The 72089-nt window shown below is 44.7% G+C and overlaps 1 protein-coding gene across 1 annotated transcript; it reads left to right on the top strand.

The window, feature by feature from the left end:
• Nucleotides 1-7019: 7019 nt before the first annotated feature.
• Nucleotides 7020-58813, top strand: LOC147421103 (putative uncharacterized protein YDL057W). The gene is made up of 7 exons (XM_086504045.1): nucleotides 7020-7096; nucleotides 25110-25216; nucleotides 56045-56127; nucleotides 56200-56321; nucleotides 57708-57869; nucleotides 58309-58402; nucleotides 58556-58813. Exons 1-7 carry the CDS (start codon nucleotides 7081-7083, stop codon nucleotides 58728-58730), a joined length of 759 nt encoding a protein of 252 aa, XP_086360171.1. The 5' UTR covers nucleotides 7020-7080; the 3' UTR covers nucleotides 58731-58813.
• The last annotated feature ends 13276 nt before the right edge of the window (nucleotides 58814-72089 follow it).

Here is a 72089-nt window from a genome sequence, read left to right on the forward strand (position 1 = left end):
GGTTACATGTTGTATCATCATAAACAAAGCGTATTCTGGTTTCACGGGATGTTGTGTTCGTGGAAGATTCTGTTCAGCCCTTGCTGTCATGTACTAGAGACATTATTGTAAGCTCACAGGACATTTATGACACTTTGTTGCCTCTTTTCAGTGGTGGAAGTACAAATGTATATTCCAATGAGGAAAATGTACAGCCTATGGGGGTTTCTGAAAATGTTACAGACAAGACTATAATGTACATGATGTAGTTGATGTGGCAAGGGCTGAAAATGAGCAGGCTAGAGGTATGCCTAAATGGCTGGTGCATACTTTGCTTGACAGTAAATTGAATGCACCTTTGTCTACTTGTACTCGTTCAGGTTCTCGCCATGCATCTTATGCATAGATTGTTATGCTTTGGCTGTGTCTAGCTTACATGATGTTGAGGAACCTCTGTCTTTTGATGAAGCACATAATTCAAAAAATTGGATGGCTGCCATGCAATCAGAATATGATGCACTTATAGAAAATGACACATGGAATTTATGTGATTTGCCTCCTGTCAAAAAGGCCATTGGTATGGAGTGGGTTTACAAGTTGATACGCAAGCCGGATGGTGAGATTGATCGCTATAAGGCTTGCCTTGTTGCAAAGGGTTATGCACAACAAAAAGGCATAGATTATGAAGAGACTTTTGCTCCCACTTGTCGTATGACTACTGTTCATTTTCTATGTGCATTGGCAACTCATTTTGGTTGGGATACATCAATCAAACATTGTTATTGCTTTCTTGAATGGTGACATATTTGAGGAAGTTTATGTAAGTTTTGTCAAGAAAGGACAAGAGGATAAGGTGTGCAAATGTAACAAAGCTTTGTATGGGTTGAAGCAATCTCCTTGTGCTTGGTATGAGAAGGCTGACACTCATTTGGTCAAATGAGGCTTTCGTAACAGTCCAACAAAAAGCACATTGTATGTAAAGCGTGAGGGTGATGTACTTCCCATTATGGTTCTTTATGTAGATGATTTGCTGATCACTGGACCAAATGAGAGACATATTATTGAATTTAAGGCTGATTTGAATGCAACTTTCAAGATGAAAGATTTGGGACTGTTGCATCATTACTTGGGTATACAGTTTAAGCAGTGTGATGGTGGTATTGCCTTGGTCAGAAAAGTTACATAGAGACTTTGCTATGTAAGTTTGGACTTGAGGATTGCAAACCTATTGCCACTTATATGGAAACAAGTTTGAAATTGAGTCTTCATGATGTTGGTGATCTTGCAGATGTCACTCTTTACCAAACTATTGTTGGATGCCTCATTTATGTATGCAACACGAGGCTGGATATTCAGTTTGTAGTCTCACACGTCAACAGATTTATGCATAGCCCAAGGTCTAAGCATTGGTAGGCTGTCAAGAGGATTTTCCGCTACTTGAGTGGCACTTTACATCTTGGCTTGTTTAATTCCAAGGGGGTATCATTGCCGCTAGACTTACATGCTTTTTAGGACTCAGATTGGGCTGGTTGTTTTGACACGCTAGTGTCCACAAGTGGCTTTTGTTTCATGTATATCATGGTTGAGCAAGAAGCAACCTACTGTGGCCACTTCTAGTTGTGAGGTTGAGTATAGGGCAGTCTTCACAGCTACGGTTGAGTGTGTATGGCTCAGATGCCTTATGGCTAATTTGGGGGTTGGATAGGACACTGCCAACACTATCTACACTGACAGTCAGAGCGCATTGGTATTTGTGAGGAACCCAATTTTTCATGCTCGAACAAAGCACATTGAGGTGCATTACCACTATGTCAGGGAGAGGCTCTCAGTAGGAGAGATCAGCTTGGCTTATGTGCCAACACAGGACAACCTTGAAGATCTTTTCACAAAGGCATTGTCTCGTGAGAAGCTCGAAGCTTTCTGCAAAGCTTTGGGCTTACTCTCCTTTGTGGACTGATCATGTCCTCAGGGCATGGCACTTCCCTTTACTCATGTGCCAGCTCTCGTTCACCGCATCACTCCAGGGGGGATTTGTTACCATATACATGTGGTAGTCATGTGTGTGAACACACTAGGACCACCGGGGCATTTTTCCCTCTTTAGGAGATTTTTCCCCCCGTGCATTGTATATACACCCATCACTCTAGGGCTATCCATCTTTCCATTGCACACTAAGTAATACGTGCCTTGGCTTCCTTCGTCTTCTCCAAGCTGTGTGTGTTTTCCTGAAACCCTAATTGCAACAGGTGGAAGCAATATGTTGGGTCGTGTGAAGCATTACCTCATGCGCTACGAGATACAGAACCGAGGTTCACTGCATGCACATGTCATTCTATGGATATCCAAACACGATTTGACTCGAGTTCCGGATGAGATTACTGCCTATATACCATCGGAATCACGGGATGGTCCTTCATTTGAGCTACAGAATCTCGTTATTACAAAGCAAATACACAGGTGCAAGGAATCATGCAAAGTGCTGGGAGAAGGAATGGTGTGTAAATATGGCTTCCCATTTGAACCATAATATAGTACAACTCCAACTATGGATCCTTCTAGGCTTTACTATCGACTTGGTTACGAGCGCCGCAAATATTGTTCCATATCATCCCACTTTCCTCCTTCTTTGGAAAGCACATATGAACATGCAGAAAGTCACAGATTCATCTATATCACATTACCTCCTCAAGTACGCAATGAAGCATGAACCCCTTGGTAAAATGAACCTCTCTGCAGATGATGCTACAAGGCTTGGACTACATGGCCTCAACCAGGTGAAGCTCCATCCGATCGTAACTTCAATAATGTCAAAGCCAATCTCTATCACAAACGTAGCAATCAACTGTCTGAAGATACTTATTATCACAAGGAGCGAACATGTTGAATCTATTGACTCGTCCCCACCATTTCTTTGACAAAGGCTACTATCATGTAGCCAGACTACAGTCATGCATCCTATCGATTTATATTGTGCAAGACTATCGCATCTTGGAACTTTCACATTCTATGAGTACCACAAAAAATTGAAAATTCTTAAGCCCAGCGAGCATTCAATTGTTGAAGGTTTTTGCGATGCATACAACAACATTGTTGTCATGCTCCAACATCTTGTGAGATTTATGGAATACGATCCAGGCCACCAAACAGAGGGGTTCTTCTTCAATGTGTTATTGCAAAATGTCCCCTTTAGGAATGAAGTGGAGCTTCTCTCCCAAAATAATACATATTGTTCTTACTTTATGGAGTGCAGGGTCCGTGGGTTGATTCTCAATTACGAAGACTTGGAGATGTATATACATGAACACACACAACACAATATGCTTGTAGCTAAAAATGCAAGACATACTTTAGATCTAATACAACAAAAATTCATCCTTAGCTGAGAAAATCCGGTCACATCTACAGCAAATGACCCTTCTGAGCCAACAATCTCCCATACTCATAGTAGAATGCTCCAGCTGCTTAAGGAATTCCACGAGACCCACAACGCAATTCTCACTTCATAGCAGCAAATCATCTTTGAAAACAGTTCAACTTTGAACAGACGTTTGCATATCATTACAGGAGTGCCTGGGTGTGGAAAGACGTTCCTCATCAAATACTTGACTTCAACCTTCATAAGAGACAATAAAAACATTATCCTGCATCCACAAGCGCATCGATTGCTCGTCTCAAAAACTTGGTGACAGCTGTTCACAACCAGTTCAAGATTCCATTATCAAAAAAATATTTCCACAGCCAATAAACCTTGCTAATGAGAGATTCAGAACCATTCTCAGTACAGACATCATTATCATTGATGAAATATCAATGTTGACAAGCACAATTTTCAACGTGATTGTTCGTCAAATAGCGAACATCACTAATGGAACACTGCTAGACCCATTTTTTCAGAAGCTCATACTACCATTCGGAGACCTTGCGCAAATGCCACTAGCATGCCACCACCACACACCAATATGTCATCTATGCAACATACAAAATTCAGCGTATATCACTGCAGCCACCACCCACAACATGACTTTCTCGCTTTGCCATGCAGCAGACCCTGTGTATGTCCACCAATTCTTGAACATAATCCGCACCAGGAAGCCTACAGAGCAACAAATAATAGAGACATTGTCACAGTGTGTAATTGATGAGCCTGAACTCTTGAGGATGATTGATGCCTCTACCACAATAATATGCACACATAGAGAAGATGTCTACAAGTACAACACCTTGATTCTACAAAAGTCTTTCCTAGCATGCGATTTGGTCACTATTGCACTTAAGACCAATGCCCTTCATTAGCCACTACTGCAAGATTGGCTACATGACAAGGCTTTCAATGAATTGGACAAGATAGCGATTGGTACCAAGTGTATGATTACAGAAAACATTAACCTAGATATAAGTGCGGCGAATGGCTCGACCTGTCACATTCTCTCCATATCTCATAATGTGGCTAGAGTAGAAGTCAGAATTCTCTCCATAGGTGCTAGGATGACCATTCAAAGGACAAAGCATGCTACTAGGGCAATCAGCAGTAAATTGTTCCACAAAAGCACATTTCATCTTGCACTGGCATATGCAATTACGAGACACAAGTCTCAAGGAGCCACGATATCAAGGAAAGCCATCCTGATCATAAAACAAGCCTTTGCTCCAGGCTTGGTGTATGCCATGTTCTCTCGTGTAACAGAGAGATGCCACCTCAAAATACTCAACATGCCAACTACACGAATGTTTTGGCCTGCTGATACAATTCTCTCCCCATGGTTGGACATTTCCACATTATTTTAGTAGAAATCTTTTGTATGCTGTGTAATTTTGCATCAAATTGTCAGAAAACTATGTACTCAACTACCAAGCAACACTCTATCTTTCTCCAGATTCGATTGTTAGGGACCAAGTGGACTGCAACAACTTACCATGGACACAGACATGGTAATCATTCTCCACATTGTTTAGAGTCAACACTCTCTTCCAAGCCTTTCAATACATGAAACTGACATCATATCTCCTTTCAGCTCTTCTATATGTTCATCAAGGATTCCACTAACACAAAAATAGGTAATCAAAATATGCTACTTGCGTATACCCAACATCAAATCAAATGAGGCTAGCCAATGTTGCTCGAGAACCCCCCAACGCATTCATTGAGGGATTTTGGAGCACTCATCTTTTGCACTCGTACATCAACAAATGCACCAGTCGCAACAAAGAGTACAGAAACAATGATACGAAATTAGCAACAAGTACTTAACCTTGTCTACTTCTTTGTAATAGTTGTCCACCTCATTTGCGCACTACATTGAAACTACTGAACGTGTCTTCTTCTACAAGATTGTAGAAAGAGAGGCTGGTGCATTTTGGCATTGACTTTGATGAGTCTGCTAACTTGCTGCTGGACACAGAAGCCCATGAACCATTGAACACTAAGAACGCTGGCATCTCGACGTATGCAATCAAAATGCTCCACTATGGTTATAAGATTGTGTTTGACAAGTTGGATCTTCTTGACAAGAATACAACAAGTTAGGTGCTATCAAGCATGGTGAAAGAGTGTGGCAATGAATTTAGAGGGAACGCCAGAGCAATGTTGAATGACGAGAAGTTCACATGGCACTTCAATAGAGAGCTTTTCAATACTCGATTCGGAGAATCCACGAACCCTTTAAGAAAAATTGAACTCCCAAGTGGTAAGCATTTGATTAACTTCACGAGGAAAACAAACAATTTTTTTTGAAAACTAACCATGCACACTCCATCTCCGTGCATGACACTGATATAGATGCCAAACAAGAACAAGACCAATCAAACATCAAGCCCGCTGGACGAAGTTGCCCGTATCGACAGTGCTCCACCGCCAAAGAAACAAAGACAGACGAAGAGAGCTATATAGTTTACTCCATCACTTGCAAAATCAACAAACGAGTATACATATGCATGACAACTAATTTTGAATCTAGGAAAAGAGCACACATCGGCAATCCTCCAAAAGGATGAGATATGATGTGTCATCCTTTCCTCCCTTCACACGAAACTTTGAGTTCCAAATCTTGCACACAACTAATAATAGGGCTACTGCTATTGCACTAGAAACACGAGAAATTATTTCACATCATGCAACCTCTACCAAAGGATACAATAATTTAAAGGGTCACCCCCCTAAGTGTTCAAAGTACTATCTCTTTAAACAACAAAAAAGAATAGTGTGCAATCATTCGCTCTATTTCATGAATACTGCTTTCTCCCGCTCCTTGTTGTACTTATTTTCAAACTGTTATGCAGCTATTGTCTATTTGATTTTTGAGAGTGTCCTAGGATTCTGTTATCTGCTTTACACTAACAACATCCTCGTTCGTAAATATGTACTCATTGTTCAATTTATTTGCAACAACAATATGAATCCTGACTGCCCATGTGCTCCTACAGCAGCAGTAGGGAGGTTAACGAAAACAACCATGGGAGGGAACGATCCATTTCAGGAGACTGTTCACTTATTGGAGAACCATTTGCCAAAAAATCTATAGATTTTAATACTCAAGAAATACATGTACTTATGGATGGAGGAACAAACATCACGACTAGACTGTAACTGATGATTGCACTACACATAATGCCATCCCCTACCCTCGCAAACATGGAAAGGATATATCCCATACGGAAAGAATGATTTGGATATTATTATTACTAGTTAGTAGTAGGCATTTCATTTAAGATGTCACCTTCGAAAAATGATGCTTATGATCCATATCCACTTCCATTTATGTTCTACTACAATAAAACAACAAATATTGCCTTCATTTACAACGCGTTTGGCAGAATTTCACCAATGACAAGCATTGCTTCCTTCCCATTTCGCTGCATTTCACTAGCTACTCCAACATATGAATTCTGTTCTACTTTGATCAAGCTTCGGACACTGAAACTAATCCCTTCCACCCTGTCATTACCATTCCTACCAATCAAGGCATACATACTGGATTTTTTTTGTAACGTTAAAATTCTTAGAGATTGAAAAATAAAAATAAAAAAATCCTCTCTCTCAATAAGGTGTATATACTTTGAAGTGAACGCCCATGGCATAAAGCAGCAAGCTTTGCTCTTCAAGTTATGGAGGCCTCGAATGGTACACATTTCTTCTCAGTTTCCTTGAAGCTCTCTCTCTCTCTCTCTCTCTCTCACACACACACACACACACACACACACACACACACACACACACACACAGCGCGTAGGGTGTGCAAGTCACGGGCTTCTTCTGGATATGTCACTTTTGCCACCCACAAGCACCACATTGACCATCTGCGCATACTGATTTAGCAGCTTTGAGACGAATTTTGAATTCAGAGACTTTATGTCTCTGGATGAAAACTTCCATAACACAGACAGAAGAGCAAAGTGAAAACTAGAGACTGCTGTTGGTACCATAGCTTGTGTTCTGCACCCGGATCGCTTCATGCTACGGTTACTGAGCTTTTTTTGGCCCCTCAGTTTGTAAATTCCCGTATATTTTTGTACATAGACAGAAAGGAGAGTGACGGGTGGTCTTATATCTCTGCATTAGGCAAAGAGTGGTCTTTACTCTACCTGTAGCATCTTCACTATCATGCTGTGGTAGCTGGAAATTTACCTTCTAAACCACAAGGGGCTATGAGTCAAGTTACTGAACAAGTGGCTTTATCCAGGATCAGGGTTCCTGAGGTTCGGGGAGGAATCAGGATCCTGCTTCTTTCATATTCACCGTTCTTTAGTATACCAAGGGGCTAGTAGGGTGATAGGAGGGCTCTGTGAAAATAGGAACGCTACTGTTGTCACGTGCATATAAGCTCTATATGCCATGTTGACATGCTAAATTAACCTTGAGTCCTAGCTGGGCATATTTGCAGTAACAGGTACAACAAATGATGCTAGATGCAACATATGCAGGATGGGCAGTAGCACATGCCACCTTTTCCCAGCTTTTTTGGGTAGGAATTCTACTTTTTCAGAGGTTTAGAGAGAGAGAGAGAGAGAGAGAGAGAGAGAGATCAGATGGGGTCCCGAACTCCCTTCCAAGGGCCGGGCCCCATATTTCTTCCTTGAAGTTGTTTCAAGGAAATCCCCCAGAGGAGATTCTTGAAGAGGATGAACTTGAGATCGTACACAAAGCTCAAGTCAGCGAGCCGGAGCAGACTTTTCTGCATCGCTTTCGGCATGGCTCCAAGGAGCAAGCACGGTAGTACGTTTTGAAGTTCAAGTATTGACGAACCCACGAGGCAGTGTGGGTCGATGAAGATTTCTTCATAGATTACTTAGTGTTGTTGTTAGACTACGCGGACGCCATGCAACTCGGTATTGGTACCTCACCTTGAAAAGGGAGGATGTCACGCGCACTTATAGACGTATGTGCATGTGGACAAGTTGTAACTCCTACTTCTAGGGTTTATGACAACCTAGGAAGTCTTTTGGAACCTTTGTGAGCATGTAAATTGGACGTGCATGTCCATGCACTTTAGATTAGTTGCATACTCTCTGATTACACATGAGCACTGTCAATGTCTGCTAGGTGTAGGCACTGGGGAGTGTTTACATTATAGGACCCTAGCATTAGTAGCTGGCCTAGGTAGTCATCGGCACATGAATCACCTCTTATTAACAATAATTAACATACCAACATAATTAGAAGTTGTGGGGATTCATGTGGCATCTACTTGACCCCACCTTGCCAAGCTATAAAGGAGATCCCTTGGGTCACCATTTGACATCACATCAATAGAACCAAGTGCATGGGCAGTCAGCACCTTGCACACCCAACACCCCCTTGCACACCCAACACCCCATCGTTTTCTTCTAGTATCCGTAGAAGCCATAGCAGTGTTAAACTTATAGCATCTTAAGTGAATAGCCCAGTGTGATCCCAATATTTATTTTGGCTTTAGGTATTTATTTTACTTATTTGTCAAATCGTGGATAGAACAATTTACTAAGGGGGGTACGTAAGGACCCCAAGCTACTATATAAGCACCACCTTGCCGCCATTGTAAATCACCATTGCCTAGTTGGTTGGTTCAACAGTAGATCTCTCTCTCTCTCTGTCACGTGACACATCTAACCCTATGTGTATGTGGACAAGCGACTTCATGACATGGGTTCAGTTCAATTAGAATAGGAAGTGATCTGGCTATTTTCCCTATTTTTGACATTTTTCACTTGTTATTTTTAAGTGACTTTTGTTGGAAATTGGGTAGGGCAAATCCACTAAGCATGTACATAAGAAAACCCTAGCGCTAGCAATTCTGGCAGAAGAGGCAACAGGAACCAAGGGTTCAACAGACACCTTCTCAGCAAGACCACCCCCAACAGCAAAACCCAACGTTTTCAGCCACAAGAAACCAGCGTTTTTCAGCAATGCAAATTAGCCAGCGTTTTGCAAGTGCAGATCTCCCGACGACAGCAGACCAAGCAGTAGTCATAGTGTTTTTGTAGCAGATTTCCACAGCAACAGCAGATCAGTCCTAGCATTAGCAGATTTTCCATAGCAAGACCAGATCAGCCCTAGCGTTTTTGGAACTACAGGCACCCTAGCAAGGTGGAATCTGTACGTACGTACCTTACGATTCCGTACGGTACGGAACAGTACGTACCGTACTGTACGGTACGGCAAGTTTTTTTTTTTGGGCCATTTTCTCCATGGACCACTCGTGCTAGAGGCGGGTGAAAGGGAGAGAGGCGCTTTCAGATTGGGATAATAGGGTGAAAGGGAGAGAGCCTTAGGCTTTTTTAATCGACTAGGATTACAAAAGACTCTCTTTTGAAAGGTCTGTGAACTTAAATTTAGTGTAATTTTCTTTTTTTACAAATGGTACGTACCTATCACGTACCTAAAGGTTGGTTCAGTACGGAAGTACGTTCCCTACGTACCTAAACCGTACCGTACACTACGTACCTTTCCACCTTGCACCCTAGCGTTTTGCAGTTTCTCCGTGACGGAATCAGCTCAGCACTAGCGTTTTTGATTTTCAGTAGTAGTCAGATACCACAGTAGAAGTCCCGAACCTCGCAGATCTCACCTTCCCGCAGCAGTTCCTCGCCGCACGGTCAAATCCAGTGTAGTTTGCAGATTCAGCCCGGAAAACGCAAATTTCAGCATCTGCGTCTTCAGCGCGTCGTCGTCACATCATCGTCACCGACATAGAGTCAGAATTCAGCAGATAAAGATTTGCAGATTTCAGCCCCTTAGCATTTTTAGATTTCAGCCCGTCTCGTCGTCGTCCTCATCGTCTTCGACATTGTCGGCAAGTCCAAGCATTGTAGAGATTTGTGCAATTATAAGTAGACCGCTCTCGCCATAGAGAGTGGGGCCTTCGGAGGAGGGTTTGACAACATTCTGGTGTCGTATTCTTCTCTCTCTATCTCTCAGTCTCATGCACCTTCATTCACAGTGTTCACCACTTTGTTTGTGTCCATTGTACTCTCTCACTAAAGGAACGGAAGGCTCTTCCTTCCGTAAGTAAAAAGGAACCCTTGAGCACAGTTCGGAGCACTCATCTTGAGCAAAGTTCAACATTCACTTCCGCTGCACCTTACTCTCTCTCTCTCTCTCTCTCTCTCTCTCTCTGTGCCCATTGCTCTATGCTTTCGTATTGTCGACTTTGACATGGTATCAGAGCCCTTGGCTCGATGATCGCAAGGGAGGAGATCACCGCATAGAGAAGAGCTTGGTGAAGAGGAGATCAACGTTTTAAAACGCAGGCAAAATCGGCGTTGTGTTTGACTGCTGTTAGGTAGCGTTCTGAAACGCTCTTCGACAGTGTCTAGCTGTTGACCGCGAGGCCACAAAGGCAACTTTCGAATAACGTTCTGAAACACAGGGCAGAGAGGCATTGAAGAAAGCTCTGGAGGCTGCAGTTGGACATGTGCTTTGATAAGCCCCAGTGTGTTTCATTTTGAGATGCCTAGTTGTACTTAGTAAATCCCGTGGTGAAACATGCCCCAGAAGGCCCAAAAATGCATGCCTTGCGACAACTTCGTGAAATGCTTGCATGGGAGGGCAACAATGGGTGCTGCTCTGAAGCAGCTTGCAATGCAATGAAGAGGTGCGTTGCATGGCCATGAGAGGCGTAAAGAGCATTCTTTTTGGCAACAAAGGCAAAGACAAGATGAGGTTCTTGTGGCAGCCTCGAGCGACCCCGATGAAGCAAGACCAATCATGGGCTATGGAAAGTGCATCGATAAGTACCCACCCAATAAGTTGCCTATGCAAGAGGGAAGTTCCCAAGGAAGCCATCAATTTGTTTGGCTTGGAAATGTGAAACTAAAGGCTCTTGAGACTTTTTGTTGTGCATCAGGCGCACGGATCAACTGGAGAAAGACAGTGGCTTTCTCGGTTGGTAGTGCTCCTACGCCTAATTGGCTGCCAGGTGAAGGTTTCAGATGGATCCCCCCAGGGACTACAGTTCGATACTTGGGCTGTCAGGTTGGTTTGGACTTGTCTCCTGAGCAGCAGATTGCTCCCCTCCTCCTATCCATAAGGAGGAAGCTATTACATTGGAGCTCTGCACGACTTTCTTTGGCAGGTAGAGTTGCAGTGGCCAACCAGGTGTTGTTGGCTACTATGTGGTACATCACATCTTGTTGGATCTTTTTGAGTTCCTGCATCAGCCAGGTAGAGAGGCTGATCAAGAACTACCTTCGGTCAAGGCGCGACATTCAGATAGCCCGGGCCAAAGTGGCCCGGCAGGTCATCACTCTTCCTTGTGCTCAGGGAGGAAGAGGAAGGGGGCAAGAGGGCAGCCTTGTCTGACCGAACGTGTGAGCATGAAGCGATTTCCTCTACCACCTGCCAAAAGTACCTGACTGTGTGCCCGAGAAGAAGTATCACCAGATCCTCACCACGGAGGCAAGTGAGGGAAGAAGCCTCCCAAAAAGTAAGGATGTTGTCAAGGATACTACACTTCTTGACAAAACCTGTCTGTGTCCCATGTATAATGCTCTCTAGAAGTGACCGAATCCTCAAACTCAGAGCCTTGGCATAGGCTGAGTTGAGGATGGTGATGGCCGCCATTGTCGAATCTCATCCAAGGAGCCACCCTCCTTGGGAATAAGGTAGATCAGACCCTCACTCATGCTGTCAGGCATCTCTCCTGTGTGCAGGATGTACTAAACAGCGCTGCAGAGATCTGAGCCAAGCAAGGCTTAATACTCTAAGAAGAAGCTGGGAGTCAAACCATTTTCACCTGGATAGCTACCACGGGGTAGTGCTTTGGGGGCCACGTGGAGCTCCTCTAGCTGAAGAGGCAGCTCAAGCCTCTGGCGCATCTCCTCAGTCACAAGACAAGGCATCTGTGCCCAAACCTGCTCTCTGCATGCATCTTGACGCTTTGACTGAGGCTCTGCTGACAGCAGGACATGGTAAAAGTCAGTAGCAACTGCTCGCATTTCCTCTCGCTCTGAAGGAACTGACCCATCAGGCCTCCTCAACTAGCTGACCTTGGCATGCGTATGTCGGGGTCTCACTGTCTCAAAGAAAGCCCCTGTCACTCTGTCACCCACCTGGGTCCATTGAGATGCCTGTCGATGGAAAGCAAACTCATGGCGCCTCTCCTTTGTGCTGGCAAGCTCCTGGCGAGCCTGCTGCAATTGCTCCTCCAACCAAGGACTGTCTGGATGCTGCTCCTGCATCCTCTGCAAGGAAGCAACGCCTCGTTCGAGACGCTGCTCCTCTCTCGCTGCAGCCAGGCGGGCCATGGACTCTTGTAAAGCGGAAGTGAATGTTGAATTCTGCTCAAGATGAGTGCTCCGAATTGTGCTCAAGGTTCCTTTTACTTACGGAAGGGAGAGCCTTCCGTTCCTTTAGTGAGAGAGTGCAAATGATCACAAACAAAGTGAATGACACTGGCTATGAAGGTGCTGAGACTGAGAGATAGAGAGAGAAGAATACGACACCAGGATGCTGTCAAAACTCTCCTCCGAAGGCCTCACTCTCTATGGCGAGAGTGGTCTACTTATGATTGCACAAATCTCTACAATGCTTGGACTTGCCGGCGATGTCGAACGACGACGAGACGGGCTGAAATCTGAAAATGCTAATGGCTGAAATCTGCAATCTTCTATCTGCTGAATTCTGACTCTATGTCGGTGACGATGTCGATGGCGACGATGCGACGACGACGCGCTCAAAACGCAGATGCTGAAATCTGCGTTTTCTGGGCTGAAACTGTGAACTTCGCAAGATCTGACCGTGCGGCGGGAAGGTGAGATGTGCGAGGTTCGGGGGTTCTTTTGCGGGTTCCAAATTTTGAAAACTGAAAACGCTGATGCTTGTGGGGATTCCGTCGCGAAGATGTGCAAAAACGTTGAAGGGTCTTGCAGATGCAAAAACGCTAGGGCTGAAAATGGTCTTGCTATGGAGAATCTGCTAACGCTGAGGCTTCTGCTTGGTCTGCTGTCGCCAGGGATCTGCAAGAGCAAAAACGCTGGCTGATCTGGTCCAAAAATGCTAGCCTTCTGTTGTGAAGCAAAAACGCTAGGGCATCTGGGGGTTCTACTGAGAAGTTGCTTGTTAAGCGAGTGCTTCTGTTGCCTCTTCTGCGAGAAAGTGCTAGCGCTAGGTTTCCTTATATATTTCCCTACTCAATTTGCCCTACCCAATTTCCCAACAAAAGTCACTTAATAAAATAAGTGAAAAAATGTGAAAAATAGGGAAATAGGTTTAATGCATTGGAAAATGCTCCTGATGGTTTTTGACTAGAATCTGATGATCATGCTGTGTGCAACCAGAGGATATGCATCTATTCTAAGTGCTTGGACATGCACGGTCTGCGAACAGACTCACAAAAGTGCCAGATCACTTCCTATTCTAAACTGACTTGACTGACTGGATCCCTGGTCATGTTGTAGCTTGTCCACGGACACATAGGGTTGGATGTGTCACATGACATCCCCTCCTTTTCAAAGTGAGGTACTGGTACCAAACTGTATGGCGTCGAGGGAGATCGCCAACAGGGTCTGGAATCCTGGAAAGGACTCTTCGGCGGCCCACGCTGATGCGTGGGTCATGCGATACTTGAACTTCATAAAGGTCTGCAACGCTTGCTTCTTTGGGCCGTGCCGAAAGTGACATAAAGTGTGTTGTGGCTTCTTCAATGCTTCAACTTCGTCTAGAGTCATGCTTCTTCCTTCTTCAAGAATCTCCGAGGATGAAAATTCTTGAAACCACTTCCAACACAAAAACATGAACATACCCATTCCATGTAAAGTGACTGGAAAAATACTATTCCTCTTTAAAGACTGTGCATGCAATGTAGATGAACATATAGACGGAGTGCCAAACCGTTTATCAAACACATGCAAACAATGGGGTCGAAACTTGTCTTTCGGATCTAAATCAATCAATTGTGGCAAATCACAATGGAAATGCCTATGCTTGATGCTCAATCTTTCTTGTGATCTTTCTGATACTGTGTCATGCCAAGGAAGAGACATGGAATGTAAATTCCTTGAATGCAAACATTTCATCTTTTCATGAATCATCCGCATACATCCGTGCTCATTCATGAGTGAATCGTGCTCATCGAACAATATGTCATGCCTGTGAAAAGGGATCACATAAGGACGGTGACCTAAATATAGGAAAGCATCGTGAATGAAACACTCAAACAATGTGTGCTGACTAATCATGCGAACACATAGTACTTCCCGTGGGGGTTCTTTAGACCTAGGCTCAAGAGCCAAGATCGGTTCTTCCTAAGGGGGTTCTTTCTGAGGGGGTTCTTCCTGAGGGGTTTCCTTGGACCTAGGCTCGAGAGCCAAGATCAGTTCTTCGTGATAGATCGTCTCTGCAATGAGGTTAGCTTCACTAGAGTAAGTATCAACTAACACATCATCCTTGTGAACAATCACATCATCTTCATGCAAATCATCATGCTTGTGAGAAATCACATCTTGATCATGCAAATCATCATGCTTATCATCAAGCTTATCCTTATCATGCAAATCCTGTGTGCCATGCTTGGGAAAAGAAGAGATGGAGAGAGTCTCCTTCTCTTGATTCTGTTCAAACTGCGCCTGCACAATAGAAAAGAGTCGCAAGAACTCTTTCATATGTTGGTCGCTATTTTCTTTTTTTGCTTTGTTCTCGCGATCAAATTCTGCTTGTCTTGCTTTGTTCTCACGATCAAATTTGGCTTGTCTTTCCAAGCGTGCTTGCTCGTGCACACGCTCTATGGATTCCATTCTTTCTTCGTATTCACGATCTATGGCTGCCCTTCTTTCTGCGGATTCACGATCTATAGCTGCCATTCTTTCTGCGTTTCTTGCTTTTCGTTCTAACTCCCTGTCCATCATCCTCTTGTTGAAAGCCTCCGTAGGAGCTAGTGCAATCCTTGTCGTAGATGGGGAAGGGTCGGAAAAACCTCCTGGTGAAGAAAACTCTTCTTTGCGACTCCCATGCTCATCACCTCCAAGCGAAGTATCCATTCCGCTTCGAGTGATGACCATCCACGGAAGTCTTGGGTTCTTAAGTTCACGAGGAACTTGGGTTCTTGTGGGTCTTGGGTTCTTGGGTTCTTGAGTTCTTGAGTTCTTGAGGTTCTTGAGGTTCTTCTTTCGCTTGCAATCTGTGTTAGAGAAGGATCTTCTCTTCACCCGAGTTTTGCTCTTTTCCGCGGGTGCACCCCTTGGCGGCCTTGCGCTCACACCAAGGTTGCTTTTTTCCACCTCACGTCGATTGGCCGGCCGCTAAGTGCATGGTCCGCTCTCAATGAGTGAAAGAGGCACGAGGGGAGGTTGGACAAGCCCTTCTTTCTTGGGTTACCTGTCACTCTTCAAAAACACGATTAGGAATCGACACGCCCAAGTGGACTTGGGTTACGTGCGACCGCAACAAGCAAAAAAATTCTGTGGTTCTTGTGGTTCTTTCCTTGAGTGATACAGAACACTGCCAAAGCTCTGATACAATTTAAGGTGCAGCAGAAGTGAATGTTGAACTTTGCTCAAGATGAGTGCTCCGAACTATGCTCAAGGTTCCTTTTACTTACGGAAGGGAGAGCCTTCCGTTCCTTTAGTGAGAGAGTGCAATTGATCACAAACAAAGTGAATGACACTGTGAATGAAGGTGCTGAGACTGAGAGATAGAGAGAGAAGAACACGACACCAGTATATGCTGTCAAACCCTCCTCCGAAGGCCCCACTCTCGATGGCGAGAGCGGTCTACTTATGATTGCACAAATCTCTACAATGCTTGGACTTGCCGATGATGTCGACGACAATGAGGAAACGGGCTGAAATCTGAAAATGCTAATGGCTGTAATTTGCAATCTTCTATCTGCTGAATTCTGACTTTGTGTCGGTGACGATGTTGATGGCGACGATGCGACGACCACGTGCTCAAAACGCAGATCCTGAAATCTGCGTTTTCCGGGCTGAAACTGCAAACTTCGCGGGATCTGACCGTGCGGCGAGGATCTGCTGCGGGAAGGAGAGATTTGCGAGGTTCGTGGGTTCTTCTGCGGGTTCTAAATGCTGAAAACTGAAAACGCTGACGCTTGTGGGGATTCCATCCCGAAGATGTGCAAAAACACTGAAGGGTCTTGCAGATGCAAAAACGCTAGGGCTGAAAATGGTCTTGCTGTGGAGAATCTGCTAACGCTGGGGCTTCTGCTTGGTCTGCTGTTGCCAGGGATCTGCAAGAGCAAAAACACAGGCTGATCTGGTCCAAAAATGCTAGCCTTCCACTGTGAAGCAAAAACGCTAGGGCATTTGGGGGTTCTGCTGAGAAGTTGTCTGTTGAGCGAGTGCTCCTGCTGCCTCTTCTGCCAGAAAGTGCTAGCGCTAGGTTTGCTTGTATACTTCCCTACTTAATTTGCTCTACCCAGTTTCCCAACAAAAGTCACTTAATAAATAAGTGAAAAATGTCAAAAATAGGGAAAATAGGTCTAATGCACTGGAAAATGCTCCCGATGGTTTCTGACTTGAATCTAATGATCATGCTGTGTACAACCGGAGGATATGCATCTATTCTAAGTGCCTGGACATGCACGGTCTGCGAACAGACTCACAAAAGTGCCAGATCACTTCCTATTCTAGACTGACTTGATTGACTGAACCCTGGTCATGCTGTAGCTTATCCACGGGCACATAGGGTTGGATGTGTCACGTGACAACTCTTGGAGAAATAGCCGACTGAGCTGAGCAAGTCCAGAGGCAACTCTGTGAGCAGGAGAGTCCTGTATGTCTGTGTCCTCTGTTTAAAGAGCCACCACTCGCTCTCTGAGCGTAGAGTCCAGCAAAACCCTCTCAGGGATACGTAGCATTGTGATCCCCCTCCTCTATCTATCTGTCACTGTGAGGATCACTGGTGCATGGTCCGAAAAAGAAGTCCCAGTGAGAATGCAGACTGTCCCACCCAAGTCACAGAAGTGGTCACTAGTATAGAAACGATCTATCCGAGATAGATTCACTCCTCCCACTCTGCGGTCCGAACGAGAGAAGGCCGGGCTGTATGGGGGCCTCACAAAGCTAGAATGCTGCCACACATCTGAAATCCGTAGTCATACATAACCTCTCCCAAGCTGCCAACTCAACTCCATGCATAGTAGTATGGCTACCTCCAATCCTGTCAGAGGGGTCCTCCAACATGTTGAAGTCACCCCCAATGCACCATTGCTCTGCCTGCGGCAGAGACTCAACAATATGAGACCTAAACTCTGCACGTGCACTCGCCACATTGGGCGCATTGATGTTCAGGAAGCCCATGAGGCAACCCTGAACCTACATAGTAATCCACTGAGCCCTGCTTGGCACAATAATCCCTCTGCCCACAATGGCCTGCTTCAAAGCATCCGCAATAGTCATACATACCCCTCCTTGGATGCCTCCAAGTCCAAATGCAGCTGACCAAAACGTCTCATAGCGACCACGCAAAATCTGACCACACCGTCTAATGCGGCTCTCACAAAGATGACGCTCCTGTAGCATAAGAATGTCAATCTCACCACCCACAAGGCATCAGAAAAGCTCCCGACGCAGCCGACCCCTCTGAAGGTGAAACTGGGGCCCTCCTAATCCTTGCACATTCCATGAGATGATCCTCATGGAGTCGGTGAGAGAAAACAGATGCTGCCACAACAACTAACCTCGCTATCTTTAAGGCCGGTTTGGATGGGGAGTAATCCGCATCCGAACGACCTCTAGACAAGCGTGGAAGGAGTGACTGTCCTGTCCAAGCCCAAGCCGAGCGTGCAGCCCGAAGGGCTACATCCTCTGTCCAAGAATCCTTATGTACAAATACATAACAAGGAGAGCTTTGAGTGTTAGCAAAGGAGGCCTCAGGTGGGGCTGTCCCTCTCGAGCCACACGGCTCGTAGCGAAAGCACTACCAACGCCTCGCGTTTGAGGAGGAGTGGAGGGGTCGGGAGATGAGATTGTGGGCTCCACCGGGGAGAGAGAGGAGGGACGAGAGACGGAGGTGGAGGTGGGGGAGGAGGCGGGGGGGGGGGGGGGACGGAGCGCGGCAGCGTTTGAGGGAGGTGGAGGTGGAGGTGGAGGTGGAGGAACTGAAGTGGACGGGGCCTCCTTAGGCAGGTTGTGCTGAAGGGGGTCAAAACGGTTCCCAGTCGGAACGCAGTGTTGTTGAGTTGCAGAAGGTCGGCCACCAGGGGGAGCAGTGGGGCAAGCCCGCCCCTATCGGCGGTGGCCAGGCACCTGCTGCCAACTGTTAACTGTTTGATCGTTGGTCTCAGTCGAGGTACCAGCCTCTACATCCTGTGTATCTATCTGCTAGGCATGCTCAGCCTTGGGAGGCTGCGCATGCGTTGTGGGTTGAGGTCTCTTGCGAGGACAGACCTTTGCCAAATGGCCCATCTGTCTGCAAACGAACGTTGATTCGGGAGGCCCGAATACTCCACGCTCTGACGGAACCAACCTCCACTCACCCGAGGTAGTAGGATGACCTTCAGGAGAGAGTGGGTGTCTCGAACTAGAACATGTACTGAGGGGATGCCAGCCGCCTTGGCAGCTACAAAGGCTGCCGTGCGAGGTGTCTCCAAGACAGTCCCAATCACTCAGCCTATTCTGGAAAGGAGCAGAAGGTACTCCCTCCGGAGGCCGGGGAAGCAGACTGAAATGGGCAAGTCTGCCTCCTCGACAAGAACGTTGGTAGCTGGGTCGAAACCGTGGCGCCACTGTCGAAAGTGTGCTCGAACTGCTCGGATGGCCAAGGGGCTCATCGCAATGACCTTGGACGCCATCTCGGAAGTCTCAAACTCTATCTGGTAGTAGCCTTGTCCGAGAAGATGAACATCGGAGGATCTTGCCCACCTCTGCGAGAAGGCGGGCCTAAAGGAGATCGCGTACCTCCCCTCTGCTGGGTCTGGTGCCGAGAATCTTGCAGATAACAGAGGTGGCCTAAAGGCGCGCCACCTCTGCCTCTAAGCTCGCTTGCTCTGTCGGCGAAAGAGCAAGTCGGATGGTGGGTTTTGTGGGGTCGGGCGAGGGGGCTGCAGTGGAGTCCCCCTGTGGCGGAGCATAATCCTCCATCTGTGTCTGCTGCAAAGAAGGTGGTCGAGGGCGTCAATGAATACGAGGTGAAGCGAGTGAGCAAGGAGGTTGACAACGCAAAAAGGGAGAAGAGGACGAGTGAGCAAGGTGAGGAGCGCGAGGCGAGCGAGGGGGGTTGCTGGCGGGATGCTGCAGGCAGTGCGAGGAGAGGGGTGGGGGGGGCTCTGGCGGGGTGCTGCAGGTGTGGGCGGGGGGTTACGCGCAGGGCAGAGCGCGTAGAAGCAGGCTGAGAGGCTGCGCGTAGGAGGTGAGGGTGGATGAGCCTACGTGAGGGCAACGATGGCGAGGGGGGGGGGTGCGAGCATTGCTTGTCCAATTCAAGCGTAGCTTTTTCATCTCCTGCTTGGATAAGGCACCAAATAACATGGTACTTTTATGTAAAAATCTCATTGTTAATGAGGCTAACAAGAGATTATAGGGTAAGGACTTTACACTGTATGCTCAAAACATCAAGGATATGCTAGCTCAAATTTGCTCATTCCTCGGTCCCGTTGTATCTTTGAGCAATAATGATCTCCCCTTCTTAACCGCCTCGAATAAAAACCATAAAAACTCATTCTGATGGATAACATGCGGCTCTACATGCTGCTATACGGAGATTACCCTCCTAATGGCATGCTTCTTAAAAACATGCATAGCACATCTCAAACAAAGAGCTAAAAACTTAAACCAAAAAGCCTTATTATGCCATAATCTCCACATCCAATCATGGTGGATTGTGGATTCGATTTATGAATGTGCCTTGAATCTACCAAAGCATGCTACCACCCTCTATTCAGGGGACTTGAAGAGGTGCTATGAAAATATCCCCCACCTCGAGGAATAGGGATTAATCCACCACATAACTAAACTCATACAAGCTACTTTTTTGGCTCAACAATCATACATCTCTTTCCAAAGGTTCCCCACCCAGTGCATAGAAGGAATATGGTCTTCACACTCATATAAATCGGGATTATCATTCACCATACACCAAATATTGGAGATCAATTAGCTCATCAATAACATGTACATACAAAACCAAGGATTGGTATATCGCCAGAAAAATGGGATCCCATGGGGCTAGCTTGCTCCCCCTTGTGGTGTAATCTCTACTTACACGTTGGAATTTGACTTCTTTGCGGGGATCCTTAAATCTCCCAACCCAACTCCCACCCTTAAGAAGTTGGGGTCACCCTTTCGGTACTTCGATGACATTCTCATTATTGACTCAATGGACCCCCTATACTTCATTAACAACCAAACTATCTATCCTGATTGCCTCTCCATTGAAAGCGAGATTAGTACAAATACAAAATTCCTTAATCTTCAATTATCAATTGATAAGGGGAAACTCATTAAGCATCTCAATAAGAAGGAGAATAACCTCCCTTGCCAACCCATCAAATTTATTCAACGATCTGGTAATCGGCCCTCAGATTGGGCTCATAAGGTCATACTTTCACAACTAAAACCAATCCTCTTTTGCAACACCTACCCATTAAATGTTGCACTGAACATCCGAGCACTTGTCCAAGCTTTTTGCCATAACGGGTTTGAAAAAGCTAAGCTCTTGAGACTGAAACCATTTGTAGGGATATGCAGCTTCCTCCCATACAAGCCTACTAAGTGAGGTCTTGGGACACCTAAAAGTTGGAGGGCACTAGGATCCCTAAAGAGGGATTAAACACTCCTAGTGTGGGTGGAGGAGGGCTAACCCAAGGGAAGCACCTCTTACATCGGATGGACTTCTTAGCAACACCCCCCCCCCCCCCCATCAAGGCCTCCCACATATACACAAGCTATACATGACACCTTCCAAAAAGCAAAAAGAAGGAGAGAGGGCAACGTGAGTACCTTTACCACTCCACATACACACTCACTTTAATAATACCCATAACTGACCACTACCCTTCCACATGGGAAAAGAAATACCCCACTCCTCCCATCCGACTCATTCTCTTGGAGGAAAACAAAAGGAGAGAGCACATATATAAGGTGACCTTTTCCCAACACATTTGCACCTAGGGAGAAGAACATTACTACTTGCTGCAAAAACATCACACTCCACACCCAGTTCCCAAATGGCCTCTTCTAATCAGGTTTTGTCAGTATTGTTTTCTTGCTTTGTGCATTAGATGGACATCTATAACATGTAGGAGCATCTCATGACACCTGCCTTCCACCTAATGGACTAACAATCTCTTGTTTTTTTGTGGGTGATGGTGGTAGGTAACATGATACTCCTTTGTCTAATACACATGCATGGCAACCATGCATCCTCTATGTAGCAAGATTGTGTATTGAAAACCCTCCTTTTTCCTCACTATCACGGCATCTATTGTACTCAAAATGCTTGGATTAATTTCAAATGGGTGGTTGCAAAAATTGGTTGTCTTTTTCCATGGTTCAATATGGATTTTAATAGATAAAATTGTATGAATACCTATACTCTCTCTCTCTCTCTCTCTCTCTCTCTCTCTCTCTCTCTCTCTCTCTCTCTCTCTCTCCTACCTAACTTTTGGATGCGGTACATACTTTCTGCGAAGCCACAGGACTCTCAGTGAATGTCACAAAAACAAAATGTATTGCGATTTGTACACACAAATCAAAGGATCAGCCCGCCCTTATGTATGATGGGCAAGAGATTCAAGCAGTGGATAGCCTTAAATACTTGGGCATCATTATACCCTCGAATCATAGATGGGGGCAATGTGCAAAAGCAAGAATTGAAGCAGGACAAGCAAGGTATTACGAGTTTGAAAACATGTGCAAACAAAGCGTCACTAGAAGGTGGGAAATAAAGTCCATGGTTTTCAATGTGTGTGGTCCAAACGCTATTGTATGGGGTAGAGGTATAGGGACCAAGTATTCCGGCCAGCACATGGAATGACATTGAGAAAATTCAGAAAAAGTTCTTATGTAGACATATGGGGATAAAAACCACAACACCATACTCAGTGATTCTATTGGAGACTAGACAAAGACCATTGGAAATGCTTGCCTTGCAAAGAATGCATAGATATCTCTTGAAGGTGAAGCTGATGCCTCATAACCGTTTGCCTCACATAGCATGGGAGGTAGGATGTAAGCCGCAAAAGAACCACAAAAGCAAGTTTCTCACCTCTAGCCTTGTTGAGGACATCAGAACATGGTTCTCTAAATGGAATGTGGGAGCACATGTGGACATGCATGTAGAGGCAGGTACCGAGCATGAGCACGAGCTGAATTTTGAACTACAATTACTTGAGGCTCTCCACAGCAAATGGAAGAATGCAATGCACAGGTCCAAGTTTGAATACTATTGCAAGCACATAAACACAAGATACTGGGAAGAGTACAAGACCGGGGAAACCCAAATAGATATCAGGACACCCATGTCTTACCGTGCGAGACGGGCCATCACCTTGATGCGGACAAGATCACACATGCTCAAAAGTGAAAACGGGAGGATGGCTGAATATTGATGCAAACATGAGGAGATGCACTCAATGCAACTTGAACTCATTGGAAAATGAGGCACATGTATCCCTCGAATGTCCAGCATATGCACACATTCGGGTCGACTTTCCCCAACTTATTCAAGGATGTACTACATTTGAGGAGCTTCTCTCAATAACACATCCCTCTCCAGTAGCACTAGGCATCTATCTACCCAAAGTGCTAGAACATCACACCACACTCACAAACAAAATCACCACAGAATCATGACACGTCCCCTCCTTCACATGGGAAGGGGGGAGTCTCATATATGAGATTTTGGGTCCCATGGGTCATTTTGGCCCCCCGAGGACGTAAATACATCATCATCATCATCATCTCTCGCCTTTCGTCATGAAAAGCACTCGTTTTTGCTTTTCTTTGAAAGACGTGCTTTTTCTTTCCTGCAAAAGCGAGTGCTTCTGCGGGAAAGAAAAAGCACGTCTTTCAAAGAAAAGCAAAAACAAGTGCTTTTCATGACGAAAGGGTTTTTGTTTATTTCTCTTTGAAAAGCACTGCTTTTATGGGTTTGAATACTTGTGTCTATGTGTTGTGAGTATCTGTGTGTAGGGATGAATGATTATAGCATTCTCTCTTTGGCCAATCGTATTTGCCTACTATTGGATTTGTTTGCATGTTTGCTTGGCCAGTAACTGCTACAATGATAGTTGAGTTTTTGTGCACGCTGGTTTTATTGAGGATGATTACTCTTCTATCAGAGGGAGGTATGTGACCGGGACACACACAAGCTTTGCTACTGCAACCACTCCAAACCCATCACCTAAATGTGGGTGTGGTAACCCGTAAAATGCAGTGCAAACTGCTCTGCAGACGATGATGTGGCTGACAGCGTACATAATTATGCTTATGCTGCTGATACATTGGGGGTTGCTTTCCGGCACGAGTTTTTAGAGGCGGATGAGTTTTTAGAGGCGGATGATCTTAGGTACTCTTAAAGCCTTATTTTAATAGTAGATGAGTTTTTAGTTGCTTTTGGGACCAAAGTGTCTATAAATTTGAGGCCAGCATGCCAGTTATAAACAAATAAAGTGCGTGGTTGCAGAGAGCAGTAGAAAAAAATCTTTTAGTAAAGGAAGAAATACTACTAGGGGGCCAGGGGCGCCTATCTAAGGGCCAGCACTCTCCGCACGGGAACACCCCTCATCTCTTGGCTTCAAGTATTCGAGTGTGAATTATTTTCTGTTCTGTTTCAGTTTTTGGTTCCAGTTTGTGATCGAGTAGATCATCCATCCGGTGGGTGATTTCACCTTATATCTTTAAATGTTCAAAATCTTAATCCTGCGCATTTTCTCTTTGTATACCTTTGGGACTTAAACCCTCCTTTTCAAATAGCTAGCAGATAGTTTTGGCAACCTTCTGATGTGATATATCAAGAAGCCCAAAATCAGCAGTCAGTTTCTTCAAGTGCATTCTTTCTTTATTGCTCTCTGATTCTGGATGATTTTTCACTTTCCTATGCTACCATGGAAGGAGCTGGTGAAAGCATGCAGCTTGACTATGAGGGGTAGAAGGTTGCATGCCAGAGAAGAAGCGAAGGTTGCTTGTTACAGACGGGCTTTTTTACCAGACTAGGCTTCAGCTATGTAGGACTTTAAGACCTCTAGAAACTTCTGTCTAGCCGCCGAACAAGGCAAAACTTCCCACCCACGGTTGGAACATTAGAAATATAAGGGCCATGAAATGGAATGGGTCAATGGAAACCGCAACCTTGGTGTACTACCTGGGGTTGAAGGACAAACAAAGTCTCACAAAAGGGACGGAGTGGACAAAACTTCATCTCCAAACCCTATTGGCTCATATCCTAAAAGGAACAATGGTCATTTAGCCAATCAAGGGCTACCACGGCGCTCAGACAGATTCACACGAACAAATACACAAAAATGTTGTTGCTCAAAAATGAACCCTCAAGTTCCTGGTCAAAGCGTGTACCCTCAAAGTAATCGGCATTACCCAACACATTAACTATAAATACAGATACTCAGTTTCTCTTGCAGCTTGTCTCTTATTTTCTGAAACTTCGGCAAATGTTGAGCTTTGCCTAGGTCTTTGTATTTACATTTGATTGATGATTTTGTCAATAATCACCAAATGTAGCTCAGAGAGAGTGATTTTTTTGTTTTCAGAAAAGTTGAGTATTGTGAATTCCTCTGGAGAAAGGCTTGTTGGGATCTTGCAAGATACAGGATCAAAAGAGCTTGTCATACTCTGCCACGGTCTTAATTCCAGTAAGGTGCGGCTATTCGTCATGATCCTACGTTGTACTACTTTGGTTATGTTTTGCCTCAATTCTAGTATTTAGATTACATTAGGATTTAAGATTTTGTTCTTTTAGAAGTTGTCATGTGAAGTATGATTTCTAGGATTAAGTTTTTCTGATGTCTTATCTATACAACTATAAAGGGGGGGGGGGGGGGGGGGGGGGGGGGGGGGAACTCCCCCCCGACACGTGGCGGAAGCAGATTCTCCTGGCAAGTGGCGCTTGCAATCTGGCATCACATGCGACGCTGAGTGCGCTCAAAGCGAGAAGGACTGCGCGGCGGGGGAGAGAGAAAGAAAGAGAGAGCGAGAATGAGGAGCTACTGCCTCCCTACCTACCTCTCTCTCGCACATGGGGCCTTTCAACCAGCACTCGCCAACCTGCCGGTGGCACAGAGAGAGAGAGAGAGAGAGAGAGAGAGAGAGAGAGAGAGAGAGAGAGAGAGAGAGAGAGAGAGAGAGAGAGAGAGAGAGAGAGAGAGAGAGAGAGAGAGAGAGAGAGAGCACTCACCTGTAGAGGCAGGAGCGTGGAACAAGAGCGTGCAAGACAAGAGAATGAAATGAAATGCTATATCAAACTTCTTCAAAGAGCCAAGGGCCTATGAGACCAAACTCATACAAGCTTGGTGGATCTAATACAATGTCTGATTACAAAATCAAAATGAAGTAAAGTGAAAAACTAAAATCATTATCATCATCATCATCAATGCCCAAGGATGCACGGCATCTGGCATTGTTCGATGCCGGGCATTGTCCAAGAAAATTACTGCATGGATGTGCTGAAGAGCATCGTCAATGCCCATCTCTGTAAATAGTCGTACTAGACGTCTCCCATGTCATGCTAGAATAGTCCTGAGCGCTCTACGGTGAATTAGGAGAGAGAGAGAGAGAGAGAGAGAGAGAGAGAGAGAGAGAGAGAGATGAAATGAAATGAAATGTTATATTAACGTCTTCAAAAGGCCAAAGTGACCTATGAGACCAGAAAGTTACAATGCGGTGTATCTGATACAAAGTCAGATTAACAAAATAAATTAAACTAGGATAACAAAATATAAATACTGCGGAGTCCTAAGCTAAGCTGATAGGTGTGAAAGGTGAAAGGCGTGAAATGTGTGAACTAAGCAGTACAATGTGTAGACAAAATGGGAGGGAAGTAGAGATCCATCTTCATCTGCTCTCTGGATGACGAAAAAGTATGGCTCGAATCCTTTGCTGTAGCCTCCTTAGAAACTGTGTAGCTCCTCTTCTCCATCGGGGTCGTCTAGATCTCCCTAGCTCCAATGCTCGGTCTATGAGAATGCCAGTAGTGCGGGCAGACCTCTCCACTGTTGGCTGCTCCTCTGTCTGTTCTTTTGGGTGTACATTATCTAGTGTAAAGAAATCTGTGATCTGTCTCTGGGGTTGTCTCTCTTCAGCTCTCCTCAGTAAAGTTTCTCTATGCCTGTGTAACTCAAGTAGATATAGCCCAAGACATGTCTGATCCTCATAACTCATGACCCTAGATAGAGGCCCAAAACCTTCTTTGAATAGACAATGAAAACGGCCTCGTATCTCATAGTACACTGTGCAATGACATATGTAATGTACCTATGTCTCTGGCTCTAGATGGCACAAGCGGCATATCCTGCTATCTGCTGGTGTCCCTCTGAATATGCCAGTCTCAATCTTGAGCTGATGTGAGGACGTGCGTATCTAGCCAATGGCACAACGCAAACCATGAGAAAGATGCGTGTCCATATAGCTAGGTCAAATCACAAACCCCATCCCCCGTGAGGTGGAGAAGATGCTCTCTATAGAAAGCCATCTTTGTGCCCAACTCCTGTATCGGCTCTATCCATGTCCTCCTCGTGTCCAGCTGGATCAGATCCTGACGAATGAGTCTATTAATCTCTACCCGCGTCAGAGACCTCAAGGGTGCCTGTAGAGAGTATTGAAAAGGAGGCAACCTGTCCATGGTGAAACCATGTGTCTGAAACCATGATGCCATCTGTGCATACCAGCATGATGTATCCCCATTAAGAGCTAATTGTCTGGAGGACTCTAGAGCCACCCTGGCATATCTGTCTCTGTAGTATCCCATAGATTGTGTACAAAGGAGACTGATCTGGTAAGCGCCTCAATCTCTGTAACAGACTTGGACACTCCAAGTCAAGAATCGATCACGACAGCACCAAATAACCACTTCAAAACAATTCACAGATCACAATAGATTTGCACTGGCCCGGCGGAGTTCCGTGCCTAGAGATATTGGCCCCAAAGACTGGCGCCCCTTTCGGTATTTCTTTTTGTATTAATCAATCATCAAAGTACAAGAGAGTGGCTAGGGTTTCACTCTCAGACTCTGCGTCCAGATGCTCTGAGAAGTGAGGCCCTCACCACTAATTTAAAGGTTACAAGGGATGCCCAAAAGCAGAGCCCCAAAAGCTTTTAAAATCAAAAGCATCAGTTCTCTCTCTCTCTTAGAGAGTCTTTTTCTCATTTTTTATAAAAAAAAAGCAAAATTCGCGTCGCTCATCATTTTCCAATATATATATATATTTTAATAGCCTTCCGCGATTTTCGAAAATCAGGGTTTCTGGCAAAAATTAGGGTTTGCAGAAATTTTAGGGTTTCGGGCAGAAATTAGGGTTTCTGCTGTCCGCCACGTCATCACTTTGTGACATACCCCCCTCTTGAAAGCATTGTAATCGACCGCGATTACGCCTGCAAAACCGACAAAAGCCATAAACCGTCTTAGTAGACACTGACTGTTAGTACCTACGTATTAGGAACACACATCTAGCACATGTACAAAATCGACAGTCACATCACATGACATTCAACATTCATTCGGATCTTAGACCATGATTTATCGGCAGCTAGCAATCACATCTAGGTCCAATTCATCGATGTCCGATTTACTAACCACTATTGTATGTCTAGATCAATCAGACCAAAATGCTGCAGTCATTTCGTCTATCAGTTCCTGCACTCACAAGAAGTCAAGAACAAATCAGTATCATAATCAGGAATTCCATTTCATAAAGTCATCCAGTAGAATACTGTCAGCTCTCAGTATCCCTGAAGCTCAGAGAGACATCAGTGACTTTAGTATCAAAATCGAGGCATCTGTTGACAAAGGAGCGGAGTAACTCCCCTCTTGTGCATCCCATTGCACCAGATCTCCGGCCAAGCTGAATTCTGGGTTCCGTTTGGAGTAGACTACCAAAACATCGAGGTAAAGTTTCACAATCCGAGGAGTATCTGCTAGGTCCTCCTCCTCCATCCACTTCGCATCAAATGCAGGAAAGTTCTTGAACTTAACCAAGAACCCGCCTTCGGACTTTACCTTTCTTCGTATCATTATGTTCCAAAATCTGTTCAGGAACAAGGATCTCCTTGTTTTCTTCCACTGCGGGTTGCTCATCAGGCTCCCCATCATCAGGCACATCACCCTTAACAGGGTTCAAGAGACTCACATGCAATGCATTATGAATCCTCCAAGTATGTGGTAGTTCCAATCGGAAGGAGACATCATTTATCTTGTCAGTGATCTGGAAAGGTCCGTAGTATCACATACTAAGCTTTGGAAAAAGCCTCTCCTTTCCCTTTTTATTTCGCAGGCGTGCCTTCTCAAAAGTAAGAGCACCCAATCATCCTCCTTCAATTTCAAGTCGCGACGATGGCGATCCGTTGCCTTCTTCTGTCGTTCTTGAGACTCTGTAAAGTCTCGCAAACCTTGGCAAAAGCCGTATCCAAATCTCGCGAATATTCATCCGCTTCCAATATCTAATCTTTCGTGCTCAGGAAGGATGGAACCTTCGCAGCACTTTCAACAATCTCACATGGCGTCTTCCCCGTCGAAGAGTGTATCGTGTTACTGTAGGCAAATTCCACCAAAGATAGGTTCTTTTCCCATTGAGTCTTTTGATCCGAGATACAAGACTTCAATAAATCTAAAATCACTGAATTGGCAATCTCAAATTGCCCGTCAGTCTGCAAGTGGAACGATGACGAGAACTGCAACTGCGTGCCAATGTTCTCCCAAATTGCCTTCCAAAACCAACTCATAAATTTGGGGTCTCTGTCGGAGAGAATCGTCTCAGACGTGCCATGTAATCAGAAAATCATCGTGATCATTCTGTATTCTCGGGAGATAAAAAAAAATGAAATCCATTTCAATATTTTCCCAGGGGTGGGTGGATACGGGTAAAGGCTGTAACAATCCCTGTGCCTTATGCCTGTCAAACTTGACCTTCTGGCATACCAAGCAACTGCACACAAACTCTTCCACATCCTTTTTGAGTCTCGGCCCAAAGAAGTATCTCTCTACCCCCTTCATGGTGGTAGCAATGCCGCGGTGACCCGTAAAAGGTGGACAGTGGCATTCAGTCATAACCTTATCCCTCAATGGCTGTGTAACGCACAACATAGTCTTTTTCATCAAGTAGCCTTCCCGAAGGGAGTATCCCGCTAGTGTCTCCCCATCCCGTATCCGTGTGAAAATATCTGCAAAATTTGTATCTGTGGCATACCGATCGACCATATCCTCGAAGCTCCTATGATGTATCGCGGAAATAGCCAGAACCAACGGTTTCCGAGACAAAGCATCTGCCACCACATTCTTCTGTCCCTGCACATGGACAATCTCGAAGTGGAACTGTGACAAGATGTTCACCCACCGCATCTGCTTTTCCGAAAGCTGCTTCTGTGACAAGAAGTAGCGCAAACTCTGATGGTCTGTAAAGACAGTACATTCCGCTCCGAGTAGGTAATGCCGCCACTGAGTAAGAGCATGGATAACCGCCAAAAGCTCTTTCTCATAAATCTGTGCTGTCCTCTCCGGCCTAGAGAACAAACGGCTCTCGCAAGCTATGACATGGCCTTCTTGCATCAAGACCGCACCTAGACTACAACCACAAGTATCACAATATACTTCAAATGACTTCTGCAAGTCCAGCAAAGTCAAAATAGGTCCCGTAGTCAATTTCTCTTTCAATGTCTGAAAGGTAGTCACCTCTGTGGGTCCCCACGAAAAAGGTACTTCTTTCTGTGTCAAGGTATGTAAAAGGGAAGCAACCCCTGCAAACTTTCGTATGAACCGCCTGTAGTACGAACACAATCCCAAGAAGCTTCTAACTTCATGGACATTCCTCAAATCGGGCCAATCACGGATAGTCTCTATCTTGGCCGCGTCCATTTGCACTCCTGCTGCTGACACAATGTGTCCCAAAAAGTGTATCTCTGGTAGGAAAAATTCACTTTTCTTTGCATTAATCACTAACGTGTGATCTCGTAATGCCTGAAAGACTTGAAGCAGATGATCTCTGTGTTCTGCCTCATTCTTGGAGAAAACAATGATGTCGTCAAAGAAAGTGCCAACAAATAGCCTGTACTCTCGAAAAATCCTATCCATCATCCGGTTAAATGTCGCAGGAGCATTGGTTAAGCCAAAAGGTATCACCAAAAACTCAAATAACCCAAAAGTCGTCCGAAAAGCTGTCTTGTAGACATCTCCTAGCGCTATCCTGATCTGATGATATCCACTCTTCAAGTCAATCCTGCTAAAGCACGAGGATCCCTGTAACCTGTTGAGTATATCATCGATCCTAGGAATCGGAAATCTGTTCTTGATGGTGATTTCGTTGAGAGTGTTATAATCGATGCACATTCTCCAAGATCCGTCTTTCTTTAAAACCAACAACACTGGAGAGCAATACGGTGAAGTACTAGGCTGGACAAGACCCTTTTCCAAGAGGTCTTTCACCGGGCTCATAATCTTTTCATTTTGTACTCGGCTCACACGGTAAGGTGGCCGATTCGGTGGCGTGCTTCCAGGTATCAGATCAATGGTTTGATCTTCAGGCCCTCTGAAAAGCAATTGGCATGAGTGTGGAGAAAAATCTTGGCTTGTTGGTTTTGTAGAGTACGTTCAAAGCATGAATGTTCAAATCTTGGGTGATAGAAACTCGGCTCGTTGGTTTTGTAGAGTACGTTCAAAGCATGAATGACCTCTATATAAACCTGCACCTACTCTTGGGCACTGACGACGTGAGTAGGGATGTCATAGCTGTTGTCCAAGCTATGCATGATAAAGGTGATAATCTTATTCTTCCTGTTTGGACAAGCAGTGAAGTTGAGATCACATATTGTCAAGTTTGGTTCTTTGCTCTTCGTAGGTTTGTAGTAGTATTCATTTTTCGATTTCATATTTAGCTTACCTGAGGACTTAAGAATGTGTTCCGTTATAGGTTGTTGTGTGAAGTTTGATTTCGAGGATTAAGTTTTTAAGATGTCTTATCCTTTTTTTTTTTTTTTTTTTTTTTGCTTAAAGTTGAGTACTTGTTTTAAGCCAAGTAAGTTGCGTCAACTTATTTTACACATACCTTTTTTGAAAACATTTTTAAGTTAATAATGTTTTGTTTTATCTAGTTTTGTTTCGAAGCAATCAAAGTGATTTAGTTAGTGAGTTTGTTTGTTTTTGTTTTTCTTTTCTTTTCGTGTGTCCCTTGCTTTTATAGTTTTATGAGTGCTTTATTCCCTCTTATAATTCGTGAGTTCAGACTATTCTGAACTTATGAAGGTATATAACCTTTATCCATCGTTCAGTTCTCTTCCAAAAGAATGAGTAAGAAACTGAAGTTCATCAAGTACAATCTCTAAGACCTTCATTTATCAAAGTCGCTTTCTCAGCCCGGTAGTCAACCACGGCATAGTTCTTGTGGTACCAAGGGATCCCGAGTAGAACGTCACTCGCGTGCCCTGAACACCCCTGTCATTGCAAACGAAGTTTGCCAATGCTCGGTGTAATGGCAACATCCCATCCGGGTGCCGGTCGAACTACCTTCGCCCGTGACATCAGTCTGTCGGGCGTAGTTCCAAATCGAGCCGCCAATTCCAAGTGAAAAGAAGTTGGCCTTGGCTCCTTCAAAAGAGCTTCCTGATCCTTTACTTTGCCCCAAAAGCGGCAAAGTTTGTACTTTCATTCATTTAATCCGGTGCAAGTCCCATGCCATGTGGTACCAGTTTTGCTTTTCTATCTGCCTTTTCTGCCACATTCCTCAGCTGCTCTCGAACTCTCAGATCTGTCGTCGTCTTTATCATTCTGTTCTTTCTGTGCCTTATTAGGGCACTTCGCGGAGATATGTCCATGTTCCCCGCATCCAAAGCACTTCCCCTCTCTAATGAAGCGAGCTCTCTTCTCAAGAGTAAGCTTGGGTCGTGCATCCTTTTTCTCTGGGTTGCTCTTTTTCTTTCTACTTTCATTCCCAGAAGTCTGTTCGGCTCGTTGTGTCATGGCCTCATCTGTGGGGTAGGTCAGACTGCCAGAGTGAATGGCAAAGCCCCGCTTCGCATGACTCATCAACTCCTGAATAGAAGCTGACTTCTGTTACAAGGAGTGATCTCGGATCTCTGTAGGTAGACCCAAGGTAAACCGCTCAAGCTGTTCTCTGAACGAGATCTTGAATGAAGAGGCGGGTAGAAAAGAGCTCCAGAATCTTTCACAATAAGCATTGATTGTATCTTTCTTGGTCATCCGAAGATGGTTCCAAGCAGCTCGTATATCTCGCTCAAACTCTTGAGTCAACCAAGAAGAAATAAAAAGCCTCTTAAATTTCAGCCATTTAACTGGCGCAGTCTTGTTTAAAAGAAGCGTGGACCACCAAGTACGAGCATTCCCCTTAAAGTAAGAAGAACTATCAGAAGAAGAAGAAGAAGAAGAACTGGGTACTTCTTCAAATCGAACACGCTTCTTCTGTTTCTTTGCCTTGTCAAATGTCGACCGACGACCCAAATATCCCGGGAAGTCAGTGCCTTTCTTCTGCTTTTTGCCGTGCTTTTTGGCTTTCTTTTGTGCGTCAAAAAGCTGAGCAATCCGTGCATCAACCACGTTCTCCAGTTCCTTCTCCGTATATTTCTTGGAGGCAAAAGGTTTCTTGAGAGCGGGTTTCGGGAGTGGTGTTGTGGTTCTCTGCCACTCCATCTGTACCTTCCAAAGAGGCATATATTTTGCCATCTTCGGGTCCTTGGCAAAATTGAGCATCATCTTTGTTGCATCGCCAATCAATTGACGACGCTCCATCTCTCGCCGCTCCGCCTAAGTAGGCCAAGGCGGGCCGTACTCTCTGCCGGAATCTTCCTTGTGATCCCTGCCCGCATCTCCAAATGCAGAGGGAGTCGACTGATCATTGCCTGAAGCCATAGGTGCCGCGGAAAAAAAAATTTGGGGATCGGATTTCCCGTAGAAGAGAAATCGGCCGTGCTCTGATACCACTGTAACAGACTTGGACACTCCACGTCAAGAATCGATCACGACAGCACCAAATAACCACTTCAAAACAATTCACAGATCACAATAGATTTGCACTGGCCCGGCGGAGTTCCGTGCCTAGAGATATTGGCCCCAAAGACTGGCGCCCCTTTCGGTATTTCTTTTTGTATTAATCAATCATCAAAGTACAAGAGAGTGGCTAGGGTTTCACTCTCAGACTTTGCGTCCAGATGCTCTGAGAAGTGAGGCCCTCACCACTAATTTAAAGGTTACAAGGGATGCCCAAAAGCAAAGCCCCAAAAGCTTTTAAAATCAAAAGCATCAGTTCTCTCTCTCTCTTAGAGAGTCTTTTTCTCTTTTTTTATTAAAAAAAAGCAAAATTCGCGTCGCTCATCATTTTCCAATATATATATATATATATATATATATATTTTTTTTTTTAATAGCCTTCCGCGATTTCCAGAAATCAGGGTTTCTGGCAAAAATTAGGGTTTCTGGCAAAAATTAGGGTTTGCAGAAATTTTAGGGTTTCGGGCAGAAATTAGGGTTTCTGCTGTCCGCCACGTCATCACTTTGTGACAATCTCCATAGGGGGAGTAGCTAATTCCGCTCGAATGATATCATGCGGCACGGAAGCCTTGGCTCTAATCAGTCGAGAGATCATAGATACCAGGGGCTTCTCCATACGCCTCCAACCATCGTGGCCTTCAAAAGGTCCCCAAACCTGCACCCCATATAACATAGTAGAGGCAACCAAAGTATCAAAGAGCCATAACTTTGTCCTAGGTTCTTGGAACTGAACCTGCGAACACATCCTGTCCATTCCTCCCAGAGCCGCACCAGCTCTAGTTAGTCTAGTCTCTGCTGCTCTTCTCAAAGAAAATCTCGGCCCAGTAAAGACTACCCCCAGGTAAGTGTATGCATCTGTATACTCCACAATCTCCTGACCATATTTGAAAGTAGGTACTGATCTCCTGACCCATTGCGGTGTGGTGTTAAACACGATAACCTTGGTTTTACCCAGGTTTACACACAATCCACTATCCTCTGCAAAACTGCGTAGTGCATCCAAATGTCGTTGCATACCTTCTGGTGAGTCAGATATGAGCACAATATCATCAGCATATAGCAACAATGGGATCCACGTCCCTGCCAGCTGGGCACCCCTGTCACCCTCTCTGTCCATGTAATTAGACACCTCATCAACATACATACCAAATAGAGTAGGAGACAATGGGCAGCCCTGTTTCACTCCAATAATAGAGTGAACTAAATCAGACACCCCTTCCGGAGTGCGTACATGTCCCATCACTGATCTGTACAAAGCCATAATCCCCCAAATCACCTCTATGGGCACCCCCATCTCCTGTAGTCTGCGCATCAATCGAGCTCTTGGTACCATGTCAAATGCTTTGCGAAAATCCACAAAACTACAATAGATCTGTCTCCCATGTGCTCTGCCCTCCTCAATGATGGCCCTAAGTGTCAGAATATGATCAAGAGTGGAGAAACCCCTCCTGAAGCCGGTCTGGCCCTTTGCTCGTACACCCTCGCCCTCTGCTCAATTACTCAAGTGTTGCTCCAGAATAGATGCATACAACCGTGCCAATGTGTGTCCAACCATAATAGTGCGGTAGTTCCCGGGCTTTGTAGGGTCACCAGCCTTGAAGATGGGCACAATATTAGACAACCTCCAAGTCTCAGGTAATCCCTCACACATGGCATGATTGAACAACACTGCAAGAACCTCCATCAGCATATCCCTAGCATGTATAAAGTGCTCCGCTACTAGACCGTCATGATCATATGCCTTCCCGGTCCTCATCCTGTCGATGGCCCTTTGTACCATCTCCGATGTAAAGAAAGTGCTCGTAGCTGGGCAAGGCTTGGTAGGGTCTGGAAGGGGTTCCTGTCCAAGAACCGTATATAATGATGTCGCATATTGGCCCCACACATTAGGTGAAGTAATCACTGGGGGAGGGGAGTGCTCATGGAAGAGTCGCCATGCCTCTCCTGAGTCCCTACTCAAGAACATCTGATATAAGCCTCGCTCCATCTGAGCTAGGTAAGCTCGCTTCTTCTGTCGCACAAGGCGTCGGAAAGCAATCCGAGACTGTCTGTAAGTGATGACTCCTAAAAGAAGATCCCTCTGAATCTGGGCTCTCATCTCTTTGCACTCCTCATCATACCAACTATTCTGGGGCATGCTCCCAGAATGTCGTCTCTTGCCCGGCTGAGTGTGTAGGTATGCCACTAATGTAGCCCCATGTAGTGTCTCAGTCAGTAGAGTGGTGCACTCCTCCACTGAGAGGCCTGTACCATTTGTGCCAATTGTGCCTTCCAATAGACGGTCCCAGATCTCCTCTATATAAACGAAATCAGTCTCTGGTGTAAATGTATAGCGGGTGTGTGACCTGCCTCCTGATGTCTGGGTTATACTATACTGAAATTTAACGGACAGTGTCAAGAGAGCATGATCTACTGCTATGCCCACTGGCCTGGCTCCCACTGTGAAATCTTGAATGCAGGGGACAAAGCTCGGTTGTGTCATAACATAATCCACTGTACTAGCCCCATGTCTGTGTGGAAAGCATGTGAAACCGGCTGCTCCAGGAAATCGCTGTAAGCCATTAAGTATGGCTAATCCATGTGTAGTCGTCATTTCCATGAGGTATCTCCCAGGGTGCACATATGTGAGCCCCAAAGCTCAAAATAAGGGCCGAGTCACACCGGATGCAGATAGGCATAAGGCAAGAAAACCCAACCTCCGAACTTTGGTCGCTCGACGAGAGAGAGAGAGAGAGAGAGAGAGAGAGAGAGAGAGAGAGAGAGAGAGAGAGAGAGAGAGAGAGAGAGAGAGAGAGAGAGAGAGAGAGAGAGAGAGAGAGAGAGAGAGAGAGAGAGAGAGAGAGAGAGAGAGAGAGAGAGAGAGAGAGAGAGAGAGAGAGAGAGAGAGAGAGAGAGGAGAGAGAGAGAGAGAGAGAGAGAGAGAGAGAGAGAGAGAGAGAGAGAGGAGAGAGAGAGAGAGAGAGAGAGAGAGAGAGAGAGAGAGAGAGAGAGAGAGAGAGAGAGAGAGAGAGAGAGAGAGAGAGAGAGAGAGAGAGAGAGCACAGGCAGGGGACACTAGCTCATGGTATGCCCAGACAGGAGATTGGCTAGCTCAACACGGTTTTGATATCGATAGACTACCACCACTCCAGTATGACACCCAGGCCCCGACCTATTCCCTCTCACGCTCTAAGCAGAATAGGGTCATCAGACAGGAGATATGGCATACATATATTCAGAGGACATGGCGCAGGCCCTCAGACACCCTACCTCCTAAAATGCTATATTACTATGAGCATTTTCTGAGGTTCTCAGAGCAGGGATTCATTGAGATTCCATTATACATGCAGGAGTACATGCCACACCGACTTCGGGTCAGCATTGGCCAGCTACGAGTGTCATCACATCAGCTAGAGATTGAGAGTGGCAGAGCCAGAGGCATACCACGAGAGGAGCGTACATGCCGGATCTGCCAGACGGAGGTGGAGAGTGAGGAGCATTTTGTCATGAGATGCCCAGCATATACAGAGCTGAGAGAGAGATATGGCATTGGAGACTCATTACAGCAGCATATGATAGGCCGAGAGTAGAGGAGGTTTGGCCAGTTCCTGGTTGCGGCTTTAGAGGTTCGAGAGCAGTTGTTACAGCCACGCCAGAGTCAGGATAGTAGGACACAGACTACCATCACACAGTTTTTCCGACGAGCAGGGCCAGACCCCCCCACACTACCTACACAGAGTAGAGGGCTTACCCTTCTGCAGGCAGAGTCTCAGAGGGCACGTCGGAGACCGAGGCTCCCAGGATACAGGACACATGGGTGTCACCAGAGGGAGATCTCGAGGATACTAGCTCTACACCATTAGTATCTAGAGCAGAGTCATGTACTAGCACCAGGGGATCCAGCATTCCAGAGATACTTGAGCAGGCCACCACCGATGTACCACATTCTCTACCCTACATATGTTGCTTGTTTTTAGATACCCTCCCTATCATCTCATGGTGGTATCACCTTGGAGCCCCTAGTTGAGCCTGATGATGCGTGAGTACACCTCGACACGAGGAGAGAGAGAGAGAGAGAGAGAGAGAGAGAGAGAGAGAGAGAGAGAGAGAGAGAGAGAAGGGATAGGTGTTGCTACCACAAAGGAGTGAAGGAGGCACGCATCAACAAATGCGACCTCCACTGTTTTTTCAACGTTCGCTATCTTTTTTTATCCCAGCAGTTGTGCGTAAAGTGAAAAACTAAAATCATTATCATCATCAGTGCCCAAGGATGCACGGCATCGGGCATTGTTCCATGCCGGGCATTGTTCGAGAAAGTGTTGCATCGATGCACTGAAGAGCATCGTCAATGCTCGTCTTGTAAATTGTCGTGCTAGACGTCTCCCATGTCATGCTAGAATAGTCCTGAGCGCTCTGCGCACACACACACACACACACACACACACACACACACACACACACACAGAGAGAGAGAGAGAGAGAGAGAGAGAGAAATCTCAACCCTATGTGTCCGTGGACAAGCTACACCATAACAGGATTTTCCGTCCAAGTCCAGTCAAGTTAGATTAGGAGTGATCTGGCACTTTTGTGAGTCTATTCGTAGACCGTGCATGCCCAGTCACTCAGTGTAGGTGCATATTCTCTGGTTGCATAAGCATTTCCATCAGATTCCATCAGAGTCAGTTTGGGGATTTTTTAGATGACTTTATCCCTTTTTTCCCTATTTTTGACATTTTTCACTTATTTATTAAGTGACTTTTGTTGGGTAGTCAGTAGGGCAAATTGGGTAAGTTAATTTATAAGCAAACCCAAATTAGCACAAATTGGTAGATGAGCAAAGAGCACAACAGGCTTCCCCAAGCAGTAGGTGTTCCCTCCCTCTCAGCAAGAACCTCCCCATTCCCTTGGCGAGGCCCAACCATCAAGCCTAGTGTTTTCCATCACAGAGCCTCTCCCCCTCGCCGGCATTACCAGATCAGCCATCGCCATCACATGGACTGCCCTAGCGTTTTCCATTCCTGCTAGAGATCGCCAGCAAATGACCAAGACCAGCGTTTTTGTTGCCTTACAGATCAGCGTTTTCCAAAGTACTAACGCCAGGACAAACTCAGCCAAGGCAGCGTTTTCATCACAGCATCGCAGCAAGTCCTAATAGCCTGTAAGAGGTTTTCTTCAGCACTTGATAAACCTGCGGTTATCAGCCAAACACACTCTGCTGTCCAGCGTTTTTCAGCAAGGGAGTTTCGCCCAGAAACGCAGCCAAAGGCCTTGTACAGCAGCGTTGTTCCCTCATCTATCCGACCCGATCAAAACAGTCATTTTCAGCCTTGAACAGTCCAAGAAAACAGCATCAAGAAGAGCCCAGATATCAGCCCAAGTCACCGTCGGCATCACCGTCGTCGTCATCGGCATAGTCCCATTGCATCAGTCCATTGCATCTGCATTGTACGCATTTGTGCAATCAAGTTAGACCACTCTCGCCGACGAGAGTGGGGCCTTCGGAGGAGGGTTTTACAAACCTCTCGGTGTTGTATCTCTTCTCTCTCCTTCTCTCAGTCTCATTCACTTGCACGCACAATCCACTCACTTTGTTCGTGACCACAGCACTCTACAAGACGGAAAGCTCTCTCTTTCCATAAGAACTAAAAGGAACCTTGAGCAGTAAAGATCACTAATCTTGAGAAAATACAACATTCATTCTGCTGCACCTAACATTGGTATCAGAGCTTTGGAAGTGTTCTGCATTACTCAAGGAAAGAACCACAAGAACCACAAGAATTGTTTTTGCTTGTTGAGGTCGCACGAACCCAAGTTTACTTGGGCGTGGCGATTACTAATCGTGTTTTGTTGAAGAGTGACAGGAATCCCAAGAAAGAAGGGCTTGTCCAGCCTCCCCTTGTGTCTCTTTTCACTCATTGAGAGCAGACCGTGCACTTAGCGGCCGGCCAATCGACGTGAGGTGGGAAAAAGCAACCTTGGTGTGAGCGCAAGGCCGCCAAGGGGTGCGCCCGCAGAAAAGGGTAGAACTCGGGTGAAGAGAAGATCCTTCTCCAACGCGATTTGCAAGCGAAAGAAAACCCCAAGAACCCAAGACCCTCAAGACTCAAGAACCTCAAGAACCTCAAGAACCCAAGTTCCTCGTGAACTTAAGAACCAAAGATACCAGTGCATGGTCGTCACCCGAAGCGGCATGAATACTTCGCATTCAGGTGATGAGCATGAGAGAGGCGACGAAGGATTTTCCCCACCAGGAGATTTTTCCGACCCTCCCCCTTCGCCATCTACGCCACGAGTTGTCCTCACTCCTATGGAGATGATGGTCAAGTCAATGTTGGACATGATGACACGACAACAAGAAGAACAAGCGGCAAAGACCCGTGCACAAGAAGCCAAGGACCGCGAGCGCGAAAAACAAAGCGACAAACTTGCTGCACAACAAGAAGAACATCGACTTGCTTAGGAACGTGAGCGCCTTGCTGAGGAACGTGAGCGCATTGCAATTGCCGCAAGACAAGAAGACCAGCGACTTGCCCTCGAACGCGAGCGCATTGAACGCAAAGAACGCAAAGCAGAAAGGGATGCCGAGCGAGAAGCTCAAAGGGAGATTCGTCAACAAGAGTTTATTTTGCAAGTCCTAGCCTCGAAGGCCGAATCACCCAAAGATCGTGGGAGTTCGTCAAGTGGCGCAAGCCACGAGGCGGATTCACACAATCCAGTCACAGAGAAGTTGACTTTCAGTAAGTATGACGGTAAGATGGATGCTACTGTTATTCATTCTTGGTTGCATCAATTTAATGCTTATTCTGCGACAACTAAGAAAACAGGCAATAGCAAAGTTTTGACGGCAGCTATGTATCTTGCCGGTGATGCCATAAATTGGTATCAGGCTTGGCAAGAGGCACAGCTAGCCGCGCACCTAGAGGAAGCCGACGATCTCACGCCCCTCTCTTTTAGTTGGGCTGATTTCCAAGACAAGCTCAAGGCGCGGTTTATGCCACCTCAGTACCTTGCACGACTAAAGGACGATTGGCGAGCTCTCAAGCAAAACAGTACGCCGGTTATGGCTTTCTCTAATCGGGTTTTGCAGCTCGACACTCAATTACGCAAATCGGATAAGAAGCGCAAGGAGGCATTTCTTTACGGATTGGACGAGTATATCAAGTATGATGTCGAAGTACTCGATCCACCCGATCTCAACAAAGCGGTAGCCATTGCTCTCGCCCACGAGATGAAACACAACAAAGGAAAGCCTAAGGAAAACAAGACTTCTCAAGCAACCCCGCAGACTTCTCAGAATACACAGAATGGTAAGAACGGTAAGAATGGTAATTCTTCTAGCCCTTCTTCCTCTAATTCCTCAGAAAAGAACTCTAACAATGAATCTAAGGGTAAAGCTAAAGCACCTGCAAAACCTAAGCGAACCCCTGATGAAAAAGCTTCTCAAGGAATTGTAGGAGGATACATCACGGCTGAAGAACAAGTGATTTATGCTAAAGAAGGTAGATGTTTTCAATGTCACATTAAGGGTCACATTAAGAAAAACTGTCCTAAGACAATCACACCTAAAGAACCAAAGGCACCTACCACTACCACAAACTGTGTCACAACACAACCTTCATCTTCTCATGACTCTGACACACACATTGATGAATCTCTAATGAAGTGTTATGGTCATGTCAAAGGACAACGTTTTATCATATTGTTTGATCCAGGTAGTATGCATGATGTGATTAGTCCCCCTCTTGTTGAGAGAGCCCGCCTAGAGGTTAGTCAGAAATCTCCTATCGAGGTTTCTGGCTTCGCTCCCGGTATGGACTCTCTCATCACGACGGAGTGCCTTGGTGTGATGTTTACCGTTCAGCAAGCTTCTTTTAGTCGGAAATTTCTTGTGTCTCCTCTCTCAGGATGTGATATGATTTTGGGCATGAAGTGGTTTCGTGAACTGAACCCTCTCGTTGATTGGGAGGCTCTCACTCTCACTTTGCATGCCAAGACAGATTTCCCCCTCATCATTCGTGTTGAAGAGGGCTTGCATTCTTTGCCTCTCATCTCGCATGTGCAGGTAAAGCGTGAATTACGACGAGGAGCACAAGCGGCATTCATATATGCTGCCCCGGTTTCCCAGAGCATTCAGGCTCCAGGTAAATATTCGGAGTTGTTTACGAAATTTAAACATCTCTTTTTGTTGGATGATCTTCCACCTCGGCTTCCACCGGAGCGGCCGGAGGACCATCGCATCGAGCTTGTGGAGGGAGCGCAGCCGGTTAGTAAGGCTCCCTACCGTTTGAACAAGTCACAGGAGGAAGAGTTAGAGCGACAACTCACGGAGTTGGTGAATAGAGGATTCATACGTCCTAGTGTAAGTCCTTTTGCTGCTCCTATTTTGTTCGTTCGCAAGAAGGATGGTTCGTCTCGTTTGTGTGTTGATTACAGGGCATTGAACAAGATGACCTTCAAAAACAAGTTTCCGATGCCCCGCATTGAGTATATCTTGGAGAGGCTCAATGGGGCAAAGGTTTTCAGCAAGGTCTATCTCAAAAGTGGATACCATCAGGTACGGGTATTCAAAGGCGACATTTTCAAGACCGCCTTTCGCACCGAGCGAGGGCAATGGGAGTATATTGTTATGCCTTTTGGATTGACAGGAGCCGTGGGTACATTCAACCGTCTCATGGTAGGTCGTTTCGGCGACATGGTAGGTGTATGTGTGTTCATCTTTTTGGATGATATTCTCATTTTTTCTGCATCGTGGGAACAACATGAAAGAGATGTCGAAAGGGTATTAACTCGTTTGTATGAGTGTCAGTTGTACATTGCAGCTAAGAAGTTTGAATTTTTTCTTACTGAAGTCACTTATTTGGGTTATATCATTTCTGCAGAAGGCGTCAAGCTAGACCCCGCGATGGTGGAACAGGTTCGTAATTGGGATTTGCTCAAGACTGCATATGATGTGCGTTCTTTTCTTGGGTTATGTCAAGCATATAGTTCGCACATAGAGAATTTTGCACGCATTGCTGCACCTATGAATGATGTTTTGAAAGGGGTAAAGACTCGCCGTCAGCGCGTAGACTTGCTCGAGGCAGCCATTGCGGCTTTCGCAGCTCTCAAGGTTGCGGTGACAGAAGCACCGTGTCTTATCCTTGCCTCTTGGGATGACCCCTTTGAGGTATGGACGGATGCGAGCAATGTTGCCATAGGCGCTGTGCTCCAGCAGCATGGTCCCCCAGTAGCTTTCCTTAGCCGGAAGCTCAATAGTGCGGAAAAGAATTATTCAGTTTATGATAAAGAACTTTTGTCTGTCATTCACTCTCTTAAGCATTGGAAGCATTTTTTGTATGGTAGAGAGTTTACAGTGCGCACAGATCATCAAGCCCTCAAGTGGCTCCAGTCTATGCCTAGTGCACATTGGAGTGATCGCCAAGTGCGGTGGTCACAATTTTTTGAGCAATTTGGTGGTTTGAATGAGTATGTGCCTGGAAAAGCTAACCCTGTTGCAGATGCGTTGAGTCGCAAGGGACAGATTTTGGCTCTTGAGTCAAGAACCACATTTTCTATCCAGGGTGAGTCTTTTGACAGCATGAAGAATCAGTATGCAAATTCGGAGTTTGGTAAGTATTGGTTGCAGGCTCTTGCTTCCCAAGGGCCCAGCAACTATCTCATTCGTGATGGATTGTTATTTTTTCGTCAGCGTCTATGTGTGTTGCCCTCTCTTAGGCCAACTATATTACATGATGCACATGACTCTCTCACGGGTGGGCACAGGGGTATGAACACCACATTGGAAAAGATTGAACGGTTTTTCTATTGTCCTAAAATGCGAAAGGATGTGTTTAGTTATGTCACACATTGCACTATTTGTCAAAAAGTGAAAGCTCTTCGTGGTAAGCAGCAAGGCCTCTTGCTTCTGCTACCTATTCCCGAGGGACCTTTCCAGGATATCTCTATGGATTTTGTGACTAACTTACCACCAAGTCAGCATTCAAGGAACACTCAATGTTTAACTATTGTTGATCGTTTCAGCAAATTCTGCATGTTGATTCCTTGTAAGGCCACAGTTACTTCACAGGATGTTGCACGATTGTTCATAAAGCATTGGTACCCCATCTGTGGTTTGCCAATGTCCATTGTTTCAGATAGGGATGTTAAGTTTACGTCCAACTTTTGGTGTGCACTTTTTGAAAATTTTGGCACGAAGTCGAATTTTTCATCCGCTTTTCATCCACAGTCAGATGGTCAAACGGAAATTTATAATCAGTTAGCTTTTGATGTGTTGAAGTCTTATGTTCATGATCAGCAGTCTCAATGGGAGCTCTTTCTCCCATTGGTACAGGCTATTCTCAATGATTCCTTCTCTTTTGCTATTGGTCGAACTCCGTATGAGGCAGCTTTTGGCCGCCGATTTTAGTCATTGTTGACTCGATCGGTCAGTCAAATGCCTGATGCCAATGCTGAGAGTCAGTCATTGGATGAGATTTCTGAGAGTGTGAAGCTCCGGCTAAGCAAGGCTCAAGAATCTTACTCTCGACAGGCTAACAAGCATCGTCAGGAGGTCTCGATAAGGGAAGGAGATTGGGTGTATCTACGGATTATGAAACAGCGTCTTAAGCAAGTTGGAAAGAAATGTCCTAAATTATCTTTTCGTATGTATGGTCCTTTTCCAGTCATCAAAAAGATTAATGAGGTTTCAATGAAATTAAAGTTCCCTAACTCATGGTCAATGCACAACGTTTTCCATGTTTCCTGGTTGAAAGTGTTTCAGGGAACGCCTCCAAAGGACGTTTCGGAAGAAGAAGAACCGGAGATCATCGATGAAGCAGAGGTCATGGAGCCGGAGCAAGTCTTGTTGCATCGGTTTCGCCATGGTTCAAGGAAACAAGTACGACAGTATTTTTTGAAGTTCAAAGATCGAGGAACCCATGAAGCGGTGTGGGTAGACGAAGAGTTCTTCAAGGATTATCCAGAGTTGTTGGCAGACTACAAGGAAGCCATGCAGCTCGGTACTAGTACCTCACTTAAAAAGGAGGGGATGTCACGTGACACATCCCAACCCTATGTGTCCGTGGACAAGCTACACCATAACAGGATTTTCTGTCCAAGTCCAGTCAAGTAAGATTAGGAGTGATCTGGCACTTTTGTGAGTCTATTCGTAGACCGTGCATGCCCAGTCACTCAGTGTAGATGCATATCCTCTGGTTGCATAAGCACAAGCATAAGCATTTCCATCAGATTCCATCAGAGTCAGTTTGGGGATTTTTCAGATGACTTTATCCCTTTTTTCCCTATTTTTGACATTTTTCACTTATTTATTAAGTGACTTTTGTTGGGTAGTCAGTAGGGCAAATTGGGTAAGTTAATTTATAAGCAAACCCAAATTAGCACAAATTGGTAGATGAGCAGTGAGCACAATAGGCTTCCCCAAGCAGCAGGTGTTCCCTCCCTCTCAGCAAGAACCTCCCCATTCCCTTGGCGAGGCCCAACCATCAAGCCTAGCGTTTTCCATCACAGAGCCTCTCCCCCTCGCCGGCATCACCAGATCAGCCATCACCATCACATGGACTGCCCTAGCGTTTTCCATTCCTGCAAGAGATCGCCAGCAAATGACCAAGACCAGCGTTTTTGTTGCCTTATCAGATCAGCGTTTTCCAAAGTACTAATGCCAGGACAAACTCAGCCAAGGCAGCGTTTTCATCACAGCATCGCAGCAAGTCCTAATAGCCGGTAAGAGGTTTTCTTCAGCACTTGATAAACCTGCGGTTATCAGCCAAACACACTCTGCTGTCCAGCGTTTTTCAGCAAGGGAGTTTCGCCCAGAAACGCAGCCAAAGGCCTTGTACAACAGCGTTTTTCCCTCATCTATCCGACCCGATCAAAACAGTCATTTTCAGCCTTGAACAGTCCAAGAAAACAGCATCAAGAAGAGCCCAGATATCAGCCCAAGTCACCGTCGGCATCACCGTCGTCGTCATCGGCATAGTCCCATTGCATCAGTCCATTGCATCTGCATTGTACGCATTTGTGCAATCAAGTTAGACCACTCTCGCCGACGAGAGTGGGGCCTTCGGAGGAGGGTTTTACAAACCTCTCGGTGTCGTATCTCTTCTCTCTCCTTCTCTCAGTCTCATTCACTTGCACACAATCCACTCACTTTGTTCGTGACCACAACACTCTACAAGACGGAAAGCTCTCTCTTTCCATAAGAACTAAAAGGAACCTTGAGCAGTAAGATCACTAATCTTGAGAAAATACAACATTCATTCCGCTGCACCTAACACACACACACACACACAGAGAGAGAGAGAGAGAGAGAGAGAGAGAGAGAGAGAGAGAGAGAGAGAGAGAGAGAGAGAGAGAGATTGTCTGAGAAACTGTTGCATCAATGCGCTGAAGAGCATCATCAATGTTCTTCTCTGTAAATAGTCATGCTAGACGTCTCCCATGTCATGCTAGAATAGTCCTCAGCGCTCTGCACACACACACACACACACACACACACACACACACACACAGAGAGAGAGAGAGAGAGAGAGAGAGAGAGAGAGAGAGAGAGAGAGAGAGAGAGAGAGAGTATGTGAGCCCCATAGCTCAAAATAAGGGCCGAGTCACACCCGATGCAGGCAGGGATAAGGGAAAAAAACCCAACCTCCGAACTTTGGTTGCTCGAGGAGACAACAAGTACCAGAGCCACGCACAGAGAGAGAGAGAGAGAGAGAGAGAGAGAGAGAGAGAGAGAGAGAGAGAGAGTTCTATCGTCCTCGGAGATCAAATATGACCTATGGGACCAAATGAACATGTTACGTGGTGTGAGCACTGAGTGGAGGTCATAAGTGACTCGATGCTCAAAAATGGCTGAAATGAGCGTCACAATAGAGAGTCCACATCGTGGTTAGGAGAGGAAGGTATGTAGGGAGAGCTCATGGCTGAATATATGGGGAAAAGAGGACCTAATGTGGTCAAAAGCTGAGCACTCATGTAGTGTGTGGTACTCACTCTCTCGCACTTGATGAGGGCATAAGGTGCAAAGTGGACGAGACTCCTCGCCAGTGCCCCAACGTCCTGTCTCGCAGCGTAGAGAATGGGAGCTAATACAAATGGAGGCAATGGTGCGGATTGCACTCAACAGGATGGGCTCAAGGATGTAGGGATGGGTTCGGTTACCTCGTTCGGAGAAGAAGAGAGATTTGTAGTTTGGAGCAATGTGTGTGGTGTAATGGCTGAAGCGAGTACCTCCGGATTTCTCCCAAGTCGTGATACATTGGCGTTGTAAGAAGGCCTCATTAACTTGGGAGTCGATCGACGCATCCTTGACCAAGTGACATGCATCCCATCTTCCAAACCATTTCTTGATGTCAAGCATCCACCCCGAACTTAGTATTTTGCTCTTGCATGTCTTTTGGACCTTTTGACTTGCTTCATATGCGATTCTAGGAAGTCGATACAAAGGTCTACGTTGTGTCTTAAGCATGTATTCCACAACCCTTTGCATGCCCAAGACCTCAATGGGAAGCGATCCGGTCTCAAGAAGTAAGAGCATGTAGGGTGTTTGTGTCTTGACTTGGAGAAAGTTGGTGAGAAAACGCTTTTGGACATTCTCAAACTCTTTCCAAGTAGACTTCCCGATACTACCACTCCACACCTCCTCTCCAAAGAGAGAGAGAGAGAGAGAGAGAGAGAGAGAGAGAGAGAGAGAGAGATGAAATGAAATGAAATGTTATATTAACGTCTTCAAAAGGCCAAAGTGACCTATGAGACCAGAAAGTTACAATGCGGTGTATCTGATACAAAGTCAGATTAACAAAATAAATTAAACTAGGACAATAAAATATAAATACTGCGGAATCCTAAACTAAGCTGATAGGTGTGAAAGGTGAAAGACGCAAAATGTGTGAACTAAGCAGTACAATGTGTGGACAATATGGGAGGGAAGTAGAGAATCCATCTTCATAGAGATCCATCTTCATGTGCACTCTGGACGACGAAAAAGTATGGCTCAAATCCTTTGCTGTAGCCTCCTTCGAAACTATGTAGCTCCTCTTCTCCATCGGGGTCGTCTAGATCTCCCTAGCTCCAATGCTCGGTCTACGAGAATGCGAGTAGTGCGGGCAGACCTCTCCACTGTTGGCTGCTCCTCTGTCTGTTCTTTAAGGTGTACAATATCTAGTGTAAAGAAATCTGTGATCTGTCTCTGGGGTTGTCTCTCTTCAGCTCTCCTCAGTAAAGTTTCTCTATGCCTGTGTAACTCAAGTAGATATAGCCCAAGACATCTCTGATCCTCATAACTCATGACCCTGAATAGAGGCCCAAAACCTTCTTTGAATAGACAATGAAAACGGCTTCGTATCTCATAGTACACTGTGCAATGACATATGTAATGTACCTTTGTCTCTAGCTCTAGATGGCATAAGCGGCATATCCTGCTATCTGCTGGTGTCCCTCTGAATCTACCAGTCTCAATCTCGAGCTGATGTGAGGACGTGCGTATCTGGCCAATGGCACAACGCAAGCCATGAGAAAGATGAGTGTCCATATAGCTAGGTCGAATCACAAACCCATCCTCCGTGAAGTGGAGAAGATGATCTCTATAGAAAGCCATCTTTGTGCCCAACTCCCGTATCGGCTCTATCCAGGTCCTCCTCGTGTCTAGCTAGATCAGATCCTGACGAATGAGTCTATTAATCTCTACCCACGTCAGAGACCTCAAGGGTGCCTGTAGAGAGTATTGAAAAAGGAGGCAATCTGTCTATGGTGAAGCCATGTGTCTGAAACCATGATGCCATCTGTGCATACTAGCATGATGTATCCCCATTAAGAGCTAATTGTCTGGAGGACTCTAGAGCCACCCTGGCATATCTATCTCTGTAGTATCCCACAGACTGTGTACAAAGGAGACTGATCTGGTAAGCACCTCAATCTCCTTAGGGGGGGCGAGGGGCAGCTAATTCTGCTCGAATGATATCATGCGGTACCGAAGCCTTGGCTCTAATCAGCCGAGAGATCATAGATACCAGGGGCTTCTCCATACGCCTCCAACCATCCTAGCCTACAGAAGGTCCCCAAACCTGCACCCCATATAACATAGTAGAGGCAACCACAGTATCAAAGAGCCATAACTTTGTCCTAAGGTGCAGCGGAATGAATGTTTGAACTTTGCTCAAGATGAGTGCTCCGAACTGTGCTCAAGGTTCCTTTTTGTTCTTATGGAAGGGAGAGCCTTCCGTTCTTAATGAGAGAGTGCAATGATCATAAACAAAGTGATGGACACTGTGCGTGCAGCTGTATGAGACTGAGAGAGAGAGAGAGAGAGAGAGAGAGAGAGAGAGAGAGAGAGAGAGAGAGAGAAGAGAATACAACACCGAAGACGTTGTAAAACGCTCCTCCGAAGGCCCCACTCTCGTTGGCGAGAGTGGTCTACTATTGATTGCATAAACTGGTACAAAGTGGACGCATGTGACTGATGCAAGTCTAGGCTATCGATGACGACGACGGGGATGGCGAGACTGATCTAAGGGCTGAAAACTGATGCTTTTGTACTGCTGTCCAAAAACGCTACTGGCTGAAATCTGTCGCTGATTTGCTGCTGTGCCAAAAACACTAATGGCTGAAAATGTCTGGAACCAAAAACGCTGATGTGGTCTGCTCTTTGTGGGCTGAAATCTGCCGGTTCTGAGGCTTGTCAAGGCTGAAATGTGCTGGTTCTTTATCTGCTGAAAAACGCCATGCAATGGGGGGTGACTTGGGGTTCTGGAAACGCCAGGGCTGAGAGGCTATGGCGATGGTGCTGTGATGGAAAACGCTAGGGCTGAGAGGCTATGGCTGATGAAAACGCTAGGGCTAGAGTGTCTTGCTTGGAGGAGAAAACGCCACCAAGGGGGTTCTTGTTGAGAAGTTGCCTGTTGAGCTTGTGCTCCTGCTGCCTCTTCTGCCAAGTAGTGCTAGTTTAGGTTTGCTTATATACAAACTTACTCAATTTGCCCTACCTACTTTCCAACAAAAGTCACTTAAAAATAATAAGTGAAAAATGTCAAAAATAGGGAAAATAGGCTAAATGCACGGGAAAATATCCCTGAAGGATTCTGGTAGGAATGCCTATGATCATGCTGTGTGCAACCAGAGGATATGCATCTACACTAAGTGCTTGGGCATGCACGGTCTGCGAACAGACTCACAAAAGTGCCAGAACACTTGCTAATCTAGACTGACTGGACTGACTGAACCCTTGTCGTGTGTAGCTTGTCCACGGACACATAGGGTTGGATGTGTCACGTGACATCCCCTCCTTTTCAAAGTGAGGTACGGATACCGAACTGTATGGCGTCGAGGGAGATCGTCAATAGCATCCGGAATCCTGGAAGGGACTCTTCCCCGGCCCATTCTGATGTGTGGGTCGTGCGGTACTTGAACTTCATAAAGGTCTGCAACGCTTGCTTCTTTGGGCCGCGCCGAAAGCAACACAAAGTCTTCCGTGGCTCCTTCGATGCTTCAACTTCGTCTAGAGTCATGCTTCTTTCGTCTTCAAGAATCTCCATGGCTGAAAATTTCTGAAACCATTTCCAACACAAAACCATGAACATACCCATTCCATGTAAAGTGAGTGGAAAAAATCTTGTCTTCCTAAAAGACTGTGTATGCAACGTAGATGAACAAATAGACGGAGTGCCAAACCTTCACCACACACACGCAAACAATGAGATCGAATCTTGTCTTTCTGATCTAAGTCAATCAACTGTGGCAAAATGCAATGGAAATACCGATGCTTGGTGCTTATACTTTCTTGTGCTCGTTCTACGAATGTGTCATGCCAAGGAAGAGACATGGAATGTGACTTTCTTGAATGCATACTTTTCAGCTTTTCATGAACAATCCGCATACATTCGTGCTCATTAATGAGTGAAAAGTGCTCAACGTACAATATGTCATGCCTAGGAAAAGGGATCACATAAAGACGGTGACGAAAATATAGGAAACGATCACGAATGAAACACTCGAACAATGCGTACGTATGAATCATGCGAACACATAATACTTCCTGTGAGGGTTTTTTGGACCTAGGCTCGAGAGCCAAGATCGGTTCTTCGCGATCTATCGAATCTGCCATGAGGTTAGCTTCACTAGAAAAAGCATCAACTAAACCATCATCCTTGTGAGGAATCGCATCTTGATCATGCAAATCATCATGCTTGTGAGAAATCACATCTTGATCATGCAAATCATCATGCTTGTCATTGGCATCCAAATCATCATGCTTATCATTATCATTCAAATCATCATGCTTATCATCATCATTCAAATCATCATGCTTATCATCATGCAAATCCTGTGTATCATGCTTGGGAGAAGAAGAGACTGAGAGAGTCTCCTTTTCCCGAATCTCTTGCATTTGTGCTTGCCCTTGAGAAAAGAGTCGCAACAACTCTTGCATGTGTCGCGCTTGCTCATGCTCATGCTCTATGGCTGCCTTTCTTTCTGCTTCTCTTTCTGCGTGTCTACGATCCATTTCTGCCATTCTTTCTACTCTTCTTGCTTCGCGTTCTAACTTCCTGTCCATAAACATCTGCTCCAACTCCTCCATAGGAGTTAGTGCATTCCTTGGCGTAGCTGGGGAAGGGGGAGGGTCGGAAAAATCTCCTGGTGGGGAAAATTCTTCGTCGCCTCTCTCATGCTCATCACCTCCAAGCGAAATATCCATTCCGCTTCGAGTGATGACCATCCACTGAAGTCGTGGGTTCTTGTGGTCTTGGGTTCTTAAGTTCACGAGGAACTTGGGTTCTTGTGGGTCTTGGGTCTTGGGGTTCTTGAGTGTCTTGAGGTTCTTCTTTCGCTTGCAATCTGTGTTAGAGAAGGATCTTCTCTTCACCCGAGTTCTACTCTTTTCTGCGGGCGCACCCCTTGGCGGCCTTGCGCTCACACCAAGGTTGCTTTTTCCCACCTCACGTCGATTGGCCGGCCGCCAAGTGCACGGTCCGCTCTCAATGAGTGAAAAAAGGCACAAGGGGAGGCTGGACAAGCCCTTCTTTCCTGGGATTCTTGTCACTCTTCAAAAACACGATTAGCAATCGACACGCCCAAGCAAACTTGGGTTCGTGCGATCTCAACAAGCAAAAAAAATTCTGTGGTTTGTGGTTCTTTCCTTGAGTGATACAGAACACTGTCAAAGCTCTGATACCAATGTAAGGTGCAACGGAATGAATGTTTGAACTTTGCTCAAGATGAGTGCTCCGAACTGTGCTCAAGGTTCCTTTTTGTTCTTATGGAAGGGAGAGCCTTCCGTTCTTAATGAGAGAGTGCAATGATCATAAACAAAGTGAATGGACACTGTGCGTGCAAGTGTATGAGACCGAGAGATAGAGAGAGAAGAGAATACGACACCAAAGACGTTGTAAAACCCTCCTCCGAAGGCCCCACTCTCGTTGGCGAGAGTGGTCTACTATTGATTGCACAAACCGGTACAAAGTGGATGCATGTGACTGATGCAAGTCTAGGCTAGATCGATGACGACGACAAGGATGGCGAGACCGATCTAAGGGCTGAAAATTGATGCTTTTGTACTGCTGTCCAAGAACGCCACTGGCTGAAATCTGTCGCTGATTTGCTGCTGTCCCAAAAACGCTAATGGCTGAAAATCTCTGGAACCAAAAATGTTGATGTGGGCTGCTCTTTGCGGGCTGAAATCTGCCGGATCTGAGGCTTGTCAAGGTTGAAATCTGCTGGTTCTTTATCTGCTGAAAAACGCCATGCAATGGGGGGCGACTTGCTGAGAGGCTATGGCGATGGTGTTGTGATGGAAAACGCTAGGGCTGATGAAAATGCTAGGGCTAGAGTGTCTTGCTTGGAGGAGAAAATGCCACCAAGGGGGTTCTTGTTGAGAAGTTGCCTGTTGAGCTTGTGCTCCTGTTGCCTCTTCTGCTAATTAGTGCTAGTCTAGGTTTGCTTATATACAAACTTACTCAATTTACCCTACCTACTTTCCAACAAAAGTCACTTAAAAATAGTAAATGAAAAATGCCAAAAATAGGGAAAATAGGCTAAATCACTGGAAAATTCCCATGAAGGATTCTGATGGATTCTGATGGGAATGCTTATGATCATGCTGTGTGCAACCAGAGGATATGCATCTACACTAAGTGCCTGGGCATGCACGGTCTGAACAGACTCACAAAAGTGCCAGAACACTTGCTAATCTAGACTGATTGGATTGACTGAACCCTTGTCGTGCTGTAGCTTGTCCACGGACACACAGGGTTGGATGTGTCACGTGACAGAGAGAGAGAAAGAGAAGGCATAGGTGTTGTTACCACAAAAGAAGTGAAGGAGGCACGCGTCAACAAATTCGACCTCAACTGTTTTTTCAATGTTCGCTCGAGGAGACAGTGAGTACCACACACACACACACACACACAGAGAGAGAGAGAGAGAGAGAGAGAGAGAGAGAGAGAGAGAGAGAGAGAGAGAGAGAGAGAGAGAGGGTGCACTGATGTGAGCCCCAAAGCTCAAAATAAGGGCCGAGTCACACCCGTTGTAGGCAGGGATAAGGGAAAAAAACCCAACCTCCGAACTTTGGTCGCTCGAGGAGATAGCGAGTACTAGAGAGAGAGAGAGAGAGAGAGAGAGAGAGAGAGAGAGAGAGAGAGAGAGAGAGAGAGAGTGAAACCGGCCCGTGGGGCGGTAGGCGTTGGCTTTCACCCGAAATTCTTTACTTTAAACACACACAGAGAGAGCGTGCAAAGGAACCCTGCGACGGGAATTAACACTTAAGCACACACACGGCTCGGAAGCTAGAATGCCCCGAGCAGACGCCAACAACCTGTAGGCCCCAAAATTGGCACCCCTTTCGGTATTTCTTTATTCTTTGAGAGGGTAAATTACAAAGTAGAGCCCTGGGAATCCTTTACCTGTATCCCTCTAGATACTACCCGATTTGGCCAAATTTTGGCAGCATAATAGCCCCAAAACTTGCGTGAAACCAATTCCCTTGCTAGAACTGACTTCCACTGGCGTATATCCTTTGATTCCAACCCAAAAACAGTAAATTCAGCTGGCTGTATTTACTGGTTTTTGCCCTGTTTTCAGCCCCAAACAGTCCCCTAGCTGTCCTCTGCTAGTGGGGCACGATTCCCAAGGGTTCTAGTGTCCGTATGGCTGAAAAACAGTCAATTTTCTGCGCATACACATCGCTGAATTTGCACCTGTACGGTGAGATTATGACCCTCACCGGTGCCTGCTTTGGAGTAGCAACTAGCTACCCTTGTTCCTGCTCAAGGAGGCTCTTGCCTCAGCACACAAGCATAAACCCACACAGCTGTACATCAATCAAATGAAGGGCCCTCTTGTGGGGCATCACATAACTGCACGTAGGGGAGAGAGAAAGCAGTGTATAGCGTGCAGGGCGTCACTCCTAGCACCACACTGCACATGAGGTACATGAGACACTGTACATGAGAGGGAAAGAAAGCACTCCATAGCTCTTAACCTGTGACAAAAACCAAAATGAGGCCTCTCCCAGCATAAAATTCAGCGCCCATTTTTTTGTAAGAGGCAAGTCCATGAGAATTTGCCACTTGGCGCATTTACAAGCATTTTCCCGTTTTGGATTTGCCGCTTAAAAATCTCCCGATTGGTTGCCCAGTTGACTTTGGGGTAGAGTTCTAAAATGTTCTCCTAGTCATACCGGAGGTAATGACGCGAACACATTTCACGGCTCAAAATAGCAGTTCCCTAAATTTTAGGAAATGATTCCGTTGGGCTCCCATTGGTCATCTGACCATCTATCCTCATTGGGACCGCATCCAAAAGTACAGTGTGGCCCAACTGTCGGATACTTTCTGTTGGTAGTCCCACCTTGACTTTGTGCCTTTATTGAGTTCACTTCCTAGTATCCACCAACTTGCTAAGTGCGACGGGGGGACCTATATGATCTTGCTCTGAGCCTAGACCCTCTTACTATTCGAATTCCAGTGCCGACTACTTCCTATCTGCGGGTGAAACTACCGTTCACATTGGCCATACAATGTTTGACCGTTTGCTACTTCAAAAAGGTCTCAAAAATAAAACAAAAATCATTGGAAAGAAACCAACATTGGAGAGAGACGAATCAGGAGAGAGAGAGAGAGAGAGAGAGAGAGAGAGAGAGAGAGAGAGAGAGAGAGAGAGAAAAGAGAAGAAGAAGAAGAAGAAGAAGAAGAAGAGAGTTTTAACGTCGTAGGAAACTATCCCAAGAGACCTTAAAGATCTAGCCGACGAGAAGTTGAACTCAAGACTTGTTATTCAAGAGGGAAATGGCATAACCAATCTACCACACGTGGGTGATAGAAAGGTTATACCATTTTCCTCTTTTTATTAGCGCATACACACACACACCCACCCACACACCCGAGAAGAAGGGAGTTTTAACGTTGTAGGAAACTAACCCAAGAGACCTTAAATATCTAGCCTTCAAGGAGTTGAACTCAAGATTTGTTATTCAAGAGGGAAATGGCATAACCAATCTACCACACTTGGGTGATAGAAAGGTTATACCATTTTCCTCTTTTTATTAGCGCACACCCACCCACACACTCCAGAAGAAGAAGAGTTTTAACGTCGCAGGAAACCATCCCGAGAGAGAGAGAGAGAGAGAGAGAGAGAGAGAGAGAGAGAGAGAGAGAGAGGTGCGTTGATGTGAGCCCCAAAGCTTAAAATAAGGGAAATGGCATAACCAATCTACCACACTTGGGTGATAGAAAGGTTATACCATTTTCCTCTTTTTATTAGCGCACACCCACACACCCACCCACACACTCCAGAAGAAGAAGAGTTTTAACGTCGTAGGAAACCATCCACACACAGAGAGAGAGAGAGAGAGAGGGGTGCGTTGATGTGAGCCCCAAAGCTTAAAATAAGGGCCAAGTCACACCCGATGTAGGCAAGGATAAGGGAAGAAAACCCAACCTTTGAACTTTGGTCGCTCGATGAGAGAGAGAGAGAGAGAGAGACCACAAAAGGAGTGAAGGAGGCACTCGTCAACAAATGCGACCTCAACTTTTTTTTCAACGTTCGCTATCTTTTTTTATCCCAGCAGCTGTGCGTATTGTGCACTCTGCGTTGCTCTCAATTATCTCCCACAACCTCTTAGTTGTTGCTATTCAAGAAAAGGCCCGCTTCTTTTCATCTCCCCATCTGCAATGGTCAAGGGCTTTTGAAGTCTCCCCCCCCCCCCCTCTCTCTCTCTCTCTCTAAGAGGTGCCTTGCGGTGTGAATAAATGTTTTGTTTTCATCCAGTTTTGTTCAGTAACAAATAAAGTGATTTAGTTTTTCCTTCCTGTTTTCTTGTGTCCCTTGCTTTTGTATTTTTTTGAGTGCTTTATCCTCTCTTATAATTCGTAAGTGCAGACTACTCTGACCTTAAGAAGGTATAGATATGATCCTACATACAATTGTGTTAAATAATCTTGTAAGAGGGCTGTCATGAGGGTTCATTCCACTGTAAGAGAGGTTCCCCTATCCTAATACTGGTGTAGAATCGGTGGACAGGATGTGGGTTTGCTGGTCAGTCTAGCAAAGGCTCTTTCACAAGCAGGATTGTCTGTCTTCAGATTTGATTTTTCTGGGAATGGGTAAGTGGAGTACTGGTAGATTCTTGCATACTTTTGTTTACAAACTGTGTTTTAAGCTAGAATGTATTACAGGGAGAGTGAAGGCGAGTTTCAATTTGGGAGCTACTCGAAAGAAACAATTGATCTGCATGACGTGGTGCTTCACTGGATAGAAGAAGGGCGTGTAGTGAAGGCAATACTTGGACATAGCAAAGGTTTGTTACTGTGATTATTGATAACTCTTCTTTTCAATCAAAAGTGGTCACTCGGTCACGTCATATGGGAGTATCGTAATCTCAAATTATGTCACTAATTGTGGTAAATGGATATTTGATTGTTTGCCCAGGCCAAAAACATATATTTTTTACATTTATACACCTATTCATAGATTAGTAATTCTCCCACAATTTGGGCCATCTTTTTAAGAGCCCCAGGTCTACCTGCTAATTTTCCAAGTTCCACCACTAGAGAATTGCATTTTTTGTGTTTTTGTAAGGATGCTGCTTCCCTCGGTCAATCAAATCGACACCTGGAAAGTGTTGTGTTCTTGCTAACTTTTCTGTTCTCTCTTTAGAATATGGATGTGGATTCAACTGCTAAAGCTTTTAAAGTTTAACCCCTTTCTTGGTATGGATGTATTGCGCTAGAGACCTTAAAGTTTGAGTGAGATCCTGCCCAACTAAATTTATAGGCTTTCAGTTGCATACTACAAACCTCACATCTCACACTTATAATTAGACTCTGATATTTGCTTGTGCTATCCAGTCACATAGGCCAGCATGTAACATGAATATGTGCGTATGTCTTCTTGAGCCACTTGGGTGGTTGCCTGGTCTTTTGGATCTTTGGTGTCAAATAGGGAATCTCCTTATAGAGGGGTCTTGCGGCTTTATTTCGATAGGCTGAACAAAATGACGGGTCTTAGTGGCAGGAATCAAGAATTATAAGAATTATCTTATGGTAATGAAGTCTGAAGATAAATGTATAACATGAATGTTGGGAAAAGGTCTTGATGCATTAAGGGTCTCCAAAGCAGAGATAATTTTTTTGTTGCAAACAGTACATTGTCAAATCGTTCTTCGCCGAGAGTGAAGTGGCATCCACGGACAGACAATGGAAGATGTTCTTATCTAGCTTCTCGCTGACAATAGCATCATTGTTAGACATGCTTGCAGAAAATCTGTCATGTGGTGCCAACAATGCCTCTTATCCAGTTCAGCAAACTGGGAAGATTGTGCTTACTGCCAGTTTGTCTGAGCCAACTTCATCGCAGCCGAAATTAAAAAACGCTTAGCTTTATTCACTTTCCACAAGTACACTGGTGGCTTTTTATTAGTTTTAACCTTTTGATTTGACAAATGGTTTCTCCTTTGTTCTGAATATTACGAAGAAACAATCTGTCCCTGAACATTACAATTCATTAGCCCTGACATATGCCAACTGACAGAAAGTCATCAATTATGCTTGTAACACTTAATCACAGCTTTAATTGAATGGCTAATTTTCAAACCGTAGGCTTAGGATGCTCCAAGGAGTTCTTGGTTGCTTATGTTGTTGTCGTGGATTTCAGCACTCTGAAAGAGGAGAATTATTTTCTTCAGGTGGAAGCTCTGTTCTCTTGTATGCATCCAAGTTCAAGGAAGTGAGCACGATTGTGAATGCGAGTGGCCGTTTGGATTTAAAAGCTGGGTTGGATAAGCTTCTTAGTTCTGATTACCTTGAGAGACTCGAGGCTGGGCCAATAACCGTGAAAAATCCATCAGGTAGCTTTTCTTCAAGTAACAGCATGCTGATTACTCAATTCATGCCTTGCGAGGCGATGATGTTATTGCCTGGCCTGTATTCTAGTAACACAATGAAGACTCTTCCTGTTATGTCCCCCATCACAGGAGAGGGGACCTAGTCTATGACACTGTCGCGGTTGCTTTTCAATGTCCGGGTGGACCGGCCAGCGTGGCTGGTCACTTACAATATGGGGTCAATGATGCTCGGTCAAAATCGAGGCTAGGTATGCGCAAGGTCACCTCGAGGAGGTGTGATTGAGCGTCATTCGCCCCATTTTACAAGTGACCGGCCACATTGGACGGGTTCACACTACAGCCACCCAGACATTGGACACCTATTTCAACGGTGTCATAGGCTAGGTCCCCTCTCCTATGGTCAAGCCATAAGACTTTCTCATTAATAGTGCTATCTATACAGGGAATACTATGTTTGGAGTTACGAAAGAGAGTTTGATGGAGCGCCTTAGCACTGACTTGGTAGCAGCAATTCAAACAATACCTAAGGATATCAGGTATATTTAAATGTCGGGTATCGGATTTTCAATTGGTTTCCATTTAGATCTCAAAGAGAGCTAGAGTATGTGTTGTAAATAGAAGAGGCTGATAATCAAATCCATGCAGTCCTATGAATAACATGTCTAATATTTCTGAGCTTTTGTGTGCAGAGTAATGTCAGTTCATGGCTCTGAGGACGAATTGGTTCCTGTAGAAAATGCACACATGTGTGACAAGCTCATTGCCAACCATACCCTTGAGATAATTGAGGGGGCAGATCATATGTATAGTCAGCATGAAAAGGAACTGGGAGAGACTGTGAAAAAATTTATACTAGAGGAGTGAATGCGAGCTGAGTGCGCAGTTGATATGCTTCTTATTTGAATAACTGGCAGCTATCAATGCATATCTGAAGGTTTTATCAGTTACCACCTGTAATTTACTAGCCAACCCCCCCCCCCCCCCCCCCCCCCTCCCTTCTTTGGGTGAAACTAAACTCACTGAGTAGCAGTAGCCTGGTCTCATAGAGCTCCTCCCTCCCTTTTCTCAAGGAAGAGGATGAAGCATGACAGAGGGATGGGTGTGGGGTGAGACCCAATTGCAAAGGATATGGATGCACTTTCTCTTTGGCAGTTGGCGTGTGTGCGACCAGACAATGAATGAGCTCAAAGGAAGTGAAGGTGGAAAGTGAGAAAGTGGTAGAAGGAGGATGCCTCTAAAAATGGATTCCTTCCCCAAAAGGAATAATCTCCAAAAATGGCAGAAGAGATCAAATTTGGGTGATTCCCAAGCATGGCCAAAGCCGAGAACGACAAAATTGGTACTTAAAGAACTCGTAAAAGGTCAAAATAGGTCTTTTAAGTTAGTGACTCTCTATTTTGGCAATCTAAGTGTTGATGTTAAATCTGGTAGAAGATAATATACAAGACGTTACCACCCAAAATGGGTGGAGCCATGCTATAAAGCTGGCTAGCAAGAGTCCCAAAAAGGCTTAAGTCTCCAAAATGGGAAAATTCGCGAAGCCATTGACAGAGTTGACTACGAAAGTAGGGGTATGATAAATAGCCCAAAGCCCCCGACATAGACAATACAAAAAAATGTTATCTATTTCAGAGGCAATTTGCACTTCCAAGCCTTCTGTAGAATATTTTTCCACCAATGGATAGGTTTGTGTGAATGCCATAATTGATTACCCTGCTCAGAAATCCATGGCGGTGAATGAGCAAGTGATATGGATTGCCAGTTGCATAACAGCGAGTTTTGCATTACTACAAAACCTACGAAACATTTTATACTTTTGAAACCAGTATAGAAATTTGAAATTTAATTTTATTGTGGTTGTAGGGATCAAAGTAAAATCTAAAATCTAAAAATCTTAGTTTATTGTGGCTCTAGGGCTCAGATGAGCCTAAGTGAGATAAGTATATCCCAAGAATATTCGAGAAGTTTTTGATGGACTCCTGAAATGGTTGCACCTGGGCCTTGGCTGCTTTAGTTATGTCAAAGTCTTGGGTAGGCAATTTGCTCAGCGGGGTACTTAAAGGCCCCCAAAGCTAGTATATAAGAAGCACCCAAGCCCCCTTTGTAAGTTATTGATTCATTGCCCAGTTGGTTGATTCAACTCTCTCTCTCTCTCTCTCTCTCTCTCTCTCTCTCTATTGCATTCTCTCCCTTGGCTTTACGCTTCCACATCATCGACTTTGACATGGTATCAGAGCTATGTAGAGAGAACTGGCAACGTTGAGAAGAGTGTTCCCCTCCCGCTCTTGGCACTTTCAGCATTTATCCCAGGCAGTGTTTTAAAACTCAGGGGAGATCGGCATTGTGCTCCTTGCGGTGACATTGCCTTGCCTTGCGGTGCGTGTGCCTTGTGATGTCCTTTGCCATTGGCGTTTTGAAGCGTTGAAATCACAGCGCCCTAGAGTGTCACCTTCCTCACCGGCAACATCGGCCTCCTCCTCCCCCTTGACTGTGTCTTGAAATGCTCGTTTCAGTGTCTCTTGACAGCCTCGACTCCCACCCACCTTGCAACATTTTGATGCGCTTGAGCTATGCCTTTTGTTGCCGCTTGACATCCCAGCGTTTTAAAACGCAAGCAAAGGGAAGCTCATTAGGAGGTGGGAACTACGGCAAGGAAGGTGGGCATTTTGAAACCCTATCGGCCTAGACTTCTCCGCAAAACTTCGAACCAATTACACTACAACAACACTTACCACTACAACTTGCATCACCACCATAGCATTGCATGCTTGGGAGGTGTGGACCAAGGTGCCGAAGGTCTGTGAAAGGGGTTTTTTTGGAGGGGCTAGGGGGATTTTTTGAAACCTTTTAGAGTGCAAGAAGGAAGACAAACAATTTTCCAAACCGTGTACCTGCAAGATGCCCCCCCCCCCCCCCCCCCCTTTTGCTCGAGCGCCAACGACAAGCTGAACGGAGATAATTATACTCATAGGAACCTGATCATGCAACTTTGGTTTTCAGGCTTATGGGATATCGTCGACGGCTAAGAGACGCAGCCTACGAGGGACAACAATAGAACGCACACTTGCCATCAGGATGAGAAGCACCTCAAATCATGTGTTGATTGGGATGCAAGCAATGTGAAGGCGATGTCGGCCATCGTGGAATCTCTCACCAAGGAAATTTCTCTAGTCATACAGACTTTGAAGACTGCCAATGCAATGTGGTCCAAGCTTGTCGGAATGTTTGATTGAGATTCTACAATGCGAACAGTCACCCTACTTGGACAATTCTTTTCCATCAAGTTTTCAATCAAAAGTTCCATGTAGTCTTTTCTAATGAATGAAAATGTTATTCATGATCAACTATCAACTATGAAAAGTGCACTGACTAGTACTGAATTAGCTGTTTTGGTACTAATGAAATTGCTTGAGAAGTACAAAACGATGTCTAGGACACCATGCTTGCAAATCACAAAGGAAAATCTGGAATTTGACGATCTTAGCTCTTTTCCCATTGAGGAGGAAGCTGTGTTAGGCACTCAAGGCAAAATCCGGGTTTCTAGTAAAGGTGGTGAAGCACTTGCAGCTTTCTAGAAAGAATTTCACTAGCCGTCCACAAAGGCAAAGGCAAGCATGATGAGAAAAGCAGTGATAGTGACTCAGGGAAGGACACAAGGGGGTTTGTTGGTGCGGTAGAGATTACATTGGCAAGGGCTTCAGTCTTCTAGTCAGGTGGATGCTACCGCAACTAGCTTCAGTTGTCGGGAAGAGGCTTGTGAGCTGTAGAGAGGGGCAAACAATGCTCCCTACAAGTGATTTTGACCCATGTATTAGTTCAAGTTATCGGTGTTTGAACCCGAAAGTCGAAGTTCAATGCACATGCATCTAGCAAGGAACCAAATCATGTATAAAAACACTATGGATATGCATGCCAATCCATTGTTGTTGGCCGAAATATGGACAGGATGTGTTTCAAAGTTCATTGTCTAGGAAAGTTTGGACGTGATGTGTTCACAATCCACAAATGGGGATTCTTGGATGTAGTTTGGTCTATATTTCAATTTCAGTGAGGCAACTGATGCTCAAGATAACATTCTTCTCACATGACACATTGATAGTAGAAATCCCACCAACAGATAGCTGGTCCTGGGGTGTCCATGGTAGCTTCCTCATCGACTTGGTCTTCTTATATATGTCCACTACGAACTGGAGAGAGGGTGTTAAAGTCGTAGCATCTCAAGTGAAAATCCCAATTTCTTTTACAATATTTATTTTGGTTTTAGGTATATATTTTACTTATTTGTCAAAGTCTTCAGTAGGGAAAATTTGTTGAGGGGAGTACTTAACACTAGTTTTGTAATTTGGACACTCAAGTGTCCTCAAACACTGAAGTGTTTCATTTTTTAAGCAACTTGTCATAATGAATTGGTAAAGATAAAAACAAGATTTATAGGTCATGCTCATGCCTTAGGTTAGTTATAAGGTGAGGAACATATCCAAATTTTCAATTTTGCCAAAATGATACGATATCAAGATTATGTTGATAAGTTTTAAAATGGAAAAATCATGAAAATTTAGTGCAGTTCAAACAAAATTTCTATGAATTAAATATAAATTCTCAACGTCAAGTAAGATTTTGCATATATTTCAAGGTTTATGGATATGAAATAATTTATTATAACACTTGAGCTTCCTAACTTAGTTCATAGACCATATTTTTTCTATAATAAAAACACCCAAATCACGAAAACACTGATAAAGAGGAAAATTTTGGTCTTTCAAAGTCTCTTTCTTTAACATGATGAGATTATTGGGCAAAACTTAAGGTCTATAATTTATCCATTGGTCAACACCCATCAACTAAGCATTTTCAAGGTTTCAAACTCACCTAAGTTTTGTAACTTAAGCTCATCTAAGAAAATTCATAGTGTGTAATTTTGTACAAAACAAACACTGCTATGGAAAAGCGATGAAATGCACATATAGATTCTCCAATTATGTCCATATGAGGTATTTGTATGCACATAAATGAGATGAATGGACAAAATTAAAAAGTGGACTTTATTTTGATACTAGTTTTTTATAAATAAAAAGTAAGAATTAAACATGCGTAGTTTCTGGGATATGATATAGACCAACATGCATAGTTTTTGGAGAAGCATTTTTGTCCTCAAAAACAAAAGTTGGAAACTTCTTCTTAAGAACATTAATATTTTCTCAAGTGGCACCTTCCTCAGGTCTGCCTTTTCACTTGAATAATGCTTGTCGACGCATATGATCATGACGAGGACGTAAATCATGATAACCGAGAATGCACTCAGGTTCATGCGACTGAGTTGGAGGTTCAATAAAATCAACCAGAATCTGCTGCTTAATAACATTGTCGTCCTTATGCAAGCGTTTACGTGAACTACTTATATGAAATACTGAATGAATAAGAGAGTGCACATGTAATGTAGAGTTTGGAGACCATATCACCAACTTGCTTGAGTACCTTAAAAGGTCCACAATACCTCAGAGATAATTTAGGTATTGGCCCGGTTTTCAAACTTTTTGAATGCTTTGCAATACGCAAAAACACCTCTTCCCCTTCCATGAAGGTAACTTGTTGGTATTTCTCATCGCATACGTTTTATACTGACCTTGTGCTTGTCAAACATTTTGATGAGCCAGTCTCAGCATTTTCATATGGTCTTGGAGGAAACCCTTGACCTGTTGAAGCTTTTTCAGTTGCCAACCCCACCGTAATTGGTAACCTAGGCTGAAAACCATATGTAAGCATGAAAGGACTAAAGCCAGTCGTAACATGCTTAGCACTATTGTAAGCAAACTTGAGAATATGAAGATAATCTTCCCAATATGATTGCTTCTTGCTAACGTATACTCGTAGCATATCCTCTAGAACTTGGTTGAGTAATTCAGTCTGACCATCCGCTTCATGATGTTTTGCAATACTTATATTGAGTTGTGTACCAAATTGTTTAAAGACAACCCTCCAAAAATGACTATTAAACTTGGGATTTCACTCACAATGTTACTTGGTAACCCATACAACCTGTACATATTCTCCACAAATAACTTAGCTAACTCTGGAGTCTTAACTATGGATTTGGTTGGAATAAACTTGCAACGTTAGTCAACTGATCTATAATCACCCATATCGAGTCAGGACCTTGTACAATGGTTGGTAAACCCACAACGAAGTCCATAGAGATACTTTTCCATTTACCATTAGGAATATTCTATGGATGCAAGAGACCTTGCCTTCAGGTGCTCTACTTTATTTACTTGACATTTTTGGCAATGCAAGACATAGTCTTGAGCATAGCCGTGCAAACCTGGCCAGTAAAACTCGTGTCTTATGAAGAATAAGTTTTCTTAATGCCTGGGTGTCCTGCACTTGGACTTTTATGACATTAATGTTTGCGTCTGTCGATACACAAGCTTTTGCCTTGTGGAGTAGGCACCCCTTATCTATGGAAAATTTTTTCTATCTCTGCAACTCATCATTCAAAAGAGGAGATTTGGGTGTGGAGGTTAAGGACAACACTACCAACTCTCACAATGATCTATCTTCTACGATAGATGCTACTGACCTTGACTTTAGAGACATAATGTCAATCCTTGCTTTGGGGAAGAAAGAGGAACCATTCACCTTGCAGGATGGTTATCTTCTCCATGGCAATAGGCTATGTGTTACCCATTCCCTTCGTGGGTAACACATGATAGATGAGTATGCTACTGACCTTGACTTTAGAGACATAATGTCAGCCCTTGCTTTGGGGAAGAAAGAGGAACCATTCACCTTGCAGGATGGTTGTAACATTAAATGGCCTAAAATCTTATGTGTAGCGGACATTAGCATGAATATAGTGGGCATTTCATTAGAATAGATTCCTAATGAGAATTACAAGAGTGCTTGGGTGGAGAGAGCAACAAAAAGCATAACACCTAGTTAGATAGCATCGACAATACTTTCAAAAGAGAGAGCAATTAAGCTATTGACAACAGTTGAGGACCGGATTTGCATGGAGCCGGTCCCCCCTCCAAAAGGCTTTGTATTATGGTTTCTCCCATCAAGAGAGACATTGTACAATACAATTCTTTGTGTTCCTTCAAGACTAGCTAGTGCAATGAAGATGGAAGCTTCATACACCAAGCAAAACACTTAATCAAACACAACTTGAATTATCCCCGTTCTCAGACCCAAGACCTCACACACCTTCGAAGATGGTGAGAGCTAGCAGGGTATGAGAGTAGATTGAGAAGAAAAAGAAGTATCTTACGAGAAAGATGTACATCTCCTCACATAATCACTCATATTAGCATAGCTTAGCTTAGTAATTAGCTTGGTAGAGAAGATGAGCATGCATTGAAGCTTGGCTCTTGGTTGGATTTGCATCCATATGCCAAGAGAGTGTTGATGTAGGCTTCTATCTCACAAGCTTGGAGTAGGTGATGAGCTCTCCATTAAAGCTTGGGAGGAGATAGAGTATTCTTCCTTCACACATGGTCAAGTGTGAGTGTGTGTGTGTCAATGCCAAGCAAAAATCAGCCCCCCCTCTCTCTTGGGCGAGCCCTAGCTGCTAATTAGGTCTGGCTTTTGCCTCATTGGACCTCCCCAGGTCAAGCCAATAGGAATTAAGCAGCATAAGTGATAGCCTTCTGACATGTGTCCCCCTTTCCCCTTTTGTGAGAGCTTTAGGTAATTAAATAATTAAACTAAACTCTCATTGGACCCCTTTGCCTCCTGGCCAATAGGAATCAGGCAAGCCATGGGGCTCCTGAATGCTCATTGGACCCCTTGGGAGACTGCCCAATAGTCTTCTAGGAGACTTAATTCTCATTGGTTTCTTTTATTAAATGTTTTTAAATTAATTAAACTAGATTTACTCTAGCTTAATTCTCATTGGTCCACTTCAAGGGTCTTCCAATAGGAATTGGGCACACCTTGTGGGCATCTGGCCTAGGGAGCTGACATGTGTCCCTCATTCCCTTTGTGTAAAGGGAGCCTGTGTGTGTGTGTGTGGCTTTCTCTCTCATCCCCTAGCTTTGGGGCTCGCCCCCTCCCATGTAGGGATGTGCAAAGACTTTTTAGGGCACACACTAAGCATCCAATTTTCCCTAGGGTTGACCTTTGGACACAACCTTTGAATTTTGGAACCTTAGCATTTTGGAAGTCTTAATGGGCTGAACCTTAGGGTCTTTTTGGCCCATTGTTTCACATGGATCTTTTGCAGATGGCCCCCCCTTTGGATCCCTATTTTCCCTCCTTTGGATCCCTACTGTGGCCGGTCTGCTAGCTTAACCAATATTCTAGCTTTTTCTCCCTTGGCACTTCCCCACATTAAATGATCAGTTTAATATGAGAAAATCATTTAGGAGAATTAGATATTGATTATTATGACATTACCTCTCTCTTGAAATCATAGTCGTCCTCGACTATGGTGTAAGAAGATAAAGCATATGCATGAGTCCTTTTCTTTAGCGGGTAGAGGATCCCTATGTTACCCTACGACATCATTCCATAATGGATGACTAGTCCATTTGGCGCTTGAGAGCCTGAGGCTGCCGCAAGCATGTCTGCACATTAGTCCTATCAGTCTTCCATAGTAGAGTGACAAGCTCTACTTGGTGTTCGGGAGACGTCGTCTCCGCAAACTTGATCTAAGCATGCATACTACTTCATTTTTGTGCACAAATAAAGAAAAAGAGAGTCTTATAAGACAAAATTTTTTGTTCATTTTTAACATTTTGTACATTTGCTTACTCTTGGGAAGCATTGTAAGCATTGACAAGGTTTAGGTTATCCTTTAATTGTATGCCTTGCATCCATCTAGCATCTTCAAAAGGATAATTCTTAAACTTAATAAGATATCGTCGGATAGTCTTACCGCCTCTTAATACCTTGTCTTCATGTCGGAGAATGGACTCGGGCTGCAGCACCTCCTCGTGGTCCTCGATCTCCGGTGGATCTTCAATAGTTGGTTCTTGAGGTGGCTCTCCTTTGTAAGGGTTTAATAGGCTCACATGAAAAGCATTGTGTATGAGCCAATGATTGGGCAACTTAAGTTGATAGGCCATCTCATTGATTGGCCTAAGAATCTGGAAGGGACCATAATACCTTTTTGCTAGTTTAGCATAGTACTTTTGGTGGCCCGTAGGATTCTTGCCCGTCGTGTGCGTTAATTGAGCCTTGGGAAACTTTAACAAGACCCAATCGTTTTCTTTAAAGGCTTGGGCTCTTCTGTGCTTGTCAGCAGCAGCCTTTTGCCTTTGCTGTGAGATAGAGATAGCATCCTTAATCTTTTGGAAAGATTCTTGTAGGTCTCGGCTATACTCATCTGCAGCGAAGATCTTCCCATGTACCTTAAGTAGCAAGGGACTTTTTGATCTTCCCTCAATTACCTCGAAAGGTGCTTTTCCTGTGGAAGTATGTACAGTGTTATTGTAAGCATACTCTACTAAGGGTAAGTACTTCTCCCATTGGGATCTTTGATCTACTTCCGTTACATAGGCTTTTAGTAGATCAAGAATGGTTAGGTTAGCTATTTCACTTTGGCCATCAGTTTGTGGATGATAGGCCGAAGAGAAGTTTAGCCTTGTTCCTAAATTCTCAAAGAGACCCTTCCAGAAATTACTGGTCATTCTAGGATCTCTATCCGACACTATGGACATTGGCAAGCCATGGTACTTGAAAATTTGTGAAATGAAGAGGGTTGCCATTTGATGGGCTTTGATAGTCTTTTTGATAGGTATAAAATGAGCTTGTTTACTGAACTTGTCTACTATCGTCCATATTCCCGTATTCCCATGGATAGACTTAGGCAATCCAAAGATAAAATCCATGGATATGCTCTCCCACGGTGAATTAGGGATTGGCAAGGGTTGAAGCAATCCAAGTTGCTTCCCTCTATCAAATTTTGTCTTTTGACATACCACACATTTGGAAACATACTCGTGTATGTTCACTTTCATGGTAGGCCAATAGAAATATGTTTCAATTCCCTTTAGGGTAGACTGAATCCCTCTATGCCCCGCATATGGGGGAGCATGAGATTCATACATTACTTTCTCACGTAGTGAGTTAGTAACGCATAGTCTATTGCCATAGAGAAGATAACCATCTTGTAAAGTAAATGGTTCTTCTTTCTTCCCTAATGCAAGGGCTGAAATCACATCTCTAAAATCGGGATCAATAGCATACTCATCTATCATTGAAGATAGATCATTGTGAGTTGCTATGGAAACCGCATTCACTCTCGGTCGTCTTGAGAGTGCATCGGCTACTCGATTATGCTTGCCAGCAATGTGAGCAATATGAAAATGAAATTGCGAAAGGAAATTTTCCCACCTCATTTGTTTGTCGGAAAGCTTGGTCTACGTCATGAAGTACTTAAGACTTTGGTGATCCGTTCGCAGAATGAAAGGAGTCCCCAATAAATAGTGCTTCCATGAGTCTAAGGCATGTAGAACTGCAAGGAGTTCTTTTTCGTATATGCCTAGAGCTTGCTCAACAGGGTCGAGCCTTCGACTCTCATAGCCTATGGCGTGCCCTTCTTGGAGCAGAACAGCCCCAAGGCAATCACCACAAGCATCACATTGGACCTCAAATGGTTTTGAGAGATCCGATAGTGTAAGCACAGGTTGAGAGATAAGCTTTTCTTTAAGCTTTTCGAAAGCATTGTTCTCTTTAGCAGACCACGTATACCTAACATTTTTCTTTGTTAGGTCATGTAATGGTCCTGCAATTTGTGAGAACTTTTCTATGAAGCGTCTGTAGTATGCACACATACCTATAAAGCTTCTTAGTTCATGAAGATTCCTTGGTTTAGGCCATCCTTTTATTACCTCTAACTTGGATGGATCCATTTGGATTCCATCTTGAGAGATAATGTGACCCAAATATTGAATCTCTTGCAAGAAAAATTCACTTTTCTTTCGATTAACATAAAGTTTATTCTCTCTTAAAACTTGAAATATTACCTGGAGGTGTTGCTTGTGTTCCTCCAATGAATTAGAGTAGATGATAATATCATCAAAGAACACTCCAGTGAAGGTTCGATGAGGCCTGAACAGCTTCTCCATCAAGCGGTTAAATGTGGCTGGTGCATTAGTCAAGCCAAAAGGCATGACAATGTATTCGTAAAGACCAAATGTAGTACGAAATGCGGTCTTTACAATGTCTTGATCAACTATCCTTATTTGATGATAGCCACTTTTTAGGTCAATCCTACTGAAGTAGGTCGATCCTTGTAGCTTATCAAATAGGTCTTCTACCCGTGGAACGGGAAACCTATTCTTGATAGTGATCCTATTTAGTGCTCTATAGTCGACACACATACGATATGTGCCGTCTTTCTTTTGCACTAATAGCACAGGTGAGCAAAATGGAGATGAGCTAGGCCTAACCATGCCCTTCTCAATTAACTCATGCACTTGCCGCATAATCTCCTCTTGTTGAGCTTGAGAAACTCTATAAGGAGGTTTGTTAGGCGGTGAACTTCCTGGAAGAAGTTCAATTGCATGGTCGTCATTACCTCGTTTAGGAGGTAGCTCACAAGGGATGTCGTCAATAAAGACATCTTGAAACCCCTTGAGAAAATTGGATAACTCTAATTCCTTTTGGTTGCTTTTATTTTCTTTTGCTAAAGCATTAGGTTCATTTTGAGAATCTTTAACAAAAATCATGTACACGGAAATAGAGCTCTTTATTGACTTGTTGAAAGCTGGTGTATGTACAATGGGGATGGTGTTACCCATCTCCTTAGCATCTATATACATGTCCTTTTCCCTGAACTTAAAGGAGATTCTCCTTTCAGGAAATTTAACATGGGCAGCCAGGCGGTCAAACCATGGTGCCCCTAGGATTACATCCTCATGCTTGAGAGGAGAGATAAAGAAGTCCTCTTTGTCCACATAGCCTTGGACATGAAGCCTCAATTTCCCGATTAAGGGAGTGACTGAAGCTTCTTGCCCCTTGAAGGCATTGTCTGCGGGTAGGATATCTCCCATCTCGTAGGATTGTATGCCTAGCTTGGTGGCTAACTCCATAGATATGAAATTGTGAGTAGAACCAGGGTCAAAGAGAATAAAAGCATCATGTTCTCTTACCTTTCCCCAAGCATGGCATAGAGGAGATCCTTTGTGGTGAGTTTGGTGAATCTCCTCCTCTTGGATTTCAACCAAAGAAGCTCTAGGAGGATCTTGGCGGTTGTTCTTTTGGGGACAAGCGCGGTACGCATGCCCTTGTTCGCCGCACTTGAAACACCGGTTATCTTTACGATAACGCTCAAGCTCTTCAGGAGAGAGTTTATTCTTTCCTTTGTAAACTCCCTTCTCTTTAGCTTTGTTGGAAGTGCCCTTAGGAGACTTTTGGACATTATCCTTCCCCTTAGGCTCATTGGAACCCTTGTTTTCCGGGGGCTTATTATTTCTTTTACCCCCCGTTTGGAAATTGATTCGCGAGGCCACCATAGTATGGTGTATTACCGCCGATATGGTACGTGGCCTTTGGGAGTTGACATACTCCGCCATTTCTTCGGTTAAGCCCGCACAAAATTTTTGCTTTTGCTCTCCAAAATCCAACTTTTTGAAGACAGTGGCTTTGAGTTGTAGGTCCCAAAACTTGTCTACATATTTGTGGATGGATTCATTGGGAGAGAGCTTTAAGCTTCGCCATTCGGTGAGTACTTTATCTTTGGCATCGGTGGCCAAAAACTGCTTCATAATGGAAGCTCTTAAAGCCTTCCATGTTCGTGGAGCTTCACCGTTGGCTCGTAGGCTAGACCACCATTGTCTGGCGGACTTTTGAAAGTGCATAGCTACATGGCGTAGCTTAGAGGACTCCGTGAAGCCCTCATCTCCAAACGCCGCATCGAATTGCTCGATAAAGGCCAAAACTTTGTCTGTAGCACCGAAGGTGCCATCATAGGTAAGGAAAGAGATGCTCTTCCCTCCCTCTTTGAATTTCTTCAGCTTGGACGACCTCTTCCATGCGGCATAGGATTTCCTATGGCCTCTTCTTTTTGATGGTTCAAAAGTTGCACCATCACTTTCTTCAGAAGATGAAGAATTTGAAGAAGGTGGAGAAGAGGGTGACCTCCTTCTCGCCTTTTTCTTGTCTTGATCTTTGTCGTCTTCACGATAGCTTTCATAAGAGGAAGAGGATGAAGAAGATGGAGAAGAGGGTGTCCTCTTTCTCACCTTTTTCTTCTCTTGCTTTTTATCATCCCTCTTTGAATTATGGCGTGGAGAAGAGTGTGATGGTCTTCTCCGCTTTGGTGGTGATGGAGAGCGTTTAGCCCGCCGTCTTCGTGGAGCCATCTCCGCCGAGGTGGCGGGAGACTCGCTTCTTTCTCGTTCCTTCGGTGGAGGCTCTTGAGTTCTCCTTTGGGAAGGAGATGCATCATCAAGAAGTAAGTTCTTGAGCCCTTCATATGGATTCTCTTCTTCTTCCCGAATCGGAGAGAGACCTCTTTTGGTAGTCTCACAAGGAGGCTTCCTAGGTGTTCTCTCGTCATGGTGATGAGCTTGGAGAATCCCGTGAGCACGGAGCTGCCGTTGCACTTCACTTTGGAGAGATGGATTGCCCATGGCTTGTTGAAGCCTAGAAACAAGATAGTTAACAAGCATTGAAGCATCATTAGTAGCTTGCTCATGAGCAAAATCAAAGTTATCAACATTAATTTCACTCTCTTTACTATTGTCAGCCATTCTAACAACTTTTAGGTGTAAACTTTTTAGGTGTACTTTGGCACTTCAAGCCCTAGTTGCTACTCCTCTTTACCCCTTTAGAAAAAGCACTCAAGCTACTGTACCCGCGGCTCGAATACCATTAATTGCAAGGAATAGAAGAGAGGGTCTTTCGACACCAAAACAGCACCGGATCCTGTCAAGCTTCTAATAGCTCAATAGTGGTTAAGCCGTAGGCAAGCCCCGTAGGACTCCACTATTAAGACCATAGCTCTCGACGGTGATGCCCCGTTAACTGCACAAAGACAGGCGCACTGCAAGGCTGAAAAATCCCTATTCTACTTACTCACAGGCAATTAATAATACCAACCATTTGTAGCTAGCTTGAGGACCTCCCTTCTTGAGCAAGAAAAGAGAAACCTTGAGCTCTGATACCAATGTAACATTTAATGGCCTAAAATCTTATGTGTAGCGGAAATTAGCATGAATATAGTGGGCATTTCATTAGAATAGATTCCTAATGAGAATTACAAGAGTGCTTGGGTGG

Source organism: Adiantum capillus-veneris, chromosome 28, assembly GCF_014529385.1.
Source record: "Adiantum capillus-veneris isolate H3 chromosome 28, ASM1452938v2, whole genome shotgun sequence".
NCBI classification, from domain to species: Eukaryota; Viridiplantae; Streptophyta; class Polypodiopsida; order Polypodiales; family Pteridaceae; genus Adiantum; species Adiantum capillus-veneris.

What these genes read in the sequence shown, in the direction of transcription:
- LOC147421103 (XM_086504045.1), top strand. An exon ending in ACGGTCTTAATTCCAGTAAG is followed by an intron (nt 25,217 to 56,044) that starts GTGCGGCTATTC and finishes ATCGGTGGACAG; the next exon opens with GATGTGGGTTTGCTGGTCAG. An exon ending in AATACTTGGACATAGCAAAG is followed by an intron (nt 56,322 to 57,707) that starts GTTTGTTACTGT and finishes TATTTTCTTCAG; the next exon opens with GTGGAAGCTCTGTTCTCTTG.